At 31.8% G+C, this 72,089-nt stretch overlaps 4 protein-coding genes and 1 pseudogene across 5 annotated transcripts; 1 reads left to right on the top strand and 4 right to left on the bottom strand.

Moving 5' to 3' along the window:
• The first annotated feature begins 19,950 nt into the window (after window positions 1-19,950).
• Window positions 19,951-25,880, top strand: LOC125809705 (ankyrin repeat protein SKIP35-like). 2 transcript variants are annotated; one of them, XM_049489311.1, is made up of 3 exons: window positions 19,951-20,606; window positions 21,764-22,196; window positions 25,041-25,880. In XM_049489311.1, the coding sequence occupies exons 1-3, from the start codon at window positions 19,966-19,968 to the stop codon at window positions 25,851-25,853; spliced, it is 1,887 nt and encodes a 628-aa protein (XP_049345268.1). In that variant the 5' UTR covers window positions 19,951-19,965; the 3' UTR covers window positions 25,854-25,880. The 2 variants fall into 2 exon arrangements, with proteins under 2 accessions (XP_049345268.1, XP_049345260.1); XM_049489303.1 differs by having other exon boundaries at window positions 21,761-22,196.
• Window positions 25,881-38,639: 12,759 nt separating this feature from the next.
• LOC125809750 (uncharacterized) lies at window positions 38,640-40,157 on the bottom strand. Its single transcript, XM_049489351.1, has 2 exons — window positions 39,213-40,157; window positions 38,640-38,687 (listed from the first exon to the last, which is right to left on the bottom strand). Exons 1-2 carry the CDS (start codon window positions 40,155-40,157, stop codon window positions 38,682-38,684), a joined length of 951 nt encoding a protein of 316 aa, XP_049345308.1. The 3' UTR covers window positions 38,640-38,681.
• Window positions 40,158-41,731: 1,574 nt separating this feature from the next.
• On the bottom strand, window positions 41,732-46,458 carry LOC125809673 (RAP domain-containing protein, chloroplastic). Its single transcript, XM_049489269.1, has 3 exons — window positions 44,414-46,458; window positions 44,193-44,275; window positions 41,732-42,018 (listed from the first exon to the last, which is right to left on the bottom strand). Exons 1-3 carry the CDS (start codon window positions 46,290-46,292, stop codon window positions 41,911-41,913), a joined length of 2,070 nt encoding a protein of 689 aa, XP_049345226.1. The 5' UTR covers window positions 46,293-46,458; the 3' UTR covers window positions 41,732-41,910.
• An 8,754-nt stretch (window positions 46,459-55,212) lies between these two features.
• LOC125809694 (plant intracellular Ras-group-related LRR protein 6-like) lies at window positions 55,213-59,768 on the bottom strand. Its single transcript, XM_049489292.1, has 3 exons — window positions 59,347-59,768; window positions 56,224-56,393; window positions 55,213-56,078 (listed from the first exon to the last, which is right to left on the bottom strand). The coding sequence occupies exons 1-3, from the start codon at window positions 59,602-59,604 to the stop codon at window positions 55,406-55,408; spliced, it is 1,101 nt and encodes a 366-aa protein (XP_049345249.1). The 5' UTR covers window positions 59,605-59,768; the 3' UTR covers window positions 55,213-55,405.
• A 9,718-nt stretch (window positions 59,769-69,486) lies between these two features.
• Window positions 69,487-72,089, bottom strand: part of LOC125809723 (protein APEM9-like) — a 9,045-nt pseudogene continuing 6,442 nt past the window's right edge.

The following is a 72,089-nucleotide window of genomic DNA, read 5'->3' as shown; positions in this document are numbered from 1 at the left end:
AGCCCCCATAAACCATGTAGCCATCATGGGTAGAAAAGGATCATACTTTTTATTTCGCATAGACTAGTGGATCCACTTAGTAGTTCAGGTCTTATACTTGTGGCAAGGTATAGGATGCGCTGGCAGCGTGAGGAAGATCGTTGTATCATCACTATAGCTCTTAAGTGATGGTTGTCGGTTAGATAAACTCCTACAGAAGTTATTTGTATTCTTATATACACAGTTGTTTGTATTTCTACATACATTTCAGAGTTTTAGTGTATCTTTGCATACTCCCAGAGTTGACATCATGTTTTAAACAGTTTTTCTTTATAATGCACTTGTTTTAAAACTGCTTTATATTGAAATGAGTTCAGTTATGTTGAGATGAGTTGAGCCAAGTAAGTTCTTCAGTTTCCTTTTAGTTCATTTTCAAGCTTAAGTTGTGTTTAGCATTCCAACTCGCATACTCGTACATTCAATGTACTGATGCCAGTTGGCCTGCATCTTATTATAATGCAGACACATGTAACTAGGATCGACATTCGGCGCATCATTGATCCAGTGAGTAGCTCAGAGTCTGTTGGTGAGCCTCTTTGCATTCCAAAGGACTCTTTTCATTGCTTTCAGTTTTAGTATTAGTTCATTAGGATGTCGTGGGCTTGTCCCGACATCCATCTCAGTTGTTTAGAGGCTTCATAGACAGTCAGTTAGTTAATTCAGTTGTCTTTACTTTTCATTTCATATGTTAAAGACTTGAGTTTGCCATAATGGCCAGTTGAATGTTCCTTTATAACATTCTAGTTACTTCATAAATGTGTATGTGATGAGTTAAGTCTTCCGCTGAGTTAGTAAGTCAGGCCAATGGTTCGCTTGAGGCCAACAATAGTCTTCGAGTGCCAGCCACGTCCAGGGTGTAGGCTCGAGGTGTGACACCATGTTTCTTATTTCTTTGTATTTATTTGTGTATTGAAACAATAAAAAGTATTGAAAAATATGGTCATAATTCACTTTACGTTATTAATCTATGCAACTATTTTTTATACTTATCGAAAATGAACATTTAGGATCAAATAGACTGTTGTAGTAGAAATTGTCTTAGAGTGTGTAAATTTGAGAAAAATAATAATTAAACAAGCAACCATATAAATTTTTTAATAAATCTGAAATTTGTTTGATACAATTAAGAAACTGTTTATTTGTTCTTTTTGTTTATACTAGTAAACGTGCCCGCGCGATGTGCGAATAATATTGAAACTATTAATGAAACGTACTCACCTCCATTCCAATAATCAAATCTATATGAATAGATCGACAACGAATCATGCAAGTATCAAATAATTTTTTTTGTTTCACGTTTTTATTTTCATTAAATTGTTCACGATTTTAAATTAAATTGTCATACTTATTTTTATTAGTTTATTAGTTTGGACGATTGAAATAAAAAATAATTGAGCGTACACGCAACCTCCTTAAAGAAGAATCAATTGAAATTCAATTTTATCTTCAATTCAAATTTTAGAAGATCAATATGTGGCTTCCGATTCAAATTCAAAAATTAAAAAAAAAAAACATTTAACACTAATTTAATTAACTAATTTTAAGCAAATATTATCCTATCTAAATAGTTTTTAAAATAAAATTTATTCTTTTATAGTTTCAATTTACAACTATAACAATTATTTCAAACAAAATATTTTTGTTTAGTTAAAATTACCACGTATATTAATTTTAAATTTTAATTTTTTAAATTACCCATCATCTGGAGATAGGTACGTGCAGTTGTTTTTCCTTCTTTTAAATTTTTACTTTTGAATTTAATTATAACTTCCAAACAAAGAGTCATAGGCAGTACTTTTGTGAAATAAACTGTAAAGTTTTAACAAGGAATGGAAAAGAAGAGAAGCTCCATTGATTTGAACTCAAAGGCTAAGTAATACATCAGTAGGATCATCTATTTATAGTTCACCATCACACACTCTGTAGCTAATCTAGTAACTAACTTTCTGATTGTTAGTTATAACAGAATTAGCTAAAATGACACTACTGCCCTTAACTACTTTTAACTATCTAACTCTCCTACACTCTACTACAACTGATTATATCTCATTACTCCCCTTCAAGATGGGAGGGGAAAAAACATCTAGTACTCCAAGCTTGGATAGCAAATATTTATGTTGTAGTTTACACAGCCCTTTTGTTAGAACATCTGCAGGTTGTTCTTGTGTAGGAATATAGTTGATTAGGATCATGCTTTGTTATAGTATTTCCCTTATGAAGTGGCAGTCAATTTCTATATGTTTAGTTCTCTCATGATACACTGGATTTGCAGCAATCTGTATAGCAGCCTTGCTATAACTATATATTTGTACTGGCAGTTGAACTTCAACTCCTACCTCCTTTAACATTCCAAGTAACCATACTAATTCAGAGACAGTAGAGGCTAGGCTTCTGTATTCAGCTTCAGCTGAACTCTTAGACACTGTGGTTTGCTTTTTTGCTTTCCATGACACAAGAGATTCACCTATCTTAACTGCATACCATGTAACAGACCTTCTAGTAAGAGGACAAGAGGCCCAATCAGCATCACAAAATGCAGTAATCAGATTATTAGATGAACTCCCAAATAACAAGCCTTGTCCAGGTTGTCCTTTTAGATATCTGGCTACTCTCAATGCAACATCCATATGTGACTTCTTTGGCTGCTATAAAAATTGACTCAAAGTCTGAGTACTAAAAGATATATCAGGTCTTGCCATGTTTAGATACAGAAACTTTCCAACTAGCTTTTGATACATTATCTAATCCACTAAAGGATCCTCAGAAATCATTTTGCTTTCCACCTGCTCATCATATTATCTTGAAGTAAGTTTCACATTCACATCAATAGGAGTTCCTGCAGGCTTGGCTGTTGACATTCCCATAAATGTTATAAGCTCTAGAATATATTTTCTTTGATGCATTAAGATGCCATCTGCAGACCTAGCGAACTCAATACCTAGGAAGTATTTTAGTTCACCTAGATCCTTCATCTTGAAAGCCTTTTGAAGTGCCTCCTTAGTTTCTTCTATTAGTTTCAGACTGCTACCAGTAACCAACATATCATCTACATATACAAGCACAATAATTATAGTTCCTGCCTCTGACTTGTTAATGAACAATGAGTGATCATATTGACTCTGTTTAAATCTGAGTTGAATGAGAGCTTCAGTTAGTTTGTGATTCCACTGTCTTGGTGCTTGTTTTAAGCCATATAATAACTTTGTCAGTCTACATACTTTCTCCCCTTGACTGACAAAACCCTGAGGAAGCTACATGTATATTTCATCCTCCAGATCACCTTGAAGAAAATCATCAAAGGCATCCATCTGATGAATATGCCAATGTTGTGAAGCTGTAAGTGACACTATGGCCCTCACTGTTACCATCTTAACAACAGGTGAAAATGTCTCTTTATAATCTATACCTTCTATTTGTCTATAACCCTTAGCAACCAACCTTGATTTGAACCTTTCAACCTCACCTGTAGACTCATACTTGACTTTATAGATTCGTCTGCAACCTATGGGTCTCTTCCCTGGTGGCAAGTCAGTGATTTCCCAAGTTTTGATGCTTTCTAGAGCTTGGATTTCAGCCGGCATGGCCTCTATCCATCTAGGATCTGTAATAGCCTCTGAGTATGTGGTAGGTTCATAAATGGAAGAAGTAGCAGCAATGTAACACTGGTAGGAAGGAGATAAGTGGTTATATCTCAGATAGTTACCCATAGAATATTTCACTCCTTTATGTGATACAAAATCCTTCATCCATAAGGGTGTACCTTTAATCCTTGCGGATCTTCTGTTAGTAGCTGGTATAATAGGATCTGGTTCCTCAAGAATGTGATCATCAGTAGAAAAAACTATGGAATCAGGAATCTCTAAAGAACCAATGTCAGCACTAATATTATCTCCTGTATTCTGTGAGGACTGAGAACCACTGATAGGATCATGTGCAACTGCATCACTATTGTTTGAGACATGCTCTAAAGTAGTTAACTCTGAACACCACACGTTTGAGACCTGTAGAGTGTCTCTGAATAAGGACTTCTTATCACAACCCCATCTCTTGTTTAAAAGGAAACATATCTTCTCTAAATATCACATCTCTACTCACAAAAAAGTATTTAGTAATCATATCAAACAGGATGTATCCCTTATGTATTGTTGAATAACCCATATGCACTGTAGGCTTGGATCTAGGCATCATCTTGTCATGTTCAATGAGATTCTTAGCAAAGCACAAACATCCAATTTTCCTTAAGTGTGACAACAAAGGTTTACTACCATACAACCTTTCATAAGGAGTTTGATAGTTCAAGACACTACTAGGAACCCTGTTAATAAGATAAGTAGCAGCCACTACACAATCCCCCCCAATATTTCACTGGAATATGTGCTTGAAGTCTCAGTGCCCTTGTTACCTCAAGGAGATGTCTATGTTTTCTCTCAGCTACTCCATTTTGCTGAGGTGTATATGGACAAGTTCTCTGATGGACCATCCCCAACTCCTTAAACATATTGTCACATACTGAATTGACAAACTCAGTGCCATTGTCAGTTCTTATGACTTTAACAGATCTGTCAAATTGGTTCTTTAACATACTGTAAAAACACTTGTAGAGACACACACACATCATATTTATGTTTGAGTAGAAACAACCAGGTCATTCTTAAAAAATCATCAACAATAGTAAGAAAATACTTGTTGCCATCAAATGTAGTTGTACTATAGAGACACCAAAGATCAACATGTATCAAGTCAAAACAAGCACTACTTTTAATACTACTGGAAGGAAAACTAAGTCTAGTTTGTTTAGCATATGGGCAGACTAAACACTTAGACACTTGACACTGACTTTGTTTATTCATATCAAGGATCTTAGCTAGTACTATAGAGGACACATGTCCTAATCTTTGATGCCATAGCTCCATATCAGAAGCAATTTGAGTTACAGCTAATGCACTATCTTTTCGACCAACTGCATGTGTCTTTGTATATAAGCACCCTGCCTCTTCACCAACCTCCTTCACCTTCCCACTGTAAATGTAACGACCCGAGAGCACCCCCTAGTCGTTATCGGCGTATTCGACCTCTCGGATGTCTTATACAAGCCCTTAGCATTCGTCATAGCATTTATCATAGAAAAATAACGGAAAATTTAAAAAAAAATTCATAATATAACACAGGACTTAAATGTCACCTCATTTAAACCTTTAATACAAAATCGAAGTACTACGTCTCAAGGTAGACATCTTAAAACATGACTACAACACAAGAGGGACACAGCCCTTACAATACAAAAGAAACTACTATCTAGTACATAGAACTTAAGGAAAGTCCTTAACATAAAGGTCCTTAAATCTTTAAGGACACACCCGAACTTGGGAATAGTAAGCCAAGCTCATCACTTCTAGGAAAGACCCTTTAGTCACCATCACCTACACTTGGCGTAAAAAGATGAAGAAGAATGGTGTTAGTACAAGAATGCACTAAGTATGATAACCATGCAAAACATTCTTTTAAAAGGACATTTAGTGGAAACTATGCATCATGCCTTTTTAAAGAAACTTCAAGAACATTTAGTACATAGGCACAATATAAACCACATACACCATCATACACACGAAAACCACTCATAATAGCACATAGAACCACTTATAACATTTTAGGCACATTCAATGCATACAATACATTACCTTCCTATTTATCTTAACACCTTTCCTCAAGCAACCCTTAGGGAATACTTGGTGCAATGTATCACCTTAAGGTTACCAAGGGTGAACTTACACATAGCCTTCATCAATCCAACCACATATATTCATAGAGTCATAAGCACACCATAAGACATAGTCTTCACATAGGAACCATCACCTAAGACAACCCCCAAGTCACACTAGTGCAATGTGCAAGTAGCATCCCATAATACTACTCCCACCAAGTGTTCCTAGGAAGCCATCATAGACTAGGCACATCATATTCAACAAGTCATAACATCTTCATTTAACATTAGACATAAGACCAACATACTTCATAACATCATATAAGGACTCATTCATTTACTACATCATTAGTCATAACCCATTTAGTTCATATCATAGGTAAACCACCCTCACAACCCCTTCACAAGCTCATTTGTGCAATGTACACATGGAGTCCCATACCCCCACATATACAAAGCAAACCCATTAAGAAGTCATAAGTGTAATTCACATGCATAATCATACTTCATGTCTTGACATAAGTAAAGTCAACATTAACATGCTTTCATATTAACATACATAGACCATAGTCTTCATTACATAAAGAGCCTAATCATAACCTCCCTTAGAGTACACTTGTGCAATGCATAAGTAAGGTCCATAGTCCTACCTACACTAAGTAACTCTTCAATAAATCATGACTAGAGTTCATATTCTTATCTTAGTTAATTTCTTAACTTTCGGGAGACATTGCCATAACCGACATAGGCCTTGTGAGCTACATGGAATCCGGTGTTCTACTCCCACACCGAAAAGAGAGGGTACTACTTGCCAAAGTAGGACCTACATACATAATAGCTATCTAGTGGATCCACTAAGCTAATACCTACGGGGGCACATAGTTATGGAACAAGGAGATTGCTACTAGAAAACCTTGACTTACTAAGCGTGGAGGTTTCCATCTCATGAGACAACATCTATGTTGGGAACCCGGACTTGCTAAACGTGAAGGTTCTCTTATGGGAAGCCGGACTTGCTAAATGTGAAGCCCCCACTCTCATTTTTCATGTTCACTCGGTGCTAAGCTCCAACTCCCTTTTTAAACATCTTTAAGTCTTTATTTAACATTAGTTCATAAAATAGGCTTTAGGGACTTAATCCCTCATATCATATAGCTCAAAGGTTTCTAAGATGAGAATGGCCTTTCATCATAGAACCTACATTATGTGAGAATGACCTTTCACATAATCATACCATATTCATAACATAGTCTAGTTTAGAGTACAATTGAGGAAACCTTTCAAGAGACTCACTTTCACTAGATTGTTATAAACCTTATTCATTCATTCATGTGTGTGTACATATGTGAGAAAGCCTTTCACATAAACACCTTCATACAACACATATTCATACTTTGCTAATCATACACTTTGCATGCATAATAAGATGTAAGGGTGCATCTAAGAGTTCACCTTTCAATAGACACCATAACACATCATATTCATAGCTATACATGTAGAGTGTGTGTGTGTATATTGGTCCTCATAGTGACATATTAGCAACAACATTGATATTGAGTGTTCTTCCCTTAAAGGGATCACAACACATTCACAATGTCCCCAATTCATGAGCAATTCACATATAAAGCCCTTAGGGATTCTAAAGCACACACCCACACTTCATCATAGGAGACAAGGACACATTCAACATTGAATAGGTACTCCTAACATGTATATGATCAAACATTCATATAGGGGTCATATAGGTAGGGGTCATTCCACAATAGTACCTAACATAATCAATCATGTAGACCACACCTTATCCCTAACATTATCATTCACATTATACTCCTTATCATCAACACACTTTAAACATCATGCTAGCATTGAGGATTTCATACATAACCTTCATAGCATAACTTCATAAACATATGTATCATAATCATCAATTCACTTCACATCTATTGCCTTCAAGGCCATGATCTCAACATACATAGATAGACAAGAAGTAAACACCTCCACTATAAGTGGATCAAACCTCTCAACATCAATTCTCATACTATAGACTAGAAGTTAGGTCAACTTACCAATTCTCCAAGCCATGATCACCATGGATCAATCCTCAACAATTCATAATCAATTGACATAGGTAGCAATAGGAATCAACAATGTAATTCAATATCATAAACATAGTCTAAGTACAATTCCATAAACAAAGGGATCAACCCATAACTTTGCCCATAAGGCCATAATCCTCAACTCATCAATATACCAACAATTCAACATGAATAAGTATAGATAATCATAAGAAACATCAATACAATCTAATCTAAACATAATTTCACCAATAGAGATCATATTCACAAAGACCCATATCATAGGCCGATTTTGAGAATTTGGGGATCATGGGTTCTTCAAGAATTCCTTTGAAAATTGTCTTAAAAACCTTAATTCCACATCAATTCATCAATAGAATGATTTAGAAAATTGTTTCACAAGGAACCCATGTTTAGATTGAAAATTGGGAATTTTGGTCTTTGAATCACTTTTGAAAATCTTTGATAGAACTCCTTGAATGAGAGGTTATTCAAGGATCAAGAGTTACCATACCTTAATTATTGAAGACCGATGAAATTGAATAAGAAATTAGTTGAAAACCCATCTTCTAGCTTGAGCTTCATCAAGGTCTTCAATGGGGTTTTTGAGAGAATCTATTTTGAGAGGGAAGGGTCAATTTGAAGAATGGGGTCTAATTTTAGGTTTTGGGGTTTTAACCAACTTAAAATACCCTAAAATAGGTAGAATAATCGTTTATATTAGTTCCCCAAACTACCCCTCACTTAGTTGGACCTTTTTAAACAAGTCAAACTTGAGTTTTATTTTCGCAGATTTCATCGGGAAACAAGTTCGCGACGCGGAGGTGTTCCCACAAGTTTTCTAGAAATTAAATCTGAGATAGTAGAGTCTGCGACATTTCCGCGATGCGGACCAAACTTTTGGCCCTTGGTGGAGCTAGTCCGCGACGCGGACATGCTCCCTCCAAGCACAATCTCAAGCTGCCTTGGCAGCTTGCTTGGCCAAGGTTGGGGTCCTCCTCGGGGACCCTTAGGGTGGCCCCCGGGGCGTCGTATCCAAACGTTTTGACCCTAAAACATTTATTAATACACTAGGGTCACCTCCACTGATTTTAGACTCCAAACAACACATAAAAACATAAACAACATACTAGAACACACCAACACGTAAAAGACTAGTTTCCGAACATCTTGGTCGTCCCTTGACGTTTGGCTTCCAAACTTTTTAAAACTGACTTAAACGGCTATTCTTCATTATTTTGACAAGTTATTAATGCATAAAACTCATGTGAGGCTCTATTTATCCTACTTCATTTTGAGGGTCGTTACAGTAAAGCTCCTAGAAAATACAGAAGTTAGGAAAGAAGGTGACTGAGCAACCTAGTTCCTGAGTTAATTGGCTTACAGACATCAAGTTATACTTGAATTCTAGTAGGTAGAATACATTTGAAATAACATTGTTGTCTGATAGAACACACGAGCCAACATGAGTCACCTGAGTGGTATCACCATTGGGCAGATATACAGTCTTAGGGATCTCTAGTTTTGTCACAGAGTCTTTTATGAACATGTCCAAATTAGAGATCATATGATTTGTAGCACCAGTATCTATAATCCACACACTATCATTTGCAGATACAAAGAAAGTTATACCTACAGTGTGAGCAGCAAGTGTGGTTTTGTAGTCAGGCTCTTTCTTCTGCCGATAGCTTTTAAGAATGTGATCATATTGGTCCTTGGTGAATGTACAACCTTTAAGCAACTGCTTGACCTCCAACTCAGCCTGACTTTCTTGTTGTTTTTTATGACTTGAACTCTCACCAGGTTCAATATGAAGCTGAGCTATATCAAGTTTCTCTACCTAGCCTGGTGCAGGTACATTAGTATTACCTCCATAAGAGAAGTGAGCTTGACCAGAATTTTCAGAAGAAGCACCTTGTATCTTTCTCTTAGACTTGAAATCAAGTGGATAGCCAACTACTCTATAACAAAATTCTTTGTTGTGACCTTTACACTTACAGAAGTCACAAATCATCAATGAATTCTTCTTGAACCTCTGGTTGACACCTGAAGTAGTGCCAATTTTAGAATACATGGCCATAGATTCCATACTTACTGAACTCAGCCCCATACTGTTGGTATGAGACACCGCTGCCTTTTGACTTTCATCCCCTAATATTAAAGCATATGCATGATTAATGGTTGGTAATGGATCCATCATCAGAATTTGGCTTCTCGCTTGATGATAGGATTCATTAAGTCCCATCAAAAACTGATAGAGTTTTTGCCTGCTCATGTGAGCTACAAAACCCTTTGACTTATCACAATTATAGCAGGGAGCAGGAACTAAAGCTTCAAACTCATCCCATAAGGTTTTGAGATTAGTGTAATACACAGACACTGAGGATGTGCCCTCCTGCAGAGATGCAATATCTTTGTGAAGACTATAGGTCCTTGACCCATCTACCCTGTTAAATCTTTCTTTTAAGTTGTTCCAGACTTGTAGAACACTGGTTGCAAATGCAATACCACTGAGAAGACTCTTTGAAACCAAGTTCATCAACTAGGATAATACAATTGCATTAACTCTTTCCCATTCCCCCCACAAACCTTCAGTATACAGTTTATTTCTACATGATCCATCAATTAGCCCTATTTTGTTTCTTCCTAATAGAGCAAGAGTCATAGATCTACTCCATAACGTGCAGTTCTCAACTCCCAGAAATTGAAACGAAATCAGACTAACTCCACTTATATCAGTAGGACTAAGAAAAAGAGGGTGATTGTAGTCAATACCTTGACTGATGCTTGAACTCCCATGCACAGACATAGATCCACCTATATTTTCACCATTGTTGCGACCTTGAGACTGATCCTCAGTTGATCTATCACTTGGCATTGTAACTGAATCTTCGACAGAATTTTGTTGCGGAAAAACAAAAAACTCAACCCAATTAGCTATGGAATCGTGATGCACTTGGATCTAGATCTAGATCTGCAGCTACGACTTGTGCAAATCAGCAAACACAATCCTTTGCTCTTCAAACCAAATCACTTGCCACAGTTAAACATTGTGTATGGCTCTGATACCATGAAATAAACTGTAAAGCTTTAACAAGGAATTGAAAAGAAGAGAAGCTCCATTGATTTGAGCTCAAAGGCTAAGTAATACATCAGTAGGATCATCTATTTATAGTTCACCATCACACACTCTGTAACTAATCTAGTAACTAACTTTCTGATTGTTAGTTATAACAGAATTAGCTAAATGACACTACTGCCCTTAACTACTTTTAACTATCTAACTCTCCTACACTCTACTACAATTGATTATATCTCATTAGTAGTGTTTGCATTTTTTTTTAATTATTAGATTTTAAATTAATTTTAATCATTCGTGAATTATCTTCTTTTGGTGTTGACACGTAGGTGTTATCACCTCTTATATATATGTAAATACAATAGTATTTGACACATATTACCTAGTACGCAAAATACAGTATAAATCTATATAGATATGTAGATAATAAAAGTATAGAATTTTATTAAATTAAATAGATTTGAACTTTAAAAAATCGTAAAAAGATAATTAATATAAACAAACAGCAAAATAGAAAATAACTATCCGAATTTAATATTTTTTTAAAAAAAAAAACTAAAAGTTTAAGAAAAATAATTTTTTTTCTCCAAAATATCAATTAAAATTTTTAAAAAATGTAAAAATTAATAGCAGCATTGACTAAGGTATGTCGACATCTCCATTTCTAAACCATCTCAAGTCTTTCATCATCTTCGTCACTATTCATAGTTGTTTTATTCTTGCAAAACAAAATAATTATTGAAATCGTCAAAAAAGAAAATACAAAACCAACATAAATTAGGAACATTTACCTAAATTTAAATACCAATTGAACTAATAAATCACATAAAATGGATCATTTTAATATTTTTTAAAAAAATAATAGAAAAGGGCTAGATTATAGAAATAAAAAAGAAAATAGCATATGAACGAAATAATTATCATAGTAGTCATTTATGTACTTAAAATATAACATACATGATCCACTGACTTGAAATTCTTCGAAATTCTTCCATTTCTCTATCATCAATTTCTTTTTCTTCCTCGTCGCATTGGAGAGGTAGTGATCCCTTCAATCATAAAAAATAATTGCAAACCAAACAATTTAGATAGAGGGCTTATATAAACGTACAATAAATTAATATACTAACTCTTTCTTTTATGATCTTAGTGAGTACAATCATATTTTTGTTTGGATGTTATTTTTCTTAACACATGTCTGAAATTCTATTTTTGAAGAGGTGATTTTAAGAAGGTATGAATGATGAAGTTAAGAATAATATTCTTTTCAAAGACGTTCTTATAAAATTTAGATAATTATTAAGGATAAGGTTAGTTATTTTTGAATTTTAAATTTTAAATTAATTTTTTAGGTAGTTAATTTTGTGCATTTTTCAAGGACCCACGTTTTATCTTCCTCATTTTATTTTTTTTAGATCGACAGTTTTTTTCTTTCTATTTTTAAGATTTCTTTATTAATAAGTATAAACTATTAGAAATTGGTTATTTTTAAGTTTATTGTATTTTTTTTTATTTTTCATTTGAATATATTTACTCTAAATATTTTGATTTTGAGTGAGAAAGTAGTACGTAGTGGAGTCATATTAATATCTAGTTTTGGTTGTTGTTTTTTTGTGTATTTTTAATTTGTTTTTAGTTTGCTTCTTTATTATTTTTAAAACAATTAAATAAACTTCAATCAATAGAGTCCAAAATAACGTAAACTTTAGTCACGTGCACAATTAGTTATCTTTTAAAAAAATTAAAAAAGAGTTATATTAACTATGGTAACTATCTTTAAAAATATTATGTTAAATAGTATATGTAGTTTTTTTTAAAAAAAAAAGTTTTAAAATTTAACTGATTTGTAATTTAATTTTTTAGATTTAACTTTTTAAAATTTCATTTTTTTCAAGTAAATAATTGAGAAATTTTGTAATGCTGACATGTGACATTTTTTACTTCTCCTATTATATATAGATAGATATAGATGGATAATCATTTATTATTAATTATTTAAAATTATATTTATTTACAATAGAATTAAATAGGGCTAAATCAAAGTATGGACATGTGTATATATTAATTATTGATTATTTAAATTATTTAATAATAATTTATTATTGGGTATTTGAAATTTTGTGCAACTACCGTATAATTAATTGGGTCTAATTGTAATTATTGACACATGTATATATTTATTTAATTAATTATTGATTATTTAAAATTAGTTAACTTTTAAAATTATAAAAATTTGTATTGTTGACATGTGTCATTCTAATTCTAATTATTGACATGTGTCTATATTTATTTATTTATTTATTTATTTAATTATTTAAAAATCTGAAAATTTTGTGGTGTTGACATGTGTCATTTTTCTTCTACTTTTATATATAGATATAAATAGATTATAAAAACTTTAAAAAATTATACTTTATCATTTTTGCAGGGTGTGACATTCGTCCTTTCTATATTTGCAAGGTGTCATATTCATAACCTTCTATAATAGGAAAAAGTACAAAAATATGTATATACTCAAAAACAATTATAGAGATAAAGTCAAATAATAAGTTCATAAGAGATAATAATATAATCAAATATTTAAAAGATAAAATAAAAAGTTACAAATATTATGTAAAATAGAAATCAAAGGAAATAGCATTTTGTAAATTTGTAGAAACAAAATACAGTTTTTATAATAAATATTGTCAAATAAAGTAAAATTTTATTTAAAATATTTGAATAATTTTTTTATAAAATATTTTAAAACCGCGAGTAGCGTGGTCAAATTCACTAGTTACTAATATATATGAAATCAATATCACAATTCCTTTTCAAAATGTTATTCTTTAGGAATAAAATACAATGACTCAATTCTTCTCAATTTCAATAAACAAAAATCGCTTATAACAACAAATATAGTGTAATCCCATAAAGTGTATACTGACCTAACATTTACCTTAGAGGTAGAACAATTATTGTTGATAGATAAAAATCACATACATAAAGAAATATTAACCTTAGTTGTAAAACTCTTACTATTATCAACTTAATCACACATAAAAGTATATACTATATTTTATTTATTTAATAACTCAGCCAACTATTGATGTCAATAAATCATGTGACAGTACAAAATTATATTATTGAGTTATGTCACTAAGAAGGCGAGATTATTATTCACGACATAACTATTATATCAGTCCCCCATTTTACCTGTTGTGATTAGGTCATAATTTCCGTTGTTGTTAGAATATTTAGGTTCCACCCTCGTTCAATAATATCCCTATTCTAAACCTCACAATGATTCTCCTTTTTCTTGATTTTTAATTATACCATTTTTCTCTATTCAAATCATAATTTTCTTGAAGAAAAATCAATTATTTTCTTTCTTTTCCTTTCTTATTCTTTGTTCAAATACCTTTTTTTGTTCTTAACAATCAATAAAATCAAATTCAACATTAACACATTAAACTCTCCACCCCTGATTGAGAGTAGCTATAAAAATTGAATCTCAAGTCATCAATTAATATACCTTGCAAACTTTAGCTAATGCATAAGATTCTTCTCATATTTTAGAGAATTTAAATTATGAACAAAAATGAAACTGGTAGATAAAGAAAAGTATCAAAGTAACTTTAATGATATTACTGCATCCCACTATAGCCAAATTAGAGTAAATAAATTAGGAACATACCTCATAGAATAGAGTAAATAAATTAGGAGCATACCTTATTCTACGTTCATAATGCAATCATAATATGAATTTCTTACCGAAACATGAAGCTTCAAATACTTACGATAGAAGAGAATAAAAATATAGCTCAAAATTTGAAGATTAGAACTTCGTGCTGATAACGTGTTATAAAATATTAATAATAAATCAATAAGAAAGAAAATAAATAACAAAAGAAGAGAGAGAGAACAGTATAGAGAGAGTAATATGATAAAGAAAAAGGGGAAGAGTAATAATATTCTTTTTCCTATTATTTGTGTCTCATTTACTACAAGTAAAAGACTTATTTATAAGTCTCAAAAGGTAAGTTACTTGGGAATAGATGTTTGCTACGGTGGGTGGGCCCATAAGCCACATGGGCATCCACTATTTCATAACAATTGTTATTGTTGGAGTTCTTGCTTTTAATATAAAATAAATAATATAAGTATAACTATAAATAACATATAGAACATATACTAAATTCAGTGTTGGTGGGAGGGGGATATGATAGTAATTTAATATTCAAGTTAGGGGGTGTCCAAATTCCACTAAACTTCGAACTCATTCAACGACTACAAATCGCACCTGAGTTGTTTAAAGAAGAAGAATAAAAAATTTAGAAAGTTCATAGTTATCAAAGGGTAGTATGAACATGTGTTTATTGTGCCTTATAAAAAAGTCACAACCTTTTAGAAAAATCAAAGGGTGTATGACCAGGTGCTTATTGTATCTTATCAGAAAAGTCACAACCATTTAGAAAAGTCACAACCCTTCAAAAAGGTCACAACTCATTGAAAAAATAACAACCTTTCAATGTAAAAAGTTGTTTGATTTTAATCTAATATAATATAAATGTATTATATATACTAAATAGGGTTTTTTAAGTTGGGATATTATAATAATTTAGCATTGAAGTTAGGGAGTTCATGCTTTTAAGGCAGTATAGATAGATATATTGATTGTATTTTCAACACGCTCCTAACATGCGGGTCTAATTTTTTTATTGTGCCAAGCACGTGAATATTCTTTTTTGATACGGGTGCTGGTGAGATTTAATCTCAAGACCGCTGCCAACTCTGATACTATGTGAAGTGTGTGACCATCTCATCTAAAAACTTAAGTTGTTAGATAGAGCACACTTTTATTAGTTAATTGTATTCTCAACAAGAAGAAGTTTGTGTGATATTGGTTGATAATGACAAGGAGTTAATTACAAAGATGGTTCATTTGCTAAAGTCTTATGACTATAAAGAGGACATTTCTACAAATTATATGTAGAGCTTGTAATCTTTTGTTTTTTGATATAACTAAATTCTATATGATTTTTTTAATAAGAGATTAACCGATATGATGTTTGTTATCTCATTTGTTATTTTAACATTCATTCTTCTAAAAAAAATATTTATATATCTTGTAAATTTTGAATTTCTCTTTTTCCTTGTTGTCATAACACTATTTTTATGCTTGTATTTGTTGTTTTACTAACTAATAAATGAGTTTTGTGCGGTTTAAAGAATCAAATTAGATTCTCCATTTTTGCCTCTTGCTATAAGATTGTCACATACTCAATTAATTTCCACATAAAGATGTATATGATTTTTCAAAAGGTATTAATAATTTTATGTCAATATTTGTGTTGTTGAAGTCTTATCGGATGCGTAACGACCTGTTCCGCCGTTATTCAAAGGGAACCCGTGTGGAACCCTGAAACTTTTTGAATCACGTTGTCAATTTAAATTGGGGTGATAGGATGAAAAAATTCATAATTTTAATTTGATTGGGGTTGACACCAGTCCGCCATAGCGGAAATCCTCCCGCTATGGGCATGCAATCGCTATAGCGAGGCTGAAGTAATTAGACCCTAGACAAATATAAATTTTTTTTATTTTCCTCCCACTTTTCATTAGAAAAATAGACGAAGATTACTCAAGAAAATCCTCACAAGCTGCTCCAATTTTGGGAACAATAGAGGGAAGTGATTTCAGCGCAAGGAGAATCAAAACCCATGAAATTCCGGCCCACATTTGGGAGTTTTCTTATTACCTCTGTAGAAATTCTTCTATTCTACCACTATTTGCTTCCTTACATTCAGCTTGATCCCCCTAACAACGCATGCCACATCTAGAGTCTGAGGATAAATCACATCAGTAAAGTTGCCTAATGAAAAAATCTTTCAACCTTCTAACACCAGCCACCTCATAGCATCTGCAGAGAGATAAGCATTAGTAAGACCATTAGTAGTGGGCCAGTAGACCTTATTCCTGAATTCCTCGTTCATATCCATTTCCTTCAGCTTGGCCTCATAAGTATCGTTTGAGACCTCTGATCCAATAACTAGTTTATATATGTGTGTGTGTGCGCCGGCGTGGCAATTGATCCAATAATAATACATATATGTGTCGTGACACATGATCCAATAATAATACATATATGAGTCGGTGTGACATCCGATCCAATAATAATATATATGTGTGTGTCGGTGTGACGCCCACTCCAATAAATATAGATACAGGTGCCAACATGACATCCTAAACCACAATGAATCACAATCACACATGTATATTCATGTAATCTATTCATTTCATGCTATTGACAACATCTTCGTGTCACATTATATCTTTCCAATTTCTCCAATCATATATCAATGCATGCATGACTAGCCATGCAATTAACAAGCACTATAACATAAACGGAAAACAACAACCATCCAATCATCACCTACCGAGGAAACTTCTTCCTAAATATTTCATGATCACAATAAGATTACCCATAATTACCTTCCCCAAGATAACACCCAATAAATATTATAATGCCAACAATAACTAATCAAGTCCACCATCAACCTAATCAGGACTAACCATACATTCAACTATCTAGACTATGTGTCCGAAGGTTTATGCACGAAATCTTTTGAAAATCTACAAGATATTACATATATAAATACGGATCTAACTACTTAGTTAAGAGAACCTATAGCATATTTGGGCGCCAAGCAACTGCTGAAGGACTATGGATGCAACTTATGACTCCTTGGGGGAGAATCTTGATGAATGTTGATCGGAAATCATAGGGTCTTACCCATCCTTGCACGAAAATCCCTCACCTCCACTCTCGAGCTTAAATTGGCTTAAGGGAGGTTTCAATGTAACCTTGTCTATTTTATCAAAGAAAAGTGGAAAGAAAAATAAAAGCCATCGAGTTTTCTACGGGTGATTTCGTCAATCCTACTTTATAGTGGTCATACAAGCGCAATAGCAGCGTCGCCACAGTGGGAGGCTTCCCCTTCGGCTATGGCGAACTAACGTCAGCCTGAATCAATTCAATTATACTAATTTTATTATGTGCCCCAATTTATAATTTGGCATCAAATTTCAAGAATTTTTTGAGACTCCACACGAGGTGTATTTAAATAACGACAGACTGAATTGTTACACATGTATATAAGTGATGGAGACATCAAGAAATAGATCTCTGCCCCAGAGAACCTTAATATCATGTCATAAACCCTACTACTCTATAAATTAAGTGGTTTTTTCTTAGTAATTATTTGTCTTTTTTATGATGTATTTTTTTTTTTTTTTGTGATAGCTTAGCATTACATAATAGTTGGACTCGGCTCCCTTCCAAAGACAACCATATAATAGCTATCAATGTAGATAGTTAACATTGTTTTTTTCCTTTTGAGAAATAAGAGGTTTGCTCTTATTTGAATTTGCAAATATTATTTTGATATCAACTAAAAAAGTTGTTTTCTCTCTCACACACAATAATTCAAAAGAAATAAGAGAGAAGTATATTATAAGTCTTTCAATTAATTAGTGAGTTTCAAATTTGATCCTCATAATACTTGATTAATTATATTTAATTTTTAATTATTTAAATTATATATATTTAATAATTATTTACTATTAAATCATTTTTTAGTTATTATCAACATATACTTTTTATTCGTAGAAGGGACAAAATTTTCACGTTAATTATTTGAAGTTAAATATATTTGATGAAGTATTTTAAGAATGAAAATAGAAGTCCATTCAATAATTGATGAATCAAAAGTAAAAATTATCTACAAATAAATGAAAAAATGGAGTTTTTAAAGCTTATACGAGTAATTGGATATCTAAAATTCTATAGTTCAATTTCTCACACAAACTCAATTGAAACGGAGTTTAATGCTTCGTTACATAATTTATGTATCACAAAAAGGATGGAATTTTCATGCTTTTCATATTAACATAGACGTTAAGATTATTATTATATTAGCGCATCAAAACAATTCTTTATATGTTAATCTCACTAACAATTACAAGTACTTCTTTAACAATTTGACCAAACCATCTATCAATTATGTATATAGGGAGCAAAACAAAGTAGCATATAGACTTTGCTAAGGAGGGGCTAATCTCAAATTCATCGACACTTGTAATTTTAAAGCAATCTTCTTCTTTTTTTGTCAACACTCTATTGATCAAATATGATTAGACCAAGGAATATCAAACCATAAAATATTTTCACTATCACCCTTTTTGTAACGATTCACTTATGAGTCTCCCTAATTTAGATAATATATTGTTATTATCTAGAAGTCGTTTAAGATGAGGTATAGTATATAATAATCTTAAGATAAAATGTAGAATTATTTTATCTGATCGATCAAATTTCAAAGCTTACGTGAGTTAATCCGAATGGGGTGGATCAATCCATATGGACAACTATAGCCCTTGAAAGAAAAAAGAAAAAAGAAAAAAAAAGAGGAATGGGGAAAAAGCAGATTTGGCAAAGGCAAAATACTCCTTTTGAAGTCCTAACCAGTAGTAACCATCTGTAAGGTAAAGAAGAGGCAAAAGGGTTTCTCTATTTCAGGTCTGTTTCTTCTTCTCCTTCCCTTTTCACTCTATTTTTCTCTTCTGTAAACTGATTCTTCCTATTTTGTTTTCATTTCTCTGTTGAACTTTTGTTTCTGCTATTCTTTATTCTTTAGCTGATGAGTATATGTTGCCTTGTAGGCTTGTTGGTGGATATGCCTCATCCACTATTTATCTGTTAATGGTAAAAGGGGTTTTAGTGTTTGTTTGCTACTATAGGCTATGAAGATGAGTGTGTTGGAATTTGGAATCTGAAATTTGTTGGTTTGCTCTTTACTTGATCGTTAACTTCCATTTTCAACTGGAAAATCAAGTTTCTTTCTGCAGTTTGATCTCTTGTTTGATTGAAATTTTGGGCCTTTTGTGGGTGTGGCAGAAGAAAAAGGGCAAAAAATATTCTGGGTTTTTCTATACTTTGCTTAAATTTTGGGTTTCAATGGATTTTGATGGGAAGAATTGATTGTTGAGGTATTTGGTTAGTTTTGGGTGTTGTGTTGTTAAGGGGAAATATGGAAGAAGATAAGGCAGCTTTTGTTGGGAATAGCATTAGTGAAGAAAAGACTGTGTTTTCAGAAATGGAAGTGGAAACTGCTGACATGGAAATATCTGATCGGAACGATGAGAATGTAGTTTTGCCGTCTGAGAAAGGTGAGGGAAGTAATGGAAATGTTGTATTTTCAAGAGAAGCTCCACTTGTACATAAGGACTTCAGATCATCTGTCGTTGCAGGGGGTTGTAGTTGTGGAGTTAATAAGATTAAATCAGGGATAGCTAACTCTGACTTGGAACTCGGGAAAAGTGAGAAATCAGGTCTTGAAAAGAAGCTTAGCAGACAAAATAGGATTGAGTTGGGGCGCTTGTTCCAGGGTGCTGTGAGTGACCATGATTGGGAGTTGGCTGAGAGTTTGATCCTACTGGCTGATCCCCAGACACTGAATGATGCGCTATGCATTGGTTTGGATTCAATCTGGTTCTTAAGTAATCAAGATGAGTTGTACGGGATAACAGGTTTGATTAAAAAGATCATCGCTAATGGTGCATACGACTTCACTCGGGCTGCACTAAGGACTTCATTTCTTGCTTCGTGTGTTTCTGCTTGCCAGAGTCGAACAATGGGCCTTGCAGATACTGTCACTGTAATGGCACAAAGGTCAGTGCTTTTGCCTTTCCTTGCATCATCTTGAACTTCGTCCTTGAATGCTTAAATGATGGTAGAGAAGGCCTTCGTTTTTCTGTTGAATGTTCTCCCAATCTCTGAAGTATACATGTCTAGTCAAATTAGTAGGATTCCTGTGAAATGCAGCATGCTGATATGAAATCCAAGTCCTTTCACCCGGAACCACAATTTTTTATTCCCAGATATTGCTCAGTTGATGCTATGTGTACAAAGTTGTGAAATAGTTTTTCTTTTATTTCTCCAGTACTAGTATATGTAAGCTCAACCAAAGCATTTGTCTCAGCTTCCAACCATAGGCAGATCCAGGATTTAGAGGTTCCGGGTGCCACATTATTTTGAACATTCACATATTACTATTTACATAGCTGAAATGGGTTACGCATTGGGTTGGTTTGATCTAATTTTGATTAAGTTCAGATTATTCGGGTTTTTTTTCAGTTTATATTAGATAAACTAATCCAATGGGGAGAAGTTGGGACTTTGCCAATGGCACCTAATGCATATTTTGTAATCTAGATGCCACTGAATGTATTTGTATGTTTTTATCTATATGTAATTATGTATACATACTTATACAAAGTTCCGGCTGAGGTTTGCTGGTGGCGAGGCACCCCCTCCCTCCTTCATAGGTCCGCCCCTGCTTCCAACAACCTGTGGGTTTGAGTTATTTAATCTTTATGCTGAAAATTCTCTTTAGACCTTTTGCTAAAGTGTAAGCATGAAGAACCTGCATTTGCTTGTTATTGAAATTAACAAACGAGCTTGCTACATTAGTTGGTTTGTTGCTATTACCCATCGTATGGGCTATTATCTAAAAGGATACATAGATGGCATATTATTTGAAAAGTTTATTCTTCATATATAAGAATATCCTTGGTGATAATTTACAAGGTCAAGTTACAATTTTTTTTTCCTTTTAACAATGGTGGTGCCTCCCATCCACCCAGATACTGGGAGATCTGGAGGCTTAGGTACATGAGAAGTAATCACCTAGTATTGTTTGTCTCTGCTGGAATTTGAACTCTGGTGTCCAGTTACAACTTTTCTCTTTCCATTTCCCTTGATGTCTGGTATTTAAGATGTTTGTGGCACTAAAGTTTTTGCTGGGTATGAACCACCACTCTCAGCAGGTTGCATGAACGACTACAAGAATGCAGCGGAGATGAAGTCTTGAAGGCTGAAGCTGGTGCTAAGGTTCAGAAGTTCACTGAATGGGCTCTTAAATGTATAGGTTTCCATTCCCGCTGCCAAGGAAAGAGAGATACGGTTGGGCATAACTCTGCTGTTGAAATACAATTGCAGTTATCAGCTTTCAAAACTTTCCTGGATCTTGCTGGGAACCACCTTACTGGGAAGGCCTTTACAGAAGCATTTGATGCAGCTTGCTTTCCGCTCACACTATTCTCTAGTTCATTTGATACTTGCTGGGCATCAGGAATTTCAGCTACTGCAATCCAAGGATTGCTCGGCATGTTGGTGGATGGGGGTGCAGACAATGTCAATCAGTGCTTTCTTGAAGCATCGCGTTTTGGGAGCACAGAGCTGGTCCGCATTCTTTTGCAGGTATATTGATGGATATTTTGGAGTTTAATGTTTTCACTTTTACGTTTCGAAGCACGCATCTACCCCCTTTTCAGATTTGTACTTTCTAAATGTTCTTCTTGGTGACTGCCTTTGTAAATTTTATATTGGTATTTCACCTGTCATGGATGTTCTATTTGCTTCTTCTTTTTCTGTCTTTCTCTCACCCTTAGTTTTTGGGTTAGGCTTATAAAGCACTGTTAGTGTTTTCTACATGTTCCAATTTCACTTTGATAAGTAGATAAAAAAGTAAATAAATAAAAGAAAACACAGATATACCTTTAAATAATAAACAAAATCTCAACAAGAAATTGCTTATGAAGGATCTTGTTTTACTTCCCCTCAGTGCAGTTAGATGCCCGAGACTGTGTAGCTCGCTGGAATACTTAGTTAGGTTGAAACTACTTTAGGTCGTGCCACTTATTTGTAAAGCAAAAAAAAAGAGGCTTTTGGTAAACAATTGGATAGCAAAGGGAACTCAATAAACAACAAGGATCCGACTATAAAGAAAAATACAAGCAACAATGAAAACGAAGTAAAACATACAACCAAGAAAAGGAATCCAACATCAAGTGTTCTAACAATATGGGCACCACCAGATAACCAACACAAAGAAACAGAAGGAGAAAAAGAGAGTGCTGACCACAAGGCTCCTCAAGGATACCAGGGAGGACTAGTACAAGATCTTGGAACGAACAATAGAGAAAATAACAGCTCACAAAAGGAGGATAAGGTAGAAACGCAAAACGATGCGAGTACTCAAGAACCGAACCCATTGCAGATTATTATCCCAGACACATCTCTTAGTGAGGCACCAGAATAGAGGACATGCCAATTGAGAAGAAACAACATAGAAGAGATACTAGGGGAAGATGAACACATGGAAGAGAACATAGATCATATAAGCAAAGAAGGAGACCTCTCACCCAGGCAGATTGACAACCTAAGAGTGGAACCAAAAGAGGAAAAACAAGCAATCGATCCCTTCCTTTGGAGGTTAAAACAAGGAGGAATAAAGATAAACCACCCCAGATTGATTAAATGATTGACACCTTACTTTCATAGAACATATGATCTGCTAATTCTTAGAATTCCTTTGAGAGATTAATGGAACTTAACAGAAGACATCACTACCCTTACATAGCTCTTACGGAACCTTCCAAGGACCACATGAGTTAGAACAATACAAAAGGAGACTGGGAATACAGAATGTATTGCAAACTGTTCCTCAAAGATTTGGATTTTCTGGAATGGTGAATGGGAAGGTCAAGTGCTTACTGACATTATTCAACAACTCACTTTGAAATTCAGATGCAAGGCTGGTAATCAAGAAATTATGATCTCAGCTCTATATACTAGGTGCAATGCTCTAGAAAGACTGGAACTGTGGGAGGACTTGAACACGTTTCTTATGCAAATCAGATTCCCTGAATAATTGGAGGAGATTTCAATGTTATCCTACGTGATGAAGAGAAGTTGGGAGGTCTCCCTTTCACACATCATGAAGCAACACATTTTCCTCAATGCATCAATAATTGTGCTATCTCTGAATTTAAATTCACAGGGAGTAAATACACATGGTGGAATGGCAGAATACAAAATGAATGCATCTTCAAAAGATTAGACAGAGTTTTTGGTAATCAGAAGTTCATGGAGGTTTTTCCGGTCAATGAGGTTCAACATATGGTAAGACGAGGATTAGACCATGCTCCTCTACATGTGATATGCAATGCATTACAAGAACCAGTCATCAAGCCCTTCAAATTTCTCAATAGCTGGACCAAGCACAATCATTTCAGAAGCATACTGAAAGACAATGGGAGGAATGACTTTGTTGGTAATCCTTTCACTGAGTTTCAGGCCAAATTGAAAAGGGTGAAAGGAGCCCTCGCATGATACAGTGAAGAGAGTTTTGGCAATGTTTTTCAGCAAATAGCCACTCTAGAAGATGTAATAAATGTTAAAGAGATTCAGTTATATCCTACAGAGGCTAGCAGGGATGCTCTTAACAGAACTGAAAAGATATTTGCACTTAGAGGAGTACAGGTTTGTAGATGGGAACAGGAATACCAAATTCTTTCATTCCTATGTGAAAGGTAGGAAGAAAAAGCTTCACATCTAAGAGAATCAGACAAGCGAAGGAGACGAGAGAAGAAGGATGCGAGACACTCACACGTAACAGATCAATTGCATTCCACCCCTGCTAGGAAAACACGGATCTATTGGTAAACCCACACATCATACAAGAGAAGAAGGATGCGAGACTCTCACACGTAACAGATCAACTGATACCCATTATGGCAACCCTCCGTAGACTCCTGGGTATACACAACAATCTCATCCACTGGATTACACATCTGGACGGGCAAAACAGAGAGCAGAAGTTAACTTCAAACCAGGACCACAAAAACGAAGGGAAAAAAAGAAGAGAAAGGTAAATTTCTCACTTCTGCAAGCTGAAAACTAGCAGCAAACACCAAAGAGGACCACACGTGTTGATCACGCAGAGATTTAGGAGAACCAAACCACTGCTGTGGAACCTCTTCATGTTCATTATCTTCAGAGCTCAGTGGAAGCGGCAGTGGAAAACAATGAGTTTCCTTTTGGAAATTCTTCCAATATAGATATAGAAATAGAGGTGAATTGGACTAGTGGGTCCATTTTGTTTTGTTTCCTACTTTCTGTCGTTACTTCCTTTCTGGACCCATTTGGGCTCGGATTTTTTGTGCATGTTTTCTAATTGTCAATAAAATCGAGCTCGCGGCTCAAATTGCTTTAAAAAGAAGTCTGGCATTCTCATCTTTGGTTGTTTTGGTTCTCTTGTAGATTGCTCAAAGGAACAGCTTGGATGTTGATGTTGAACTGGCTTTGGGATTTGCTTCCCATTACAGTAAAATTGGAACCATGGAATGTTTAGTGGAAGAGGGGAATGCAATGTCTTTCTTGGGCCCTCTGATGAGAGCTGCTGAGAGAGGATGCATGCAGGTTGTTGAGTGGTTTGTCAAAAGGGGATGCAGGGACATGGAACTATGCCTGGCCCTTACAGCTGCGACCTCCAGTAGTCAGGTTGAAGTTGCTGCGTATCTCCTTCCTCACGTTCCTAAGCATGTTCTTGCTGCCCTCAGCATCGAGATTCTTAAGGCTGCTGGTGAGAGAAGCAGTGGGTCTCTTGATGGGGTAGCATTTCTTCTGCATTCAGACTTCCTCGGTGATCCTGTTGCCACTTATGCTGTTGCCGACAGTATAGCTAAGTCTGATGATGATGCTGTTGCTCCTGGTCTGAGGAGTTTCCTTCGGGAACATTGGTCGGAAGCTGCCTTCTCAGATGGACTGCGGCAAGGAAAAGAACACTACTTAAACTTTGTGCGTATTGTAAACTGTGGTGAATCTCCTATCTGTTTGAAGGATCTTCCTGGGCCCTTGAGGGTAGCAATAGCATACCTGCCACTGTATAGAGAAAGTGTCAAGGCAGGGGGGTGTTGCTTGTTATCTCAAAGACTTAGAGGACAGCTTGTGGAAGCAGCCAAAAGGCTTGGTGGTGTAGTACTGGAAGAGGCAAACCAAGGAAAAGAATTAGTGGCTGTCTTGGAGCATCATCTTCCTCCATTTTTGCTAAATGCATCAAGTGCTGCTTATTAGAAGCTCTGAAATTTTCACCCCCCCCCCTATCTCCCTTCACAAGTATAATAACACATAGTTGGGTTGAAAGTGAGGAAGAAACCTCCAAGGTTGATCAATTTTCTTACTGAACAAGTAGGTCGGCTTATAGTTACATGTCTGCGCGGAGTCTGGAAAGATGCATACTTAAATGTGTTGATTTTATGTAACTACATTCAGAAGGGCTAGTAACTTAAATGTTCATTGTATATTGGTTGGTGCCCTGCTGTTTTTTTTTCATCTTGTCCTTGGTGATCTTGTTTGAAGAGTCGATTACATGGACATGGATGTAGAAAAGGAATTCATCAAACAGTAGACATTTAGTTACAAATGTGTTTTTACTTGAATAAGATGAAAAATAAAAGGTTACTTGAGAGCTCTCATAATGTGTGGGATTTGGAGAAGTGAATTATGTTGAAAGTATTGTTTACAGTTTTATATTGAAAAATTGTGCATAAAACAAATACATAAAATACTTAGAGGTGATGAGACAATTGATCCAAGGAACCAGTCCAATTGGTTAGGTGCATAAATGGTGCAGTATTAGCTAAGAGTCTGTATGACAATGTTGTTAGGAGGCTTGAAATTTTATTTTTACACTTTTGTTAAAAAATTACATGGTTGACAAATCAGTAAAAATGTTTTTAAATAGAAGTAGAAGTAGTTTTTCTTGTTGTTGGAAGAAGCTAAAAAAATTTGCCTCTTAAAAAAAAAGTAGAAGCAGAAACAAATTATTTTTTTCTCAAGACTAAAACATTCCTTTCATATATACATATTTACCAATATATTTATTTTATATTTTTATATAATGAATTTATATTTTATTTTATGTTTATATTTATATTTTATTATTTTATATATTACATATTATTTTAAGTATAATTTTACAGAACTAAGAAAAAAGATAATAACAATATTTTTATAAGGTTAGAAAAAAAATAACAATTAAGGATTTCAACCCTCTAAAAAAGGTATATTATTGATAGAAAATTTAAATATGTACATTTCAATTTAATAAAAATAAAAGTTTAATTGATTTGTTTATAATAGATATTTAAAATAGTTTCTCCCTATAAAATAATTTTAATATTAAAAGTACATTAATAGTTGTCATTTTTCGTAATTTGACTCTCAAAAACACTTTTTAAAAAAGATTAGTCAAACACAATTTGCTTATGAAAAACATTTTTCAAATAAATAAACCAAACACAATTGCTTTCTTTCAAAAACACTTTTCTAAAAGCCATTTTTAAAAATTGTTTTTATAAATAAAGTCGTTTTTAACCCCCAAAGTGGTTGAGCTAGAGTTGCATAAATGGTGCAACATTGCTAACGCTTTCTTTTCTCATAAGAAAATGTATCTTGCTCTTGGCAAAAATTAATAAATGAGTTTGAATATTTGGTTTTTCCATGTCCCATATCCTCACAAAATTTGTAACTCAAATATGAATTAATTTATTTGACTAATGAATATAAATTATTCACTTAATTTTTTTATATTGGTCAAATATATATTTTTAAGGCTAATAACTCACAAGGATAAAATTAAAAAAATATTATAATTTATACATTGATTTTATGAAATGACAAATATTTATAGTAAAAATGGCATATAAAAAAGAAAGGAGGGAGCAAGTCTTTTTGGATTTTTTCTTGTCTTTAGAAAATAAAAAATGCATATATTAAAGACTCATATAATATTTGTAAATCGGAGAGTGCTCTGATAAAAAAAAAAATTGAGTCTTAAAGATAAATTGTATTAAATGGTGCAAGTTAAAGCTAGTAACATCTCATCAAATTATTATTTCTTATGGTTTACGATTTATTACAATTATCTTCGTTACTTTTATTTTTATTATAACAACATATTTATTGTTAATTTTTAAAAATTGCAATAAAATTAATTAAACTTCCACTCTTATGCTTAATTATTAACTTTTCATTAGAATAAACTTTTTTATTCCGGCTAATTTTACATTTTACATACTCCCTTGGTCCACAATTGTTTAGCAGGTATACTAAAAATAGATGCCAAGATTAATTGTCAATTTAAACAATCAAGAAATAATTAGTCACTTTTTTCCAATTCTGCCCTTAATGATTGTGTAGTTCAATTGAAAAATTATATGGACTTTTGATATTCTTGATATAGTAGGATTATATTAATCAAATTACACTTTTGTATTAAATTTTCATTGAGGGATGTGCATTACCTTACCTGACAAACAATTATGGACGGAGGGAGTATATAAAAAATAATCTAGAGTTAAGAACAAAAATACACTAGATCAATTACAATCAAGCATCCAGATTTGTCCTCAATTATAGAATTGGAGCCTCGACTAATCTCGAATTCTCAATGTCCATCTATCGCAAAGTAACTTTACATACTCAAAATTCAAACTCAAAACAACAGCTTAACATCAATGTTTATGTTGTTGATTTGCCTTTGTTACAAATATAGAGATCAAAATAAAAGAGAAAACACTAAATTTACTGTAATACACATTTAATTTCTCTGACATTACATTGCTCAAAAGTACTATGATAAAACAAGAGATGTAAATAAAGAAATCTAGATTTGCTTGTTAGGTAAACAAATAAGAAATCAAAGAAAGTAATTACCCCTAAATTATTTTATCATACATATTTATAAGAAACATTTTTGATATTAGAAGGCATAAAAGCCAAGAACAAAAGAAGTGATAGAATAAAAATGGGAAGTAATAGAAGCATAAATGGTGGTGGTGGTAATGGTGGAAGAATCAAAGGCAACAGCAACAATGATGCTGATAGACAAATTAGCAGAAGAAATGACTCCAAACTGAAATAACTAATTGAAAACACTTTTTTCCCATTTGCTGATCTTCTAGAATTATTCATCATATACTGATTGTTCATAAACACTTTTGTTGTTGTTGATGACGCTCTCAATTTAACTTCTGATCTTTCACTTACATCCATTTTTAGGGCTTTTTTTTCTTCTGAATCTCTCAATTGGGGATTGTTGAAGATATGGTTTGGGTTGATTTTTGGGGAGAAGAAAAAGAGAAGAATAGTTTTTGTATTGATTTAATTTAAAAAGTTAGTCTATGTTTATATATATGGTTAATTATGTTGAGAAAGTAATGGATTCAATGTATTTGGGTTATGAAGGTGGGGACAAGTTGATGTTTTTTAGAAAAACAAAATTAGGGGATGTCTCCCAAGGTTCTTCACCCCTGGCCCTTGCCCTGACTATGCCCATTCCACATTCTTCTTTTATTTTATTTTATTTTATTTATTTTTTCTCTCTCTCTCCCATCAAATACTCCCTTTCCTTTTGTGGGATATGTGTTTCGAATTTTGAGATTCAATTTTTTTTATGGGTATTCTAGATGAATCCCTTTTGTGTTTATTTAATTAGGGAAGGATAACTTTTTTTTTATTCATACTTTCCCGGTTTAATAATAGTTGTCTATTTTATGAAATTAATAGATAATTTTACACTTAATTCTTAATTTATTCTTATCATTTTTCTGTTACATTTTTTAAAGGCATTATATTTATTATATTTAGATGGTGATATAGTAAAATTAACCTTTCTTAAGAAGTGTATAAATTCAATAGTGGACAAGTATTGTTGGACATATGAAATAACTTTTTTTAAAATATTTTAAAATTATTAATTATTGTAATTTACTTATTTTTATTTTTATTTTTATGTAGTTTTCAAATATATATATATATGGAAAAAAAATCAATAAATTTGAAGATTTTATGTTTAAATTTATGATTAAATTTAAATTATTTTAACTTTTTAAATTCGGTGAGATAAAATTTTTGTTTTATGACTTGAATTGAGGATTTTTTAGAAACAACTTCTCTCCTATTTGATGTAAGAATAAGGTTTACATGTACTTTATCTTTCTCAAATTTCATTTTGCGGAATTTTTATTAGGTATGGTGGTGATGTGGTTTTTATGAGTTTTAATGCATATTCCTTGCGTTTTATTTCACATGTAATTATTCTTTTACTAGTATGTTTTGAATAGAATGATTCTTCCTTCATTTTAAAGTAAAATGATTTCTGATATTTTTTTGTAGATCCAAAATAAAATTTTCAAAGTTTAAAAATGTCTTAATTTTTTTTCTTTTAACTTACTTAAGGAATATATCATATCTTAATTTTCTTTTATTAAATTTAAATGTAAAGATATTTTTATTTAGATGTCATATTTTATTTTTAATAATTATTTCCTTAGTTTACTTTTACGTGTCACATTTGAATTTGACACATCCATTAAGATCACAATGATTAATATAACTATTTTATCACACTATTCCTATTAATTGATGTTTAGTAGGCATTTGGACATGCAATGTGGAATCACGATATGAAATTAACATTTGGAGATAGCATTTTATGTTGATTCCATCTCATGATTTCATATCATGTGATGAAATTCCAAATTCTCCAAAAAAACAAGATTTAGAAATTTCAAATCATGATTTCGAATTTTTCAAATACAAAAATTGACTCACAAGTTTATATTTTGTAGAAAAAACCCACATATATTTCTACTAGCCATTTATTTCATATGTAAATAAAATTTATAATTACGTCAAATCAATTTCTACTTTACGGTTTATATTCACTAAATTCATTATTTTTTATCAAATATATTTACCAACCAAATTGACCAACACATGGCAGAAAGAAACAATGTTGGTTCATTTTCTCAGTCATGTGAATGAGAAATGCAAGTTCAACGTAAGAAAATTGTGCGTACTCTGTGGGAGAATTATATTAAAGACTAGTACACCACAACTTGATCAATAAATATTGTATTATTTAAGAATGTCTTTGCGATATATTGTGAATTTATAAACTTATGTTTATTTGATAAGATTGTATAAAAAATTGAGACAATTTTAATAATTTTACAACTTAGGATTTTGTTATGTTAATGAGAAAACAATACAACATAAAAAGTTCAAATCGCATGTCCACACAAAACTTCAACTTCATCTCATGATTTTATATCGCATGACCAAACAGACCCTTAGTATTATATCTTGAAAAATAATTTTGAAATAAGAAATTAGTGCTAAGGCTTTTTTTTTTTAAATGTTAAAAGTATAAACAAGTAAAATTAAAAATTTGTTTTTAAAATATTAGACAAGTAAAACTAAACAAAGAAATTAATTTTGTTGACTATATAAATATAATAACATGTCTAAGGATCTATTTGGATTGACTTTTGATTTCTGACTTTTGCTTATTGTCATCATTTTAGCTTAAAACCAAAAATTTATCAACACATTTTGATTTATCCAAACACTCCAATAGTGCTTAAAAATTATTTTGACCTTAAAACAATTAGAATAAGTCAATCTAAAGACACTCTAAAATTTTAAGTTTCAAATTTTTTATAGTCATTTAAATAATGATATATTTAAAATTCTTCCTTTTTTCAAGCTTTGCACCTGATTAAATATCATCATATAAATTAAAATAATTTTATTTTAATTTATTTATTGATTTAAATATTACTCAAATTAAAGTTTGGGGTAGGTTAATTTTCTTGGAGGGAAGATACTATTGAAAAAGAAGAAATTGAAGTAGCATTAGTCATTGGTCAACCGCAGCGTCTGCTTACTATATATTATATTTATTTTGGCTTTTATACTTTTCACGTTTATTGCATGCGACGCCGCATTTGGCTAATAAAATTCCTCCTTCAACTATTAAAGTATATTCAATTTCTTGGGAAACTTCATGTTATTAAAAATGAAATAATCACTAGGAATTGCATTCATTTTTTTTTGGACCCTACTTATTGATACGATCAGCATACAATTAACTAATAAAAAAATATTTTTTAACCGATTAGACTTTTAGATGAGATAATCACACACTTCAACATGGTGCAATGAGTTATATAGTTAACATGCGTGAATATGTTAGTCTCTCTGTTCTAATTTATATGATTTATTTTTCACGTTAATCAATTTTAAAAAGAATGATATATTTATATATGTGGTAACAATTTTACTTTAAAGTGCTCATCTTTCGCTTAATGAAACGAATTCTAGCTACACAAATATTTATGACTTATTTTTAAACCATAAGTTTCAAAAAAAGAAAAATTTTCTTAAGCTTCGTGTCAAGTCAAACTAACTCATATAAATTGAGATGGATGGAATGGATGGAGTAGTGGTTTATTTAAATTAATTTCCATCCATTAATTTAGTGTTTTACTATATGTTGTGACGTGTATGAACTTGAATTTGTAATAAAAGTAGATATTTTATTAGCCAAAATATATGTAGTGATGAATTTTGACTTCTTTTTGAAATGACTATAGTATTTTATTTCCACTATCCGTATAAGTAAGTCAGTTCATTTGAAGTTTATAAATATTTAGGTTCTTGACGTACATTGTTAAGTTGTGATTTTGTTAATTCAGATTTTTTAGATTCATGTTCAACAATTTGATAATTTGAAATTTGCATATTATTTAGATTAATTTTGATTCAACATTGAAAATTCAATATTGCTAAGAATTGTAAAATAATTATATGAATTTCATAACCATAATTCAATAATTACAAAAAAAATCATAACTTTAAGGGTGTTCTTCGATTATAATTTTAAAATAAGTAACCACTACATATATAATTATTGAATTGGTTGTATTTGAGACATGCATCATGGCAACGTGAGCTAATACTTGTATTTGGTTTTTATTAGTTTGGTCCACAAATTTGACATAATATATATATATATGGAATTTTGGGAACAAAAAGGCATGATGAACACGTGAGACTAATAATATTTTGTTGCTTCTAAATCTCTTAAATTGGATTGCTGAACTAATCTATTTTTTCTTCTAAACCAAATATTAATGATGAGTTTGAGTAAAAATATATCACACCTTAATTAAACTGTATATATATAGATAATTTAATAAGATGATTTTTTACGAACCATTGTTCTCGATTTAAATATAAGAGGTTACATGCATATATTGGATAAATCGAGATCGTGTTAGTGCAAAAAATTTTAAAAAATTTGCTCGGATATAACAACACTGTTATTAGGTGATCTCTAAAAGTACAAAAGAAATTGTAAATTTTATAAATGACATTCCATCTTGATTGTTTTTGCTGTTCGCTAATACAACTCATTTTCATCTTTGTCCCCACTTTTATAGTCTCAATCTCTACGAACTTTTTAGTTGTCTAGAGAATATATAAATATTTTTTTATATTTATTTTGTCAAATATTAAAAAATAAGTAGAAAAATCAATTATAATTGCCAGAAAAACATTTTTTTGTGGAATATAATACTTCTTCCTTTTTGTATTTTACCAACAAGGGATACTTCTTTTGACTCAAATACTAACCCATCAAACACTAACGAGCTTGTTTGAATTAATTGATTAAGAAGTTGACAAGTATTAAAGTGCAAAGGTACATTTAGGTGGTCAAATTAGTTTTTTTTATTTAAATAAGTAAGAGTTCATCTAAATTATTTATGCGGTTATAAAGAGCAATTAAATCTTAATTTTTTTTTTTGAAGGTATTCTAGAATTAATAGATGGAAGGAGGATATTTTTAAACTATTTATGATATGTTAATAGAATTTTTAATCCTTTTCTGAAATTAAAATAACAATTTCAAAAGATATATATTAAACTTTGCAACAAACTTATAAGAGGATTATTCTACCTATAATGGTAATGAACATAAATAAAAATCTATAGATACATAGATTAAAAATAAAGTATTATATATATAATATAAAAAGATGTTACATAGATGATGAATTAAAAATGACAAAAAGTGAAATAGACCTTGCTTTTAGAATAAAAGAGAGAGAATGACAATTTTTCAAAGGTGGGAAAGAAAGTTCCATTTTTTAAATTGAGTGTAAATGATTTTGATTTTTTTTAAAAAAATGTACACATTCAAATCATTATAAATTTTCAACGCAAGAAAAAACAAGGACAAAAGACTGAACAAAAATTAGAGGTAGTTGGATTTGTTAGAGTTTTGTCCTGATTTTCTTATTATTTTTTTATTTTTTTCTTAGAGGAAAGTCAAAGTATTATCATAAATACTTGAATTTTTCCTGAAAGGAAAATATAATTTTCTTCCATATTTAATTTATTCTTTTCTTAAAGGAATAGTTTTGTCATCTAATTTATCACTATTTCGATTTGCAATTATAAGCTTCGTATGACGCCCTAATCACTTTTAAACCCAACAAGATCCACCACTTAAAATAAAAGAACCCCTTGATCACAAATTTTTCAAAATTCATTGATCTGATTAATTTAAATCTGTTTTCTTTATTCCTTAAAAAAGGTAACAACTTCCATGCAATTCTAACACGTAATGTCATGTTGCCTATTTGTTTAGGTATACAAAATTTTAAAATTTAGCTAATATAAAACAAAAATCTCATCAAGTGTCCAATTTGACAATTGATGGCTAACTATAAACCAAATCAAAATCCACTAAAAAGAGAAGCCAAAACTAGGGGCTGGTTTAGATGGAAATTGAAGAGAGAAGCTTTGCCTAAAATAAATACCACACTTGCCAATTGCACATGTATGACATCCCTTCTTGTCACCTTATAATTAGATTGTATAATCTTCAAAAAAAAAAAAAAAACATCCAAGTCCCATAATCACATGACCATATTTCATATTCCCTCGGTTCCTAATTACTTGTCCATTTTTCATTTTTTAGATATCCCTAATTACTTGTCCATTTTGATAAATTAAGAAAGGACAATTTCTTTTTACATATTATACCCTCAATTAATTATTTTGAAAAAATAGAATAAATTTTAAGTTTTTAATTCATCCACTTCATAATTAATAGGGGTAAAATGGTAAACTCACTATGTCAATAATTGTTTTCTTAATAGGTGTGTCAATTTAAAAGTGAACAAGTAATTAGGGACAAATAGAGTAATAATAATATAATAATAAAATGTGAATAATTGTTTTGTTTTAAATTATTATATTGAATATTATCTCTTAGCATTTTAACTAATTCCAAGAATATAATCATTAGAAGTGTTTTCTATTTAGGCTCTTTATGGAAATTCAAAATAATATCTAAAAGCATTAAGATCCATTTATTTAAGGAATACATAAAGAACTAAAATCATCTAAACCAAGGAGGCAAGGATTCTATTTCTTAAAAGAAGGTTTATTGATTTGTTAAACGCTTAATTTTTTTTAAAAAAAATTAGATAAGTTTTTTTGGCCTCCTCAAACATGCTCATCTTCTAAGGAAGGGATCCTTAGGCAGATAGACACACAAGCAAAAAAGTCAAACATCGATTTCACAAAGACTTGTAATTTAACAATAGCCTAGTTTAATCTAATACCACAAATTTATGCAAGTGTTTATGTGACCAAAGAGAGATTATGCGTGTTTTATATAGCAATTTTAATCAAGCAACTGAAAGCAATTAAATTGGTTGTAATCACTTATTAAGAGTAATTTTGGGATTACAACTCTTCTAAGTTTTCATGTATATATAGTATTTGATTTTATTGACTTAATTTATTTATCTAGTTTAAATTTCTTATTGTTTAATCACAATGGTAATATTATTTTTATGAAATAATAATTCCAAAATTAGTAATCCTCAGCTAAAACACAGACGTGACATGTCTTCCTTCCTTCAAACTCCTCTACCAAAGCCCTTTAAGAACACCAAAATTTAAAATAAAAATTTCTCGCACTTTATCTATTTTAAACCACACACATATTTTATATTATTATATGTAAATCTCATTTTTAATTCAATGAATTAAAATTTATCAATAAAATTACACTCACATAGTTCCATCATTATTAACCCCAATATTATAACCCATCATTATTAATACCAAGACTTCTTGTCCAATTAAGTGTTGGGGAGATTTGACCAAACTTTTAGGGAAAGTAAGTTTTTTTTTTTAATAGGAGCAGAAGGTGAAAATAAATAAATACCTTTTTTTTTTGAAATCTTAGTTAAATATAATTAACTATTCTAAATATTACAAACATATTTTTCAAATTAACTAATCAAATATGATGCGCTTCTTTTAAAAAATACACAAATTTTGAATAAATTTTTACCATCACATGATTTTATCAATTTATCTAAAGTTGAAAAGATTTACCATTAGTCTATTCTTAATCACATATTTTTCACATGGGAAAAATAATTAAGAATATTGATGTTGAAGGTTCGAGGAATTGATTAAAGATGGATGGGCAAGTGTTAAGCAACTTTCCCATATTGTCAAAGGCAAACAAGTTGACAAATTTTACCAAAATGAGAGACTAAATAGGAATTAATTTTGTGGCTGAATGTGAACTTAATTACGTAAGAATAATGAAGAGGTGGATTGTGGGTAGTTGGTTTGGTTTGATTTCGAATTTTATCGATTTGATGTATCAGTTATCGTTTTGTAGACATACTAAATCACTATAGAATTATTAAGATGTTGACTTATCAGTTACTCTCTCCATCCACTATTAATTGTCACGGTTTCTTTTTTTTTAGAGTCAAATTATAAGAACTTTGACTAAGATGTATTTTTTTAATCATATTGATATGCAAAAAAAATGCCATATGTAGTACTATTCGACTTTTCATATAGTTTTTTAATATTTTTTTTTTTTGTTTTAAATATCAAATTAATGTAATCTAATTTAACTTTGAAAATTAGTCAAATTGACTTTCGAAAAGCGCAAGATGACAATTTAAAGTGGACAGATGTAGTATTAGTTTATCGGTTATTGATCATTATTGATTCGATTTATCGATTTAATCGTCAACATTTGACACAAAAGAAAATCATTGAAAATCACTTAGAAACAAGGTAACAAACCAAATGAACCATACACATGAGTTGACAGATTGCATCGCTCAAAAGCAAACACCGTCGTCATAATGTAGAATAACCAAACGTTCGAGACAATCAAATATAAAAATATAAAACTGAACTCTAAGTCACGAATTTCATATACTAAATGGTATAAATATAAATATTTAATTTACTATCGAGTTATCGATTAATCTAATAATTTTTTTTTCAAACCGCTAACTTCCTTGTATTTTTAGAGTTCACTGTATGTAACCATTTTTGTACGTTTACGTCTCTAACCACTTTAGATTTACACAATCTTTACCACAAAATGACCAAATAAAAAGAACTGACATCTGACTATTCTAATATATGAAAAAAAAATCTTACAGAATCACTCCCATTCTACATTACACCGTGTAAAGTAAATTCACAAATTTAATACTTCCCTTTGTCCAATTGAAGTATCTAAATTTGATTTGGTATAAAAAAATATTAAAAAGATTAAAATTTTGTGTTGTGATTTTAAACTTCTCATGTTGAAATTGAAAAGCTTGCAAATTTTGGGATGGATTAAAAAAAATGTTCCTAAAATTAATAAAACGAAAGGAGGAGTATTACTCTATTTTCTAGATAATGTATGTGTTTAGTTATTTAATTTTATATAAATTTAAGTGTTTATTTGTGTACATTTAAAATTGTAGGATATAGATACTAATTGAATCTAAGTATTTTCTCAGTCTCATATCAGTTGATCATCTTACTAAAAATAATTATTTTATATTAGTTGTCCACCTTATTAAATTAAGAAAATTTCAATTAAAATTTTCCTATATTATCCTAGCAATTAATTGTTTTTAAAAATGTTCATATTTGTTTGTAAATTTTGCAAAAAATTTTATAAGGGGTGAATTAATAAAATTATCTTCTTCTTTTTTATTTTCTTAATATGTGTGTAGAGAAAAAAGATCAAACTAATATGGAACGGAGGAAGTATACTTTTATGTATTATACCTATGGTAGGGAAAACGGGTCAAATATATAGATATCCGCTCAATTAAATCGTTTTAAAATGGATGTTATCCAATCATTTAAAAGTGAGTCAACTATGAATCAACTCATATTATCATAAAATATGAATAACTCAGGGATATTCACCAATCGCACTCTCCTTAATATATGTAAGGGTATATGAGCCTCTAAAAAGTGCACATATTAAGGATGTATTTGGTATGAACGAAAAATTATTTTTATTAAATATTTTTCAATTTTTTCATGTTTGATTGACATAAATATTTTGTAAAAATATTTTTCAAATGGACTTATTTTCCTCTAATTTAGAAAAAAGTGATTTCCATACCTAAAGTAAAAGGGGAAAAAATCAAAACTTTTCTTAAATCAGGAAAATACTTTTCAAAAGTACATCCCTTAAACCTCACCACCAGAAATGAGTCCAAGCCTGTGATCCAACTTAACAAAGAAATAATGAAAATATTTTTCTTCATACCAAACATATCCTAAAAAGAGAAAAAGAACAAAATAAAATATTGTAATTGAAGTACGTATTTCTCTACATAATATATAATGTGGGTAATATTGATCCCATATTATCTATTGAGTTCACCCATTCTCAAATCATATTAAGTATTAGTTGAATCAAATATTTTATCTATTTTTATTCAGCTCATTTTTAACCAACTCATATCCGACTCGACTCACTCCTGATCATGCCTATATGTTATGGCAAAAGATAAGAAGTCATGGAGAAATCAGAAGATAAGAAAGATAAACCAACTAGTCCCTTTAGCAAAATAATATTATTTGAAATGGACATACATACATTCCAAGACTCCTTATAGCTTCATAGATAAATTTCACAACCATGCCTTCAATCAATAGTTATTTTGGGACCTCAAGAAGTTAATATTCCTCTTGCAACTTCAATTAATTCTGTCAAATATATAAAAAAGGAAATGCTTAAGCAACACATTGTTTAAGACTCGTAATAGCTAACATTTAGCCTCTGTACACATAACATAATTTTCCGATGAAGGGTGCACATCAGACCACCCTTCACCTAAGGTGGCTCCGTCTCTGCACTGCAAATGGACTTTCTAGTCTAGTAGCTAAATGACAACATGGGCATAGAAGGTCCCGCATTGTCTAGTGGTTAAATGAAATCTAGCTTCACCCTCCCAATTTGGTAGGGGACCAGTAGTTGATTACAATAGCCCATCCACAGACAATGATCATGTAGTGGGAGATTTTAAGCGATCAACAATATATAGTTACAACGATCATTTCATAGGCAAAGAGGAGTCGTTACACAAACAATATGAGCCCTCATTAGTCATGGCTTGATATGACATTGTAAGATTTGCGGTTAAAGTATAACAATGAATTGTAGTTCAAACCAACTAGTTAAACTAAAGGTGAACACGAAGTTTCTCTTAAGCTAAAACAATATTAACTAACCTCATTTTCATCGTCATCATCTGATCCACCATCTTCTTTATTCTTCTTGAGACGCGTTGTTCCACCCTCCTTACTAATAGGTAACTTCATTGCACCAAATGGCGTGTCCACGTTAACATGACCTTTCATAGTGTAGCCAGTACCTCTCCCGCGAAGCATATCCCAAAGAGCAGAACCAAAATCTTTCGGCCTGAAAGTAATAGGAAGATCCATATAGCTGACTCCATTCTTCCCAATCTTCGCACATTTCTCTAAATCAGCACCACCAACGTTGACATCGGATAACCAAACATCATAATCAAGTCCATTAACCGCGAGATCAAAGTCATTCTTATTCTCTAGTCTCAATTTAAGAACAGCTATTGTTTCTTCAGAAGAAAATTTCTGAAAATGTATTTTCTCAACATCAATATCGGGCTTGTGAGGTATAGGAATCTCGCCTTTTTTCTCAAGAGGCAGAGTAAGTCTACCAAAAACAGGTACATCAACAATGAGGTCTACTTTAATCCGATAAGGAATGGGCTTTATATCACGATATGTATCTTTTATTTCATCATATACCAAATTCACAGGTATTTTCACAGTTTCTGAACTATGTGCATGGATTGTTCCAGCATCAGGGATCAATCCTGAGATCAGTTTCCTTCCATCACTCTCGATCAAGTAATTTATATCGATGAGAGGGATTGGAATGGGATTTGGATTCTTCACTAACACATCTGCTACTATTTTTGCCTTTTTTAGATTGATATAAGGGAAATGAACTGCAGTAACATCTGCAGTTGGTTTCCCAAATCCAACTTTTTCTTCGATTTTATCACCTACATCTTCAATGAAGTCCTTAACTTTACCAACGAATCCACCTTTTTCCTCGTCTTCTCTGTCTTCCTTGTTGTTGTCTCGGAAAGACCTGCCAATTTTTTCCGATTTTCGTGGAGATGACATAGCTTAGAACATGATCAACAACAAAAAAAAAACAAAGAATTACCTGATATGTAGAACAAAAGGGAGTACGAGGATATTGGACTTCCTAACACATGTCTTTTTCAGTTACATTCATGTGGTCTATTATACAATACACCACATACTTTGTTTACATACTCTGGATCGTAGAATCATGTTGAATAAAGTGTATTAATAATAACTGTACTCTATTAATTAGTTATGATAAGATTATTTCTTATGCAGTGTTTAGATTAGTGTATTAAAAACTATACTATATTGCATTATCTCTATATGTTTGTTTCCAAAAATACCCTTTGGGAAATGCCTGGAGAGGAATTTGAGGGGTAGTCAGTGGCGGCTCAAGCTAATTAGTGGCCTAAAGCCAAAAATAAGTTTGAGACCTAAATTTTAATTATTTTTTTTATATTTGAGATTCAAGTTATTTCTTTCTTTTTAATAAAAAAAAGTTTTATTTTTTTATAATCTTAAACTAAAGATATATATATATATATATACCAAAATATTTTTTAATCTTGTGGTCTTAACCATATCATGTGGAAGTTAACTTTAAAAATTGATCCATAAAAAGAAATATTCTTTAATGTTTCGAAACAAATTAAACATTCTTTATTTATTTATTTTTGTTAAAAAAAGCTTAAGATAATTTTATTTTTACTAAAAAAGTAGGTCCTTTGATTTTGGGGGCCTAAGGCATATGCCTCATTTTTAAAGGCATTGAGCCACCCCTGGGGTAGTTATGTCATTAACTAATTTAATGTATGTATTGAAATTCCACCTCAATACACAATAGAGTGTATTACTCTCGCATTAGTTATACATAGGCTAAAAAGATATATCAAACAAGATATTAATAAGACACAAAACTAGTATATGCATTATTTTTTCTAATAATGCATGGAGAAAACATACAAATTCTCTCTTTGAAAATAGTATCCAAACACATTGGAAATAAAAACTACTACATTATAGTATCAGTTTCGATCCCTCAAGCAAAACGAAATTCTTTTGTCAAGATTTCCACCTTCTTTTCCAATGAGTTATTTGCATACTGCATTTTCGTCAACCTAACCGGTTACCTTTGAAACGACGCCTTTACACCTTAATAAAGTAGTTACTTGCATATAGATGTAGCCAGATCATCTCAGAACACAGGAACAACTTTATGGCTTGGGTAAAAAGATACCTGCATAAAAAGCCAGTAGCAGCAGAATTACTAGCAAAATTATAAGTTCTGCAGCATATAGATTGAACCTAAAGTAAAAGGTTGTGTGGTATGCATACTTTATACAAAGTTTAGTACTTTCTAGAGTCTGCATGCCTCGTACTGTATGCGTGCTTCTATTACAAGTATACGACTCCATAAACCATTAAAGAGATCTCAACGACATCAAGGATTGATATTCAGTTAGGAAGTTCGTAAATCTATATCTTCAAGTAGTAATACCTCACAAAGAGGACTTCACAATAGGAACATTGTCAACCCAGCAAAACAAGAATATTTGTTGCGTTGACGAAGGATACAGGAAAACTAAACAGGCTTACCACAAAATTTAGTTCATATAATTATACTTTATTAAAATTTAAAAGTAATTCACATTAGTATAGAATTCAAAAGTCTGAAGACATTTAAACTTTGAAAAGTAAGAGAAGTATAAACCTGCTATATGATAGAGGAACGAAGAAGGAATGAGTGAAGCACAATAAAATACAGTTATGGTTTTCCTATTATACTTCAATGACCATCTTCCATTTCCACATTGAAGCTTCCTTCATTGAAATGATCTTTGATAATGCCACGGAGATACTCTAACTGCTCAAACCCTCCTTTGAGCTCTTCCCACTGCAAAGTTACAATCAACGAGGACCACTTAGTCAAATTGCGATTTGTCCTTTTTACATTTTACATTAAAAAAGAAATGCAAACATATTTGTGTCCATGAACTATATGTTCACAAATTATTAATATGTGTGGAAGAAGGTAAATACAACATCAGACCAACATCTAATAATAGAAGCTGCTCTGAATAGTTTTCTTTATTTGATTGAAGTATCCTTCTATCATAGTAACACCAAGGGAACTATGGATATATAGAAACAGCCCTTGCAAGAAGAGAATGGTTTTTAGTAACTTATTTCCTTTATTTCCTCTCCCTGCAAAAAGATAGATGTGAATGTTTTTTCCCTCAAGTTTGCCATAACACCCCAAAACTTCTGGGGAGCAACTTACCATGGGATTACATGGTCTGACACAGAAAATGGATGTTCTGGTAATGTTTCATAGGAAGCCAATAGTTGTTCACCCTTCAAAATAGGTAAGACATCCTAAACATACACATCAGCAAGCTAGGGTCACCCCAATGGGCTCTTAAGGCTGTTTGTCTGATATATGAAGGGAATCAGGGGATAAACTGGGGGAATAGACATGGAGGCTTGCTATCACAACATCACTTGGTTTGCTCATATTATGGAAGACAGAGAGGTGAAGTATAATGCTAAACCCAGACCCTTGTTTCCTGCAAGCTTTGTTTGTATCACACTTATCAATCTGTCTGTCTATTTTCTCTTTGACATTTAGGGGTCGTTTGGTACAAACATTGATAATGCAGGGATTATTTTTTGGCAAGTGTTTGGTTCATTACTTTCCACTTAATCTTGTGTTTGATTTAAAACTCTACAAAAAATTTCTTTCCTATTATATCCTTGTGTTATTATGAGGTTGTTAATTTCATGTATTTGGGTCAAGGTAGATAACCGCCGGACAATATTATTTTTTTGTAGGATTTTCTATTCCATTTAACAAGTTAAGTCAAATATGTATGTATGTATATATATATATAAATTGTTATTAATTTTAAGGGATGATGTACCACTATAAAGAGATCATTAATGGCATGGTGTATTTCTAATTTTTTGTTGGTCAAGTATATCTTAAACTTAACATAGATTTAAGACTACTTAAATTGTTCAATACCTAAAGCTTGTTTTTTTAAAAAAAATAAAAATAAATAGTTCAAGTGGTTAATCGATAAACTATCTTGAATAAAAAAAATCAAGAAAAAATAGAGAATTATTTTTAGTGAAATCATTAAATTACACAAAACGAATTTGGAGAATTAAAAAAGAACATTTATAACCATTTCAATATAAATAAAAAGGAAATTACATTACAAAAGAAATTTAGGAAAAGGAATAAGGGGATAGTTTAGTCATTTAGGGGTCTTATCCAAGGTTTGTTAAACCTTGGATTAGTTATCCCTCCATTTTCTAGGGATAAGATAAGACCACATATGGTGGATAAGCAATCCATGGATTAAATTAAATAAAGTAACCAAACAATGTATTAGCTAGACTAAATTTTAATCCTTGGATTATTTCATCTAATACCGCCTACCAAACGGGTCCTTAGTTTCTAATTAAGTGATGAATGACGGTGGAAAACGTTGAATCCAAGGGAGTGTGTTGTGGACCCACATTCTGCTGAGCTGGATAACCTGAATGTGGCGCCAAGGAGAAAAACACATTTGAGGACTGTGCCTAAGAAATTAACTGATTTGGTAGTGACTCGGACAAAATACGAGAAGGGCAACATATGTGCTGGGAGTTAGTATAAGTAGCTAAAATGAGGATGAGTAAGGGTAGGCAACAAGTCATAGAAATTTCTTATTCTCACCTTTGTGTCCTTCTAATCCTCATTCCCTTCTTTATCTTTATTCATGCTTCTGTATTGTTTCTGTTTCCTTCAAGTTTTAGTTCTATTGTAATCATATTGACAGTGTTTGTTTATAATATAGTACTTGAGATCGTTATTGCTCCAGAATGTGTGAACCTAATGTTGGATGGAAATCCTTCAGTGTTTCCCATGTTGAACTAGTTTTCTCCCTCTTCTGGGGGCAGGAAGCGGAAGGTGAGAAGTAGTTCACAAAAACATCTCTCATTCAGCTTTACTAAGATAAGAATGCCAATAATCTTCAATCAGATATAACTGATCATAAGTGAAAATATGCCAAAACTTACTTCCTGATGAGGGACAGATACGAGCTTCCAACCAGCAGCAGTGATAAATCTCCGCTTTAGCATTGTATGTCCCAAGGGGGATCCTGCAAGGGGGGTAATAACGTCATCACAGATTTCAGAAAAATGCAACTTTTTAATAATTCGGAAAACGGATGATTAAAAAAAATCATGATACTAACAGGTCTGCAGATGATAATGAATTAATAAGAAGCTATAAACACCTGAGTTCCTTGAGAAATGAGTAGGGCCGTCTATCTCAAGAGCAACTCTTTTGTCAATGACCGCTGCGTCCAGGGTATAACCAACCACGGCATGTTCTCTTACCCAATCTAGCCCAGTGCTTACAAGAAGGCGAGCAATCTCCTTCTGAAATGAGGAAGTAACCTTCTGATTGAACCGTTTTGTCCTTCCAGCACTGGAAATTTTTTCCTCCAGTTCACCTTTCAGGGATAAGTCAAGATGTGAGTACTCTAGCTTGAGACATTGGTTCACAAGATGAACTTGGGAAGCAAACATAATGTCTTCTCTATACTGCTCAGATATCCGTTGCTCCTCAAAATAGCTGAGAGCATTCCATACATTGGTGAAGAAAACTCGATTCATCTGCCCAAGAACAGCATAAGACCATGATATATTACCTAGCTGATCCCTATTAAAACTTAGCACGGGAGAGTTAATTGCTCCAGAATCAACATCTGCAGTACCATCGGGTGTTCTTTCTTTACTATAAGGTAATTTATCATCTTTCAAGCGGCATTTGAACTGATTACCATCACTAAAAACATTATCAAGTGCATCAAGCATGGGACCAGGTTGCTCATACAGAGAAGCAAAAGCCCACAAGACTTGAGCAATCTCTTGAGGCTGAAAAGTATGAATTATGTCCGAGGCCCTTCTCGCTAACCTCGAAAACAGTTCCGGAGCAGAGTGCTGCATTGACGCAAAGGCCCCAGCTATATTAGCAACATTTTGTGAATTGAACTCCTCAACCATAGTCGACGCTACTTCTGCCACTCTGTCCATTTCTGTCAAATAGAGAAGCTCACCACCAATTTTTGACAGTGCCCACGCAATATTTGAAACACCCTGTCCTGAGCACTCAGGCAAAGCAGTCATAGCAATGCTTACAAGCATACACATCTCTCTTTGGCGAGCAAATGCCAACCTTCTGCTCCTAGTCATTGAAACTTTCTCCATGTTCTTCGCTATCCTATGCAATGATGTGGCTATATTTAATGGAGAAAGAGGCGATGGGGTAAGCCCTTTCGCAACAGCTGAGACTGTCTCAGAAGTGACTTCTAACACTTCTTCAGCTGTCAGTGCTTCAACAATTGCTTTATTCAAGCTAATTTCTTTCTTACGATCCGATGGTCCTGCAAATTCAGATAGCCTTTGGACAAACGTTTCCATGTTTTTAGCTTTCTGTTCCTCAAACATACCATCAGCAAACATGCTTACTGTCATTTTAAGGTCACTTCTATTACCTAGAGGAACTTCAACATCCAAATCGAAATCCTCATCATCCGAGTCAAATTCCAACTCTCCATCAATTTCTTCATCCGGTCTTTTCTTATCAACCTTAGATTTAATCTTCTTCTTCTTCTTTTTGGTCTTTTTATTTCCACCAACCATACTCTTTATAACAGGAGTCAATCCTCTAGCTTCAATAGACTTAAGAGCAACTTTCCTAGCATTCATACACCAATCCATTGTTTCTGTATTCTTAAGCAATCTAGAATTTACTTTCTTTTTCTTCTTTTCAGGTAAAACATCCCCAGATGGCTCCATCTTTCCAAGGAATTTTGCTTCCCAGTCCACCTCGGACGGTTCCTCCCTAACCTGATTTTTACTATCACTAGAACCCTCATCATCATCTTCTTCTTCTTCTACTTCATTTTCAACCAAAGTTTTAGTTCCTATGGAATTGTGACTTCTAGAAGGATCTAAGCAACATATATGAAACTTGGAGGATAACTTAATTCTTGAATTACTAGTTAAAAATGCAGTCTTTACAGGATAAAAAAGCAAGTAATTTTTCATTGTGATATAGGAAGGAGGTATTTTGAAGTTAGGGAATGTGTTAATAACACCTGTTTCCATGATAATTGTTATGAAATTACTACAACATCAAATATTTAGAGTAAACAATCAAATAAAAGTGCAAATTCACTTGTAATAAATGGCAAAGAAGTATGAAACTTACTCAACCATAAAAATGGAGTTTAAGACTCCAAATTATGGGGTGGAGAGAGAGAAAGGAACGTACAGAGTGCTTCAATCGCCATGGCTGAAGAAGATAAACCAGCGGGTCGAAATTTGGGCCTAATAAGCAAATCCACACATTCCTTTTCTCTGTTTTCAACCCAAAATACTATGTGGGCCTTTGGGAATGCTAATGCTTGAAACTTGACCCTCTAAAAAATGCTAAGAGTTTCACCTTAACTATATTTTGCTTAATTTCACTAGTTTAGGAGCTAATTATTTAGATATGTTCTAGTTTGCAATATTAGAAATCTTACAAATTTTTGATGTGTCTAGATACTTGTATCTCGGGATACATGATGTCAAAATTAGGTGTGATTGGTTCTAGATACATTGTATCCAAGTAGATTTGCATGTATCGATAGAAAAATCTTCCTCGTCTCCCTCACATATCGCTCGCGTACTCTCCTATGTAATTGATATCCCATATACATACATATACATGTATCTAGTGTGATTCACATGTATCTGGATACATGGCTATCTCCCTTCTCATATCGCTCGCCTCTCTCCCTATTTTAGTGTATCTGATTGCAAAAATACATGTATTTAGATGTATCTCTCTCAATATATGATAGAAATTTCTTAATCAATCATAAAATATGCAATAATTTGAAAGTATAAATAGAATTAGTATATATGATATGTATGTATATATGTATAAGATAGTTCTTTACAACTATATGTTAGAACGAGGAGAGAGAACAAATGATGTATTAATAAATACAACTTATGCAATTAATTTGTGTTAAAGAATACAATTGTATCAACCAATATATATATATATATATATATATATATATATATATATATATATATATTCCATGTATATTTACTCTGTATCAAGTGTATCAATGAATACAATTATATAAACAAATATAATTATATCCTTTGAATTCAAGAATAATATCTCCTTTTTGCACTTCAATTGGTTATCAAGTCACTGATTTACAGGGTTAAATGTATGACATAGCGTCCCGGCCTCTAATCGCCTACTGCAATTGACATCCCAACTACATTATTGAGCAAGGATAAACTGAACCAATTGCCGAGCATTACATTTTTATCTAGTTTTGTAATCAAGCAAGGTCTCTAGGTATATCCCAATCCTAGATACAAATCAACCCTAGTTTCTAAAGAAGATCATGCTCCTTTTGTCCCACATTCTATCCTCCTATCCTTCTCTCGAGTTCAATTTGGAAAATAAATTTATTTCAATGGTGGCTAATCATGAAATATCAAATCAAGAACAAAAGAGTAATTTATGCGATTACCAACTTCAATCCATAAAGTTCAATAATACACAATGATCCTATGCCACAACCTTATAATAAGAAAATTTAACTACTCATGATGTGATTTTCAATCTTCAAGTATCTAATAATCATAAGAGAAATCGATAAAAGTAAAGAGTATGAATGAACCCAAAAATTGAAGTAAAGTTCTCCAAGTCGTCGTTCACCAAAAGCAAAAAAGAAAAAATAAATAATAAAATCCAAGTCTATTTATAGTTTGAAAAAAGTCGGCATAAATCTAGGCTCCACCTCCGCAACGCAGAGGTGCACTGCTTTTTCACAATTTCCTGAACTATTCCTCTCCGCGACACGGAGAGGATACGTACTCTTCTGTCTCAGTAACCATCGAGAGTGGAATAATAAATTCCCTATCCGCGACGCGAAGAGGATACAATTTTCTCACTTTGAACTTCCTTTTATCCTTTGACCCTTTAATTTGTCCTTTGTGCTTTGTGATCAGACCGAACTCTACTTCACGTGCTTTCACTTTTGCGCTTTTTTCTTTTGCTTCCCAACCTACAATCACTAATCACATTGGTTAATCATAATGCAATAACATGACTCGAACACTATCAATAAAATGAAATTTATCCTCAAACTTAGCTAAAGTATGAGTGTTATTTGGCTTTTAGGCATATAAATATGTCCAAGATCATTAATTATCGAGTTGTAATCTTTTTCTTTCATAGCTTAAATTTTCTTTCAATTAGGGGTAACTTGAAGACTCATGGTGATTGTTGATTCATAGGGATTAGAGTTAGTTCATAAGATTGCATGCATGTATTGTAATCTAAAATCATTAGCTTAGAATTTATTGAAATTGAGTTAAATTTTACAAATGTGTAGATCGTGATATTTTACCTTTCATGAACCAGAATTTTCCATGATATAATATTGTGTTGTTTCTGTACGTGCTTTACTTAACACAATGCCTGTAACTTACAAAGGAACCTATAAAATATATTTATTCCTTATACGAATTATGGAGTCAATATTATAACAACTTTTTTTCTTCAATATATAAGAAAAACTAAATATCAATTTCAAGAGAAATAAAATCTCTCCCCCCAACTTCTTTCTCTATATTTTGTTTCCTTGTATTTTTATTATTAATTCATCACAATCATGAAATTGTTGTCTTATTCCAGGATTTATTGAAGAAGTCTAAATGGTCGTTTGGTAGAGTGTATAAGAATAATGCAGAATATAGCGCATTAATAATGTTTGCATTAGTTAAGCAGTGATTTTTTTATGCAATGTTTGGTTTGGTGTACTAAAAAAACATGAATTGCATTTTTTAAAAAAATTAAAAATTATTTACAAAACTACCCTCCACAAATATAGTGAAATGGATGTGAAAAGGTTTTTGAGGACAATTGTCTTTAACAATGCTAATGCATGCATTAGAACCCATTGCATTACTAATGCATAGAACTCCATGGTATAGTAATATACTCTTCAATACTAGTAATACACTGTTCAATACACAATAGAGTGTATTACTACTACAAGCATTAGTTATGCATAGATTATAAAATTGTACCAAACACGAAACCAATAATACACCAAACTAATATATTATTATTTTCTCCAATATGCTCTACCAAACGGCTGTTTTTAGTCAAGTCTTCCTCTAGAGAGTCAAGGTCTTTCAACCTCTTATCACATATTGGTGAATTGCTACCTAACATCCTATCCTAATTTTTGGTTTTGGACCTTCCAAGTTTCAACTATATGTTCCCAGATAAAATATCACATTTTTTCTCTTTTTTACTAGTCAAGGGGAGACCTATTTTCCAAAGCTAGAGTGATATAAATGTCATAGTCGTAAGAAGATACGATGGGTGCCTACCACTTTTTAAACAACTTCAATGAGATAATTTTTTTTGCAACATAAATATCTATGAATTTTAGTAGATTAGAAGTTTGAAAAGTCATTTAATTTTTTTGTTAAATTTCATGTTCAGTTAAATATTTCACATAAATTGAAATTGACGGAGTATGTTATTATAAATTATTATCCACCGTTAGTATACAAAATCAATATATAACTTAAATCCTAAAGCGATATATGAAGTGGCGTCCCAATATTGGCCACCACGGTAATGATTGTATTTTTGTATATTTTTTCTTGACTCCGTCAACCCCCAAGACTACGCCATGTATTTTTCTTCAAAAAAATAGTGTATGGCTAATGAAAAATATATTATATATTGAAGTTAATAATAATATTTAGCTACCAACGTATATTATGGTGCAGTGATGAGACTGCTCCATCTTTAATCAGAAGTCTCGGCTTTGAGCCTTGAATATAAAGAAAATCCTATTGGGAGCGTCACATAAGCCTTGAAGCAAATAAAAAAATTCCTAACTTAAATAGCGTGTTCTCATCATCTATCTCCACAACTCTATCCCACCACCATTTTTTTTTGGTTTCCCACTCGATATTTGGAGTATGCATTAGAGCTTAGATTAAATTCGGATTGTGCACTGCAGGGCCCATTCGGGAATGACGCTCCCAATGAGATTTTCTCCATACCCAGAGCTCGAACCCAAGATGTCTGGTTTAGGGTGGAGCAATTCCACTACCGCACCACAACCCGGTTTCAGCACCATCTTTCCCCTTATATAAAAGGACATCTTCTTTGGGAACCCTTTTACACACTAGCTAGAGAGAAATAAGGAAAAAATTAACAATATGTACATCAAAATAACATATTGTTGTTTTTCTCCAAAATCATGTGATACATTAAAGACTATTAGAGTTGTACATTTGAATGGTCATGTAGAGGATTTTGATCATCCTATTAGTGTACATGAACTCATGGCCAAATCTCAAAAAAACTTTGTCTTCACTCATGCCCAACTTTTATCTGCTGCTTCAAAGCCTCTCAACCCTGATACTAAGTTAGAACAAGGTCATATTTACTATTTATTGCGTACTCTCCTATGTAATCTATATCCAAGATACACGTGAATCATATCAGATACATAAATATGCATGTAAGTGTGATTCACAATTAATTTGTGTTAATGAATACAATTATATCAACAAATACAAATACAAATATATATATAAAATTTATGTATATTCACTTTGTATCAATGAATACAATATATAAACAAATATAATTATATCCTTTGATTTCAAGCATAATATATTCTTTTATGAACTTTAATTGGTTGGCAAATCACTGATTTACAGGGTTAAATGTATGATCATGATGTCCCTACCTCTAATCGTCTACCGCAATTGACAGTCTAACTACATCGTTGAACGGGGATAGAATGAGCCAATTGCCGAGCATTACATTTTCATCTAGTTTTATAATCAAGCAAAGTCTCTAGGTATATCCTATTCTATATACAAATCAACCCTAGTTTCTAAAGAAGATCATGCTTCTTTTGTCCCACATTCTATCCTCCTATCCCTATCCCGAGTTCAATTTGGCCAATAAGTTTATTTCAATGGTGGCCAATTATGAAATACCAAATCAAGACCAAAAGAGTAATTTATGTGATAACCAACTTCAATCCCTAAAGTTCAATAATACACAATCATCTTGTAGCCATAATCCTAGGGAATTTAGCTACTCATAATGTGATTTTCAATCTTCAAGTATTTAATAATCATAAGAGAAATCGATAAAAGTAAAGAGTATGAATGAACCCTAAATTTGAAGTAAAGTTCTCCTAGTCGTCGTTTTCCAAAAGCCAAAAAAAGAGAATATTTGAAACAATAAAATCCAAGTCTATTTATAGTTTGGAAAAAGTTGGCATAAATCTGAGCTCCACCTCCACGACACAGAGGTGCATTGCTTTTTCACAATTTCTTGAACTCTTCCTCTCCTTGACGCAGAAAGCATACGTGTTTTTCTGTCTCAGCAGTCATCGAGTGTGAAATAATAAATTCCCTCTATGCGACGTGGAGGGGATACCAAGCTAGAGTTTTTCTCACTTTGAACTTCCTTTTATCCTTTGACCTTTCGTCCTTTGTGCTTTGTGATCGGATTCAACTCCACTTCATGTGCTTTCACTTTTGTGTCTTTTTCTCTGTTTCCCAACCTATAATCACTAATCACATTGGTTTATCATAATGCACTAACACAACTCGAACACTATCAATAAAATGGGACATATACCTTAAACTTGGCTAAAGTATGGGTGTTATTTGCCTCTTAGGCATATAAATATGTCCAAGATCATTAATTATCGAGTTGTAATCTTTTTCTTTCATAGCTTAAGTTATTCTTCCATTAGGGGCAACTTGAAGACTCATAGTGATTGTTGATTCATAGGAATTAGAGTTAGTTCATACGATTGCATGCATGTATTGTAATATAAAATCGTTAGCTTAGAATTTATTGAAGTTGAGTTAAATCTTACAAATGTGCAGATCGTGATATTTTACCTATCATGAACCAGGATTTTTCACGTTATAAAATCTCTCCCCCCAACGTCTTTATCTATATTTTGTTTCCTTGTATTTTTATTATTAATTCATCACAATCATGAAATTGTTGTCTTATTCCAAGATTTATTGAAGAAGTCTAAAGGGTCGTTTGGTAGAGTGTATAAAAATAATGCAAATTATAGTATATTAGTAATGTTTGCATTAGTTATGATTGTATTAGTTATGTTTGAGATTTTTTTATGCAATGTTTGGTTTGATGTACTAAAAATAACATGAATTGCATTAAAAAAAATTATTTACAAAAATACCCTCCACAAATATAGTGAAAAGATTTTTGTGGGACAATTATGTCTTTAAGGGGTCGTTTGGTAGAGTGTATTAGGAAAAATAACGCATGCATTAGCACTGTGTATTACTAGTACCTTGTTTGGTACTCTTTTCCAACCTATGTATAACTAATGTTTGCATTAGTTATACACTCTATTGTGTATTAAAGTGTGTATTGCTAATACCATGGATTTCTAGGTATTAGCAATGCAATGGTTTTAATGCATGCATTAGATTAACTAATGACAAAACTACCCTCTATTAATAATAATAATAATAATAATAATAATAATAATAATAATAATAATTATTATTATTATTATTATTATTATTAATATTATAATTATTATAATTATTATAATTATTATAATTATTATAATTATTATAATTATTATAATTATTATTATTATTATAATTATTATTATTATATTATAATTATTAATAATTATTATTATAATTATAATAATAATAATAATAATAATTATTATTATTGTAAAAGAATGTGGGGGTATTTTTGTAAACAAATATTTTTTTAATAGTCTTTATACAAGGCTTGCTATTTCCAATACATCAAACCAAACAATGTATAAGAAATAATGCAAGCATAACTAATGCAAGCATTACTAATGCTTGCATTACTAATGCATGCATTACTAATACATCATATTCAGCATTATTTTTATACACTCTACCAAACGACCCCTAACAATGCTAATGCATGCATTAGAACCCATTGCATTATTAATGCATAGAAATTTGTGGAATAGTAATACACTCTTCAATACACAATAGAGTGTATTATTAATACAAGCATTAATTATGCATAGATTAGAAAAGTGTACCAAACACGATATCAATAATACACCAAACTAATACAATTATTATTTTCTCCAATACACTCTACCAAATGGCTGTTTTTAGTCGAGTCTTCCTCTAGAGAGTCAAGGTCTTTCAACCTCTTATCACATATTGGTGAATTGCTACCTAACATCCTATCCTAATTTTTGGTTTTGGACCTTCCAAGTTTCAACTACGTGTTCCCAAATAAAATATCACATTTTCTTTTCTCCTTTTTACTAGTCAAGGGGAGACCTATTTTCCCAAGTTTGGAGTGATATAAATGTCATAGTCCTAAGAACATACGATGGGTGACTACCACTTTTTAAACAACTTCAATGAGATAATTTTTTGCAACATAAATATCTATGAATTTTAGTAGATCATAAGTTTGAACATTCATTATTTTTTTTTTGTTAAATTTTATATTCAGTCAAATATTTCACATAAATTGAAATTAGCGGAGTATGTTATTATAAATTATTATCCACCGTTAGTATAAAAAATCAATATATACCTATAATATATTACTTAAATCCTAAAGCGACATATGAAGTGGCGTCCCAATACTGACTATCACGATAATGATTGCATTTTTGTATATTTTCTCTAGACTCCGTCAACCCCCAAGACTACGCCATGTATTTTTCTTCAAAAAAATAGTGTATGGTTAATGAAAAATATTATATATTGAAGTTAATAATAATATTTAGCTACCAACATAATATGGTGCAAATGAGACTGCTCCATTTTTAATCAGAAGTCTCAGTTTTGAACCTTGAATATGAAGAAAAGCCTATTGGAAGCGTCACATAAGCCTTGAAGCAAATAAAAAAAATTCTAAATTAAATAGCGTGTTCTCATCATCTATCTCCACAACTCTTCCCTACCACCATTTTTTTGATTTCCCACTCAGTATTTGGAGTCTGCATTGGAGCTTAGATTAAATTCGGATTGTGCACTGTAGGGCTCATTCGGGGATGATTCTCCCAATGAGATTTTCTCCATATCCAGAGCTCGAACCCGAGATGTATGATTTAGGGTGGAGCAATCCCACTACCGCACCACAATCCAGTTTCAGCACCATCTTTCCCCTTATATAAAAGGACATCTTCTTTAGGAGCTATTTTATACACTAGCTAGAGAGAAAGAAGGAAATAATTAACAATATGTACATCAAAATAACATATTGTTGTTTTTCTCCCAAATCTTGTGATATATTAAAGACTATTAGAGTTGTACATTTGAATGGTCATGTAGAGGATTTTGATCATCCTATTAGTGTACATGAACTCATGGCCAAATCTCAAAAACACTTTGTCTTCACTCATGCCCAACTTTTATCTGCTGCTTCAAAGCCTCTCAACCCTGATACTAAGTTAGAACAAGGTCATATTTACTATTTGTTGCCTAAATCCTTATTTCAATCAAGTGTTTCTCCAATGGATTTAGTTCCAATAGCTAGAAAACTCAGTTGCATAGCTAAAAGTGGTGCAACTAACACAACTTCGTGCAAATTTGGAGAAAGATCAAATAAACCGCGAGCATGGAAGCCAGTTTTGTCTACCATTAGAGAATGGTCGTTTAATAGGAGAAGTGAATCGGATTTGCAAAGAAATGAATCGCAAGTGCAAGAAACTAATTCATAATTTGTGAATGAGTGACATGATTCGTGATGTTTTTGGGGAGTTTTTTCGATTGTTCTGTTTGCTTTCTAAGAGTCTTGTTCTGTTTTTGGGGCTTTCTTAATGGTTCTGTTTTTGTAAGATTTTTTTTTTTAGCAAAAGCTTATTGTACAAGTGATATACAGTACATGTTACGCTAGCATATTGATTCGATGTAATTATTAATATTGATTTGATATAAACACTATGTTCGGGTAAATTCATACCTCTAATGAGCATTGTTCATCTATGAAAATCTGTACAATCTCAAAGACAACAAATTCTACAGGACATAATGTACAGCTTGATCTAGCACACATTGCACGATTTCAAACGTAAAAGAAAACAAGCCAAGAGCTACCACAATAAAATATCCAAGCAAGTTGCAATTCTCAATGAATGCAAGTCACTTACTTATTTGGAGAAGTAGGTTTTTGGAGATAGAAGACGACGAGGAGAGAGCATTCCCATAAATCGTGGTGAGGCAATTGCATCGATAGTTCGATTGCTTGGAACACCAAAGTCCTCTCTATCATCTCTTGGTATGTTAGCACCACTAAATGTGCTACATCTTGCTAGCTTTCCAAACCATGACTTCTTCTTAGGGGACTTGTCATGCATTCCATTTATCTTTTCACACAAGTATTGCTTAACTGCACGTATCCCTTGCTCCACTACCTCCGGTGGGGGAGAAACAAGGCGGTTGCCTTCTACACTCAGCTTTTGGAGCTTCTTCAAGCATCCGATGGAATCTGGTAATTCAGTAATCTTGTTGTAACTAACATCTAGTTCATGAAGAGAAATGAGAAATCCTACTGAATACGGCAACTTTGAGAGGTACTGGAAATTTTGACTAACGTTAAGGATTTCAAGGTTGATTAGGTTCTCAAGATCATCGGGGAGTGATCTAAGGCAGTTTAGCCTAGCATCTAACACACGAAGGTTGGTCAAGTGGGAGGTGGAGTAAGGAAGGTATGCTATTTTATTTGAATTTATGCATAGCTTCTTGAGATTTATGAGCTCAAATCCAATGGTGTCCGGTAAATGAGTAAGCATATTGAAGTTGGCATTCAACTCTTCCAATGATCTGCAAGTAGGAAGAAAAGGTTATACTTATTATGTTCTAAATGCTTTAATGACTTTGAATGTAATTACAGTAACTCAATTGCTGCTAAATATCTCTTTTGTTTGTAGTGATAATGTTATGGATTAGAAATGTTTAGATGACTAACCTACAATTCTCGATAGTTTTAGGGAGCGAAAGAAGGAGATTCCCAGAAATGTTGAGAAGTTTGAGCTTTGATAAGCAACCTATTGAGTTAGGAATGAAGTTGAGCTGATTTGAATGCATATCTAACTCAACCAAGTTAAGTAGTCTTGCTGTTAAAGACTCTGGTATACTCTGTCAAACATACAACAAAAACAATGAAGTGAAAATTATACATGAAAAATTACATAATTAATCAAGCATAGCTAGTATATATATCTACTCAACCTATTTATGGTTTTAAAAAATTACATAACTCAATGAGATTTCCCTTTTTCCTAGAAAATTCGCCACACTCCCCACTCTCGCTTTACAGAGGGACTATATGTATTTGTGCATCTATGGCAAATTAGAGTGCAACTTTGAGGAGATACATATGTATATCTATGTATAAGTGTATCTATATTTTTGTGCATCTATTGCAAATGAGTGAGTAGTTTTGAGGAGATATGTGTATTGCGTATCTATGAATGTCTATTTGTGTATCCATGAAAGACGAGTGGAAATTTTTTAAGAGATATATATATGTGTATTTGTGTATATATGTAAATGTGCATCCATGATATAATATAATTGAGTGCTTAGCTTTGACGAGATATATATGTGTATCAATGTATTTATGTATCTATGGCAGATGAGTGGAACTTTGAAGAGATACAGATGTGTGTTTGTGTATTTATATACACAAGTGATACATAATAATTGAAAATCGTCCAACCAAATAAGAATGTGACTTACCCTAAAATCATTGTGTCTAGTACTTCCTCTGTCCAACTATAGTGTTGTCCACTATACTAAAAAGGGAAAAAGGATAAATATACTCCGAACTATCGTAAATGGTATGCAAATATCATCCGTCATACTTTTGGGACATTGGTGCCCCTTCCATCCAAAAATTAGAGCATATATGCCCTTCACTCTAACGGTAGACTAAATAGGGATACGTGGCGCAATCTTATCTGTCGATTCGATATTTAATAAATGTGGGTCAGTTGATAAGATTGTGAGTTGTGACACGTGTATGTCCGTTAGTATAAAGGGTATATATGCTCTACTTTTTGGACGACAGGGCACCAATATCCCAAAAGTATGACGAAGGGTATCTCCAAACCATTTACGATAGTTCGAGGGTATATTTGTCATTTTTCCTACTAAAAATAGTTGTTCAATAATACTTGTCCAATTTAGAAAATTAAGAGATCTATTTTACCCTTACTGTCAAATACTATTTATCATCTAATACATTTCTCAAAACATTAAATTTAATAAAGTCAAAAGATAAATATAGTAATATTACCCCTATTATTTATTCTTTCTTAAGGGGTATGCCAAGTCAATAGTGAACAACTATTGTTGGACAGAGTAAAATGATAAAGTGTTAATCTATGATACAATTCATGCTACTTAAAATCGATACATATATGAAATAGATACATTGATATAAAAAAAAATATAAATCGTCGACGTATCTGTGTATCAGATATTTGTATGGTACTTATAACTGAAATTGTGAGACACATATACATTATAAAATACAAATACATAGAAGAAGAGAGATGAGTGAGACACATACACATTGTAAAACACAATGAGAGATATATACATTGTATTAGACTTTAAACAAAGACGGGATATATAATTAACGAAAATGTTGTTACGTTATGTACTATCGTGTTTTGTGAAATTTTGTCAATTATATTTAAGTAAATCCACAATCCACACATACATATAACAACCAGAAAAATATACTATTGCGTTTAATACGAATAATTGGAAAACCTATCAAGTTGTTATATATATATTTTTTTTAAAATGTATCAATGAAGTTAAAAATAAACTTATACAAAACTTTATCCTTACAATTGGGTCAATTTAAAATAATGATGAACGACAAAATATGACGTTAGGACGGTTGATTTGGATTTAATTTGATCCGTTAAAATTTATATTGTTTGTTTTGTATTAAACACAGAATAAAATAGTACTGCATTTTATTCCTGAAAATATTATACTGTATAGTTCACATAAACGACTCATTATCAAGTAAAGGGGAATATTTTAAGAAAATATAGTAGTACATTAAATTCTTATTTTGACACCTCTTTAATTCTAATTTTCCACAAGACATGTTTAAAATCACATAATTAAAAAATATTTTGATACATTTTACATCTAGACTATAACAATACAAAAATTATCCACCTTTTGAAACTCAATATCAACTCAACACTGAATAAACAAATTGAAAACTAGGAAACATATAATAACTATTGTTGCGTAAAATAGAAGAAAGGTAAATGATAAATATATTTCTTTCCATAAATATGGAAGAAATTAAACAAAACTAAATATTTGTGAAAGTACAAGGAACCAAAAGCAACTAAAAATGGAAGCAACGACTGTATTTGGTATGATTGAAAAATTAATGTTTTCCAAAATACTAGTCGTGACTGCTTGTCAGAAAATATTTTTAGAAAAATATTCTTTGGTCAAAATTATATTAGAGGCAGATCCACCTATATAGGTAGTGCACATCCACCTATTAATATCGACATAAATTAATATATAGTTAATCGTACATTTATGAAATGCAATAGTGTTTTTAATAGTGTCTTTGTGTTGCTGATACAATTCAAAGCAATCAACTAGTGTTTTTAATAGTGTCCTTGTGTTGCTGATACAATTCAAAGCAATCAACTAGTTCGCCTCCAGTCAAAATGAAAAAAATAACTTCACTCGATTTTGACTAAAACATTTTTCTTCATAATTATCTTATCTTCATATCAAATACTTTAGCCACCACTTATTTCAAAAAGAAGATATTTTCACTTAATTTCCAATCAAAGATTAAAAATATTCTATCATGAATAAAATTCTCATAAATAAATAATTCACGATAGCACATAGTGATCATCGAAGTGGTTGTTCAATTAATTCTAGCGAAGACAAAAAAAAAAAAAAACTAAGTGAATTTATTCATCTATCCTAACCTCTATGAACAGAGTCATCTAGTACATATTGCTTATTGCTGATAGAAGGTAACAGATATTTCACAAAAAATAATTGAGGTGTACGAAAACTGACTAACCTGAAGATTATTGTTGGAAATATGTAATTTGGATATAGATCCCAAATTGATTGTAGGATTTACAGGAAGAGAGTCTAATGACATGCCACTTAGATCCACAATCTTTGGGCTCTCTTCTTCTTCTTCTTCAACAATACTAATTGTCATCTTTCTTCTTGTACTTTTTCCCCTACTACTCTTCCTCTCAAAGGCTCCTTTTTCTTCTTGTCGTTGTTGTTGTCGTCGTCGTGGTTCAGCCAATTCCATCCTCATCTTCATGATCTCTTAATCCTAACACAAATCATCATTGCAATTCCATAATCTTCTTCTTCCTTTGTTAATTAACTAATCCTATTATTTGTTTATTGACAAATTGAGGGGTCGTTACTTGTGTGTGGTGACACAAACACTTATAGGGAATGGAGAGGAGAAAAAATGGGATAGTATTTTATTTTTGTATATATATGAATGATGACTTGGATTTTATGTCATACAAGTTATTTTAGGAAAAGAATCAAATTCTGTCGTTTATGCAATATTTATTTATAATTTTATAATTTTCCAAAATAAAAGGATTATGTGATACGACTTTTCTTCTTTTTTGTCATTTTTAAAAAGCATTGACTTTTTTTTGTTTTGTTTTAAAGAAAAAGAACGGCTAAGAGACATGATCATTTTATAAACAAAACGTTTTTAAAAGTGATAGACATTATATGCTTAGCACTAAATTTCGAGGGAACAATTTTTAATTTTGTTTTTAGTTATACTAAAAGTGAGGGTAGAAAAAAAAAACGAGGAAGAAATTCAAGGTGGAAATTGAACTCTCAACGAGGTCTTGATGAATGTCTATATAGTCAATCAACTGACATTAAGAACATGTTTGGTCATGTGAGTTGAAATTATATGAAATCATGAGAGCAAAAAATTTTGTTTGAACATGTAATTTGAATTTTTAAATTGTATTTTTTTGCTCGTAAATATAAAAACTGCATAAACTGTGAACTACCAAAATTGCAACATTTTTTTATCAATATTTTAATTAAAAAGTAAATATTGAACATGAATTATACTGTACAACACTTTTTTTTTTATTGAACTCATGTTCATTAATGGTGATTTAAAGGCTTGTAACTTGTAAGGGTAATCATACTAATTACAAATTTTGTTTACATGTAAAAAAAACGATCGGTAAATATAAAATGATGGGTGTTTTTTTACAAAATATAAATTTGTGGACTAATTTTTATATTTAAAAAATATGAAATTCTCAAATAAGTTTTTTGAAAAATTTGAAATTTCACCCTGAGATGAAATCACTTATATAAATACTAATTTCATCTCATAATTTTAAATCACAAGATAAAATCCCATGCTCGAACACGTACTTAAATTCTCATTTCATGGTTACAATTAAAGTACTACTATTGATTGTTTTTTAATTTGTTAAGGAGACATGCTGCACATGTTGATTTAAGGAATTGTTTGATCCATCTGTTACATTTCTCTTTTATTTCTATTTCTTTTTTTAAATGTTAGGGGTAGCAGACAATGAAGATTATAAGATGGAGAATTAAATTCATCAATAAAATAAAAATTTAAATAGTCAACTAATTAAGATATTAAAATTTTCAATACACTGATTACACAAATTGTTGTGGACCTAAATAATAATACTTGCTTTATGAATTGTGATATGATAATACAATGACCAACGAGTTGTATAGTATAGAATGGTAAGAATATTTTTACCTTATAAGAGATTTCAAATTTGAAACTTAAAATATAAAAAATTTATTATAAAAAGTGCTAAAGATTATGATATCAGAATACAAAATTACTTAGTTTTACCATATTATTGTTGTATAGAATAAAAATAGACATGACATATGGACAAGTTTTATGACTTTTGTTGGTTGAACAAAGATTTGAGATCAATAAACTTGAATTGAGATAACACAGTATTGATCAAACAACAATAATCTTCCTGCATAGAATAGAAATTTAATGGTCCAATAGTTGATCCTCCCTAATATTTTGGTAAGCAATTGTTGGTATTTCATAATAGATAATCTTTTAGTACTTAGCTTATAAGAATCGTTAATTTAATCTTATGTATATAAGTTTAAACTCTATATTGTAAATCATATACTTTATCACTTGAGGACATATATATCATAATCTATTTAATGTAACATTTTATTGAATTGATTAAATAAATAAAACATTTAGGGGCCGTTTGGTTACTGGTTAGAGTTATGCAGATATTAGTTATGCAGATAATGGTTATGTAGGTATTAGATATGCAGGTATTGATTATGTAGGTATTAATTATACAAATATTAGTTATGTAGGATTAAGTTATGTAGAAATTATAATATACATATATATTATTACTTATTGATTGTTTAATTTATTGTAAATTAATATACATTTTTTTTTAAAATAAAAAAACTATAAAGCTTGTATCCAAGATAAAATGCAACAGGCCCTTGTGGGGGTGTGGGGTGGGGTGGGGTGGGGCAGAATTTTATAGGTTGATGTGCACAAATAATAAAATGCAACAGTTCAGATGGGGGGCGGGGGGCAAATAGTTTTGGGTTTGTTTGTGGGGGTGGGTGGGTAGCGGGGGGGAGGCAATCACGAAACTAAAAAAAATTGAGTTAGGGGCGTCCTTTTTTTAAAAAATGACTCCTTAATCTTGTGAATTAATATTAATATACATTATTATTTACAAATAAATAATTAAGTAAACAAATTAAGGGTAAATATGTAATTTTATTATTTTAATCCATGTATAACTAATACCCTCATAACCAGGGGCGAATTTAAGTTTAAAAAATGGGTCACCTGAACCCATGGTCATTCGACAAAATTTGATATAACTACTTGTATAATTTGTAAAATATATCAAATAGCAACTAAATGAACACATGATAAAAAATAATTGGATGGCTCACTGGTTTGAGTGTTTGTTTTCCACTGTGAGGTTGAGAGATCGATATTAAAAAATGCAGCATTGTTTATTACTTCTATTCTTATTTTTACAAAATAAATAAATAATAATAATCTAAAAGTAGGTTCCATTGCAAGCATTTTATTTAACAAAAAACATGAAGTAGCGCTCAAACTTTCCAGCGGAAAAAACCCATTTCTTCCTTCTTTTCCGTTCTTTCAACTGAAATCACCATTCTTAGTAAGCAAACTAGCAAAATCAATTATAATACTTTAGATCTTATCTTATGTGCAATGATCAACGACGACTCAAACACACAAGTGGTTTGAGACAAAATCAAACCGAAGCCTTACACTTTTAAGAAAAAATAATATTCTTTTTAGGGTAAAGGGATATATATACCCCAGAACTATCGTAAATGGTATGCAGCTACCCTTCGTCATACTTTTGGGGCATTGGTGTCTCTGCCGTAAAAAACTAGAGCATATATACCCTTTATACTAACGGATATACACTTGTCATAATCTTATCCGTCGATTCGATATTTAATTTATCGGATCGACGGATAAGATTGTGCCATGTGTCCCTATTTAGTCTTTCGTTAGAGTGAAGGGCATATATGCTTTAGTTTTTTTACGGCAGGGGCACCAATGTCCCAAAAATATGACGGAAGGATACATACCATTTACGATAATTCGAGGATATATTTGTCCTTTTTCCCTTCTTTTTATAAAGTCTACTGTTTAAATTTCTTGAGATGCAAAATTGTATATTTTTTTATAATTGGATTCTTTTAATAATTATTTTTCAATCAATAATTCATATAACCAATGCATTTAATATTTCTTGCAACGTAGTACTCTAGGTATATCAAATTTCTTCTAATAACTTTTTCTCTTAATAACTTTTTTTTTTTGCAAATGATATTTAGTATTTTTCTTATGAAAAAGTTATATCTATTATTGCTAAGATAATTGAGGTCCTTCAAATTTGGAAGTCTAAAGTAGTTGCCTTTTTTTTAAAGGGGCAAAGCCGTCCCTGGCAATGGTGCACCAGTCTTCTTGAAAATCCTAGATTCGGCTCTGCTCATAACTTATTCCACCTTCTACCCCGCATAAAATTATACATAGATTTCCTCATAAGTTATGTGAGTATTAGCTATGTAGAATGACAAAAATGCAACCAAACACCACATAAATCAATACATGAATAATTTTTATACAACATTTGGAGACACACCAACCAAACATTGTATAAAATTTATACATGAATAATTTTGATTATATTTACAAACCAAACATGGTATAAAATTAATACATGAATAATTTAACCAAACGGCCCATTATTGAATAAATAATACTATATCAAAAGGCATAGTTAACAATATATCGTAACATACTAACATCCAGAACCTCACTCACGATCTTTTCCCATGATATCAATGAGTATTGTCTTATTTAAGACATTTCTTTTACGGTTTTACCTCTGTCATCTATGTAATAGTATAAATAGAGACATGAGATGTGATACTAAAAACACTTAAATATACTTGAAAAAAAGTTCTATCTTGCTCTCTATATAAGTTGCCTGTTTTTTTTGTTTTTTTTTTTCTAATTTCTACTTTTAACTTTAGCTTATAACAATAACTAATATTTAAAATAGGGAAGGAACCCAAAAGGGAAGGAAGCAAGTAACATATTTTAATTCAATTGGTCAACATGTATAATTCTTCATTACTTTATATGATTAGAAAAATTATTTTAACATATTAAATCAAATGAAGGAAATAATTATTTACCTCTTTTTTTGGAAAAATATTAAATACAGACAAGTTCCATCATTTGATAAAGCTTCCCAACTACTACTAGATTTACTTACTTTTATCAATTAAATTAAAATATAACAATATTTGACCGATAATCACGGGCACGATTTTCTTTGCACGTTAAAAAAAAGGTTTGACTTTAAAAGAGTACTTAATGTCAAATACGGCGTCCTTTTTTTGTTGTACTTTTAATGTGTTGAATTTTGTTTCATAAAGAGTATCATATTATTTAAAAATATTTGATGAGTGTTTATTTTTTAATATTTTTATGACAAATTTAAAATTATAAAATTTCAATAAAATATATTATTTTTAAAATTTATGTTTAGTAAAACTAAGAAACTTAAATAAGAACGGAGATTATAAATTGGGAAACTTACACTATCCTAAGGGGTCGTTTGGTTTGAAAATGAGTTATGATGGGATAAGTTATGTTGGGATAAGTTATGTTGGGATTAGTTAAGATGGGATAAGTTGTGTTGGAATTATTTTTTATTGAGTGTTTGGTTTGTTGTATTCAAAATAATAAATTTTAAGAACAATTTATTTGTTTACAAAAATGCCCTTCATTAATGTAAAAAGTGATATAACAAAAGGGTTGAAAAAGACATTTTTGTCATTTACCTATTTTATCCCGGGATAAGTTATCCCGGGATTACTATACCACCCAAGGAGAGGGATAACTTATCCCGGTACTAATTATTAATCCCGGGATAAGTTACCCCGAACTTGCCAACCAAACAACAAAATAAGCGGTACTATAATTTAATCCCGGGACTATTTGTTATTATACCTCACACCAAACGAGCCCTAAAAGTTTTCTCAATTATAAAAATTGCGAGTTTTTTTATTGTTTTCGCATACACGCTTTGGATGTCCGTTCAAATGATACATAACTTAATGAGAGAGATGTATTCCAGAGGGGATAGAGATGTATCTGAGAGAGATTTTGTCATTCTTTTAAGGGAAAAGGGTCAAAAATGCCCTTAACGTATTGAAAATGGCTCAAAAATACCCTTCTTCCACCTATTGGATAAAAAATGCCCTTCCATCCATCTATTTGGATAAAAAATGCCCTTAAGGTTAAATTTAAGTTAAAATTACCCTTCCTTTTAACAGAAACTGATGTGGCATAAATAATTTTTTAAATTAAATATGTGGCATTATTTCTATTGGTCCAAATTTAATTAATTAAATCCAACTTCATTCACTTTCATACCCATTATAATCCAAACTCATTTCTAAAATACCCAACACTTTCTTCATCTTCCTTCTCCAAAATCATTTGGAAGGATTAATCAAGTATTGGGCATCATCCTCGGAAGAATACATTTGGTTAAGGTCATGGACTTGTTTAAGAAAACAAAGGCATGGAGATGGCGACGAATTATTTGAAGTTTCCAAGTTAGAAAGTGAAGTATCCCAATTGGATCATCATCATCAGAATCACGTGCATACAGAGCTATAAATAGATGAATTAGTAACAGTTGATGGAGAAAGGGAACTCGAATTAGAAACACTACTTAAATCATCTATTTACATTGGGTCTTTTAGAAATGGATGTGGTAGAAGACGGGATTGCTGTAAACGGAGAAGAAAGTGATAGAACACTGGACTGCTGCAAGCTTGATTAATCCTTCCAAATGATTTTGGAGAAGGAAGATGAAGGGTATTTTAGAAATGGGTTTGGATTATAATGGGTATGAAAGTGAATGAAGTTGGATTTAATTAATTAAATTTGGAACAATAGAAATAATGCCACATATTTAATTTAAAAAATTATTTATGCCACATCAGTTTCTGTTAAAAGGAAGGGCAATTTTAACTTAAATTTAACCTTAAGGGCATTTTTGATCCAAATAGATGGATGGAAGGGCATTTTTGATCCAATAGGTGGAAGAAGGGTATTTTTGAGCCATTTCCAATACGTTAAGGGCATTTTTGACCCTTTTCCCTTCTTTTAATAATAGAAAATTTTAAAAATTATGATATCTTAAATTGTGTATTTATGTTATTTTCCTAAATTACATATTATATCCATATCATCAAAAAAAAATTCTTGTAGTGTACGTATTTATCCGTACTGTCCTTTCCTATCCTATTTATCTACACCCTCATTCTTGACTTCTTTTTATAATTTTACATCACAATTGTGTGTTTACTTTTCTTTGTGCATATATTAAAATATTTTTTCAAAGATAACGGTGGATTCTTATCTTTTAAGAACCATATCATTATTATCCATTTTCATTATAAAAGGTTTTGATTGTGGATAACAATACTTGACTAATATAACAAAAATCTTCAAGGTGGATTGTGAAGTACCATCTTATTTGAAGCGCTTTAAATTTTATTTGTATATTTACATGGCGATAAATATGATGGAAAATATTTTTTTAATTTATGTGTCTAAGTTATAATAGATTAGAAATTTAAGACATGTGAGGCTTGCTTAAGAGGTGGAGCACCTCAATTATCAAATATGTTGAGAATTCGAGTTAAGCTAAAGGAAAAGTGAAAACAATATTGATCATTCTCGATGAGGTAGAAAAAAGTTGATGTTTAAGTAAGAAAATCATCCTATGTCATAAAATTCGTGTGATTGTAAACCCATTGAAATTTATGATTTTGAATATTTCATAATATTTACGTGACAATAAAAACCTATTCCTAGGGTAAAGATGAAGTTTAAATTAAATTAGTTTCAAATTTTAAAAAAAATTGACATTTTTTCCTGAACAAACTAACAATGAAATATTAACATGCTCTTTGTTGGTATGCATTTTACTTATTAATGCGATTGAATGATTTTAAGCAGACAAGAGGTCATTAATGTGCATATTTGGGTCATAAAGGGCATTTTCTGGCATTATGTGTTTAGGATAATTTATATTTAGCTGGGCCATAAAAAAAGGCAAATAACACGAATCTTATTAGTTTAAGACCTAATATTTGTCTTTTTTTGAGTTTTAAAAATTATCATTCATGTCAAATTTGGTCCCCGAATGCATGCATGTATCTGACAGGTCCAGATACTTATATCTCGGATGCATGGATTCAAAATTCCTAAAACAGATAGTTCGTGTGACCTGTGAGCATCAAGAACTTACCTTTAAGGTTTTACAAGCCCCACATAGGAATCCATTCACATTTGGAAGGAATTCACTACTTGTATGAGAATACTATTACTCACAATACCCCAGACTTCATTCACTACTTATACGATCTTTCATCCTCTTATAAAGGTGAACTCGAGTTCTTATTTAACTTTATATACACAATTACACTCGAGTGTAATAGCCGGCTTGTGTATACAAGTGAAACTGTTCATTTTAATCATCTTCCCTTTCTACTCGAATCTATCCATTCCATATCAACTGTTTTCCTAGTTATGCACTGCATTGCCGAATCACTCATGAGTCATGTCTATTAGTAACATGCGAAAGTAGCAACACCGATCGAAACTTCAAGAAACAACAAAAGTTCAAAGGGTATCTTAGAGGACTTGTCATGCATTCCATTTATCTTTTCACACAAATATTGCTTTACTGCAGGTATCCCTTGCTCCACTACCTCCGGTGGAGGAGAAACAAGGCGGTTGCCTTCTACGCTCAGCTTCTGGAGCTTCTTCAAGCATCCGATGGAATCTGGTAATTCGGTAATCTTGTTGTAACTAACATCTTGTTCACGGAGAGAAATAGGAAATCCTACTGAATAGGGCAACTTTACATCCTCTAAAAAGAAGAAGAGAGAAATGAGAAAAGAAAGGGAACAAAAAGATGTCTTTGGTTTGAGGCATCAAGTACCAAAGTGAATATATTGTCTTGTGTATATATATTTCATATCCTTCTAGGCTTCACATGATGTAAAGAAAGTAACTACGACCTTTGCATCTTTCTTTCTAATTCTAAGATCTCTTTGAATGGATCTTCCATTACTTCTCTCTTACCCTAGTAGTCTTATCGCCGCTTGAAGCATGTAGCTTAGAAATACAATAGTTCCTCGAGAACAGAGTCAATCCATGCAATATCACACTTTTAAATTTTACTACAGGCTTGAGAAATAGTAACAGATAACATGAACTTATGCGTACCACATTGCTTTTAGTCTTTTGCTTGAATGCTCCATCTATGCTACCTCTATTGAAAATCTGAAAACTCCAAAAACTCAACAAAGTAAAAGGTTTCCATCAATTTCATGTCCAAGCACAAGATCACACACAACGCAAAAGAACCTATACCCATAAGAATCTTTAAAAGAATGAATGAAAATTTCTCAAAAATGTAGTTCCATTCATATCCTTCAAGTGGAATTTCTCAAATGTTTTTAAAAATTTAGGTAAAAGCACCATTCTCCATTCACCCAAAGACATACACACATAAAAATCTTGAGAGAGAACAAAAATATAGAACTATCTATCAACAATATATGCCCAAAGAACGAGTCAATTCAATGTGTGTAAACATAAAAAATAATAGCTACCTCTAGGTGCTATACACACAACTATGAAATGTGTGCTTCACATATATGTTTAAGGTTTGACAAAAAATACAGAATCACCCCTTAAATCCTTTAATAGAAAACAAAGAAAACTTCTCAAAAATCAGTTTCATTCAATTTCTTTGAATGGAATTTCTCAAACACCAGTAAATGCTTTAAAAAATTCAATAACATCAGAATTCCTCATTCAACCAAACAGATACACTCACAAAAATCTTGAGAGATTAAAAAAAAAAAAGCAGAACAATCCATGATAAAAAAGAAAAGAAACTAAACCCATAACAATGCAACTTCCTCAAAAGCATTTTCATTCAATTTCTCAAACACATATAAGTAGAACATCAATGCCAAGAAAAAGAAAGACGAGTTAATCGAAAGGGAAAAATTGAGCATACCTTTTTTTGGGCAAGGACGTAGGGTTCTCCGAAATGTGAATCATCATTGATATCTTGGTATATATACAGAAACAAACAGATTATGTGAGTACTGCTTGCAGTGAAGAAATAAATAAAAGGAGATATTGTCTCAATCCTCAGAATTTGTAACGGTTGACAAAGATTATAAGGTAATGACAAAATATTGAGTTTTAAATTGCCTCACATAAGTATTAAGTAATGTTGGTTATGAGATTCACAAGAGTAAAATTTCTCCATCATTTTGTCCATACAACATGAGATAATAAAAGTGGAGTTGGAGTTGCATGATTTTTTCAAAAATTGAGACCTTACTGTAAAGGAACTTCTACTTACATACAAACAATGCTAGCTGCCTCTAATCAACAGTATTATTAAGGACCCTGCTTCTTCCAGCAATCTTTGTCAATTATCAAAATCAATTTCCTCTCCAACTTAAGATGATAATAACAATATCCTCAGTAATCTTTCATTTATCTACAAGTAACAGGTCTGGTATGAGGAACAAAATTGTGCATCACCGGCTTCCACGTGTTGCAGGTGGGAGTGGTTGAACAGCAGCAAGAGGGTTCACTTGATATGAGAATGCAAGTTGCCAGAAGTCAACCAAAGCCTTCTTCGTAGATGAAGCTTGGCTCTTAACAACACTGTAATAAAAGACGGGGAAAATGTCAGTGAGACAATAGTCCCAGATATCACATAATTGACAAACAATTCATGTCTAACATAAGCCAGGTCCAAGCACGTAATAGCCTAGCATTTGCAAACTTAAATATGCCAGAAAGAACCGATACAACAAAAACAATATGCCCAACTGAACATCTCCACAACATTCTACAATTTGATTAGAGTTTTTGAATGATAGTAAACTTAAAAGACAGACAGAGGTGAGTTCTGACTATGGTATGAGATTCTCATAGACCCTCAGGTATAACATGAAACACCTCTAGAGAGGCACAGTTGCATCATGTGCTTGAATAAGGTTTACTTGCTACCTATGTGCATATGGCAATGAAACCAGGTGACTCTTAACTGATGTAACTAGAACAAGAGTTTAAGCCCTTAACAACAGAGGTTTCTCATGATTACGTGCAATACAAAAAGCTAGAATTACAGAGCCAACCCAATGGATTAATAGACGTATTTCACATGCTAAACAATGCTTTATAACCTCTAGACCTGATTCCATTTCCTAACAAGCTAGTTCCAAAGATTTTTAACGGAAAACATCCCTAAAGTATACTCTAAGGGCTCGTTTGGCAGGAGAGATAAGGGATAACGAATCCCAGGATCAGTTTTAGGATGAGTTTATCCCATGTTTGGTTGGGATAAAGTCGTTGGATAACTTGTCCTGGGATTAGTTATTCTGGGATTGTAGTGTTGTTTTTATCCCACATTGAGGGTCGGATAACAATCGTTGGATAACTAATCCCGGGATAACTTGTTCCCAACCAAACTAGTCCTAAAGTTCATGTACATCCTTAATGTTTCTCAATTAACAAGAAACATCCCTGATGTATAAAAAGAAGGAACAAATTTAGTCCAGAGTCAACTTTTCATCCAAAACCTAATGGAAATATCAAAAACACATGCATAGCACATGATTCACCTATGAAAACTGAAAATTGAAAGTTCTTTCGTACCCATTTGAGTGTAGCTCTATCTTCTTACCTAAATCTGAGCAAAAAAGTAAGGAGAGAAGCCCATGCTTCTCAAGTCTTCCTATTATCTCATACGGTCAATAACAATTTCGAGCAGTATAGAGTCTAAAAGAACATGAAGTCACTGGAAGCTAGCTAGTAGTCTATTTGATCAAGCTTTGTGAAAACCAAAAATGTTTTTGCTTCAAAAAGGCACTTATATATGTGCGTATATGTGTGTATTTTTTGTGTGGGATTGTATCTGCTAAAAGTTCTCCATGATAGTTTATGCTTATCAGATTAGTTATATAGTTTGACTCCGGGAAGAAGATCACATTAATGTGCAAAAATTTGCAAAAAACATCGAGCATTAATAAAAACTTTCAGTCAACTGGACTATTACAGTAGAAGATTTCTCTAGGCAAAACAAAAAAAAGAAGACAAAGGAGTATCAGAACATTGAGTTTGAAAAGAGCTGACAAAGTTTATTGATAATTTGGCAGCATTACTAGAGTAGTAATTCCCAATGAGTTTAAGTTGAAACAGATGAACATAAATAAGTTCTTCTTTTTTAAGCTTTGTACTGCCAATTTTTGCAGGAAAGTCAAGTAAAAAATGCTTAAGTGAGTTAATAGATAGTAATACATTTTTATACTGGGGAATTCTTGTAAGAAGCAAGTTTTTAGATCTGTAAGGTTGATCGAGATAGAATTGAATGATTGAATAAAGTTGAGCACATGAATCTTCTCTAATATTTTTATGGAATTTTGAGGAAGAAGCTAGAGTAGTTGCTCAAATTGTGAGGAGAGGGCATATTCTATCTTTTCTGTTTCAAAAGCAAACCACGAGCATTGCATCTTTTATTTATTTTTCAGTTAGTGTTTGGATGGAAAGTTAACTTTGGATCAAAGTTGTTTATTTTCTGATACATAGAGAATGTTTCTTGTTAATTGAGATACAATAAGTACCACACAGCCGCAGTAATCAAATATAATGTGCATTTCCATCCACTGTTTACAGTAAGTTGAATTTGACTATGATCCAGCATAAACAATAAATGAAAGATCAAGAATCAATTTCAGTTGATTAAGGATAATGGAGTGAATTTGATATGTCCACTAAATCCTGTGCTAATACTATGCATGTTAAGTTAATAAGGGAAAAACATCCTTCAATGCATAAGCTGTGCATTAATTCGCTATATCCTATACACTGCCCATGGGTCATGAGAAAATTTGGTAGATTTTACACAATAATATGTGTCGACCACAGCTATAAGATGAAGAAAATCACAATAAGAGTAAATTCTTCTTTATCTAGGCAGAAAGACTACATTACCTCCATAAAGAGGCTTGTTTTCTCCGCACAATATAGTGAACAAGTGCCACCAAAAAACCAAGAAGGACGCTTCCATTTGATAAAACCAAGCGACT

Source organism: Solanum verrucosum, unplaced genomic scaffold (genome assembly GCF_900185275.1).
Source record: "Solanum verrucosum unplaced genomic scaffold, falcon-dt-bn FXZP01000276.1, whole genome shotgun sequence".
NCBI classification, from domain to species: Eukaryota; Viridiplantae; Streptophyta; class Magnoliopsida; order Solanales; family Solanaceae; genus Solanum; species Solanum verrucosum.
The sequence above is the reverse complement of the archived record's forward strand: the minus strand, read 5'-3'. Positions and strand labels throughout refer to the sequence as shown.

Coding starts and splice junctions, on each gene's coding strand:
- LOC125809694 (XM_049489292.1), bottom strand. CDS start 59,604: ATGAAGATGAGGATGGAATTGGCTGAACCACGACGACGACAACAACAA. Junction 56,394..59,346: donor TTTCCAACAATAATCTTCAG/GTTAGTCAGTTT, acceptor TATGTTTGACAG/AGTATACCAGAGTCTTTAAC. Junction 56,079..56,223: donor AAAACTATCGAGAATTGTAG/GTTAGTCATCTA, acceptor TCCTACTTGCAG/ATCATTGGAAGAGTTGAATG.
- LOC125809673 (XM_049489269.1), bottom strand. CDS start 46,292: ATGGAAACAGGTGTTATTAACACATTCCCTAACTTCAAAATACCTCCT. Junction 44,276..44,413: donor TCATTTCTCAAGGAACTCAG/GTGTTTATAGCT, acceptor CCCCCCTTGCAG/GATCCCCCTTGGGACATACA. Junction 42,019..44,192: donor TATCTGTCCCTCATCAGGAA/GTAAGTTTTGGC, acceptor GTAACTTTGCAG/TGGGAAGAGCTCAAAGGAGG.
- LOC125809705 (XM_049489303.1), top strand. CDS start 19,966: ATGGAAGAAGATAAGGCAGCTTTTGTTGGGAATAGCATTAGTGAAGAA. Junction 20,607..21,760: donor GTCACTGTAATGGCACAAAG/GTCAGTGCTTTT, acceptor CACCACTCTCAG/CAGGTTGCATGAACGACTAC. Junction 22,197..25,040: donor TGGTCCGCATTCTTTTGCAG/GTATATTGATGG, acceptor GTTCTCTTGTAG/ATTGCTCAAAGGAACAGCTT.
- LOC125809750 (XM_049489351.1), bottom strand. CDS start 40,157: ATGTCATCTCCACGAAAATCGGAAAAAATTGGCAGGTCTTTCCGAGAC.